This window comes from Tachypleus tridentatus, chromosome 6, assembly GCF_004210375.1.
Source record: "Tachypleus tridentatus isolate NWPU-2018 chromosome 6, ASM421037v1, whole genome shotgun sequence".
Taxonomy (NCBI): domain Eukaryota; kingdom Metazoa; phylum Arthropoda; class Merostomata; order Xiphosura; family Limulidae; genus Tachypleus; species Tachypleus tridentatus.
In genome coordinates, this window is record NC_134830.1 from 120,716,388 (window position 1) to 120,788,476 (window position 72,089).

General features: G+C 33.8%; 3 protein-coding genes across 20 annotated transcripts in view; all 3 read right to left on the reverse strand.

The window, feature by feature from the left end:
* The window catches only part of LOC143253459 (plasma membrane calcium-transporting ATPase 2-like), a 278,542-nt gene extending 274,409 nt beyond the window's left edge, over positions 1–4,133 (reverse strand). For 10 of the 17 annotated variants that reach the window (XM_076507414.1, XM_076507408.1, XM_076507409.1 and 7 more), the window contains exons 1-2: positions 3,968–4,130; positions 3,122–3,163 (exon numbers count right to left, since the gene is read on the reverse strand). The gene's annotated coding sequence lies outside the window, so the exon portion shown is untranslated. Of the gene's footprint in view, positions 1–3,121; positions 3,164–3,967 lie in introns of all 17 variants that reach the window. The other 7 variants (XR_013029643.1, XM_076507422.1, XM_076507425.1 and 4 more) reach the window with 4 other exon arrangements.
* A 3,771-nt stretch (positions 4,134–7,904) lies between these two features.
* LOC143253461 (tetratricopeptide repeat protein 27) lies at positions 7,905–12,484 on the reverse strand. Its single transcript, XM_076507428.1, has one exon. The coding sequence runs from the start codon at positions 12,383–12,385 to the stop codon at positions 9,698–9,700; it is 2,688 nt and encodes an 895-aa protein (XP_076363543.1). The 5' UTR covers positions 12,386–12,484; the 3' UTR covers positions 7,905–9,697.
* Positions 12,485–17,316: 4,832 nt separating this feature from the next.
* On the reverse strand, positions 17,317–52,450 carry LOC143253462 (sodium- and chloride-dependent GABA transporter 1-like). Of its 2 annotated transcripts, XM_076507429.1 has the most exons (12): positions 51,769–52,449; positions 36,695–36,826; positions 35,151–35,385; positions 33,372–33,504; positions 32,619–32,753; positions 31,079–31,182; positions 25,534–25,771; positions 25,166–25,297; positions 24,146–24,248; positions 22,073–22,173; positions 21,436–21,606; positions 17,317–20,726 (listed from the first exon to the last, which is right to left on the reverse strand). In XM_076507429.1, exons 1-12 carry the CDS (start codon positions 52,094–52,096, stop codon positions 20,586–20,588), a joined length of 1,953 nt encoding a protein of 650 aa, XP_076363544.1. In that variant the 5' UTR covers positions 52,097–52,449; the 3' UTR covers positions 17,317–20,585. The 2 variants fall into 2 exon arrangements, 1 of the variants encoding a protein (XP_076363544.1); XR_013029644.1 differs by lacking the exon at positions 22,073–22,173 and having other exon boundaries at positions 51,769–52,450.
* Positions 52,451–72,089: the final 19,639 nt, after the last annotated feature.

A 72,089-nucleotide genomic window follows, 5' to 3' on the forward strand; every position in this document is an offset into this window, starting at 1 on the left:
ATTTCTACGCAACTGTTTTAGTCACAATATTGATGTAAAATTATGGTGATATTTTAAAGAAAATTCTAATGCTTCTTACTTCATTAACATTTTATTACATCAATATATTACTTTGTGTTTAAATGCTAGTAATAGGAGGTTAAACTGTATTTCAGTTTTGTGCTATCCTCCAGCATACATTTCCAGTTTAAATAAATTGTTTGAAACTTACCTAACCTCAATTATATCTCATAATTTCCCATAGGTTACTATAAAGTATACCACGGCATAAAAAATCTACACTACATGCATTAGTCAGTGAAGTTATCAAAAACAGGAGCCAACACCCAAAAGAACTAAAAGATGTCGTACTAAGTTAAATACTAAATAACCTAGAAACACACAAAGAGAAATAACACACTGACACAAATTTTGTTTTGTATGCCTTACATATGAAAAGGTAATTAAAAAAATAAAGTACAATGGATAACTTAAGTAATGAATTATACCATGACATAAAATTATACCTACAGCAAAATACTACAAATAAGATCCAAAATAGTAGCAATATTGACAAATTTACACTCATACTATCATAAATAGTGTTTATTATTTTATAGCATTTATTGTAGGTTTTTATTTTTAACTTCATCATTATATTTAGGAAATTCACCCAAATCCATAACAATTTTAAACATCTTAAACCAAGCAATTTCTAGTTCTTGTATATTTCAGTAAAAACAAGAATAAATCTTCAAAAATCGATATCAGTGCTATCTGCACTTGCTGTTTCTAATTTCGAAGTGACAGACAAGGTAAATGGCAGTTAGTCAAGATCACTCACTGTTGAGTGAACAGTGGAATTTGGTTGTCACTTCTATGGTGCACCAAAGGCCCCAAAATGTAGAAAGTGATTTTTTTTTTCTGTAATTGAATGCACGTCACAGAGCCCAAGATCCACAACCTAACATAACTATTAAACCACATCCTGTTCCTCATGGTATAAGCATTGTCAACAAATTAAACAAACTGCCCAAACCAGTAATATTTGTAAATCACTGATATTATATAAAAAAGGCACATAAAATGTTTCAAAACATTAATGTAGCATTAACCCTTTCACTACAGGTTTAATATAATACACATAGGTTCATTTACACACTTACAACATTTACACACTAAGTATTTGCACTATAACTCTTGATACATCATGTTTATCTTAACAAAATTTTGTAAAATTTTAATAAAGATCACGTTTTTTGTATATTGAAAAAATAAGATTTTTTAATAAAATATTTTTACTAAAGATTTGTTTGTGAAAATACACTTTCATTATTAATCTGAGTGCAAAGTGATTTCATGTTATGATTAAAAAAACTATTCTTCATCCCAAAAATCTCAAAATATTTGTGTAATCTCTAAAACCTCCAAAAACATTTCAAACATCTGTTTTCAGTAAGACTTCACACTTTATGCTATTTTCTATACTCTAAGTTTGTGGCATCTGGCACTTGATCAACCTGGTAACTATCATACAAAAATACTGGAATAAATATAAATTATGCTTTTTCATGCTAGAATGACTACATATTATAACATGAAAATAAAAAATGTTTAGTCTAAGTCTCATAACACTATACATATATTATTATTATTATATTGACCTTCCAGTCATGCCTAGCTAACATTACCTAACTTGCATTAATGTGGTACACATACACTGATGTTGCATATCCAGTAATATAAAATTGACCTTTAGTCTTTTCTATCTTGGCTGTGTTTTAGTAGACTAGTGTTTTGTAATATACAGTCACATATCAATTATTATACATTGTATGTGTGTGTGTGCGTGCATGCAGATTATTACTATTTAGAAATAAATTAAACTTTTTCTTAAGCCTGCCTCCTTGAAATATCTTGAATCAAAAGAATGTGATAGCCTTTTCAGTTTAAAATGGCTGAAAAAACCAATATAGGGACATTATAAGCTGTTGATTAGTTAGTCACTTCATATATTGAAGTAACTGTATATAAGACCACTTTCAAAAATGGGAAAGTGAATAGAGTCACTGTTTTATTCACTGCATAAGCCAAATACCAGGTTCTTATTTTCTAATCTAGCTTGGTAATCAGTAATTTAAGTTCATAATTTGTGCAAAACTATAGAGTTAGTACTTAGACATCACAAACATCTAATTTTAAACAGTGCTACAACATACCACGAGTCACTAAAATATATATTTAGATGTGTTCTTTTAATATTTACTTTTAAGTTAAGAAATTAATTCATACATGATAAAGTTTCAATTATAATATACAATTTGATTCCAAACTCAGACAACTTTATAAAACAGTAGTTCAATACAATTTTGAATGCAAGCTAACAAATGCTATGACAGATTTGACCCACAACCCATTACAAAAAGGTTAAAGGACTTCACTAGCAATTTTTTTCTCACCCATTCTTCACAACAAACATTCTACATACTATTTGCACAATGTTTTATCAAGTATTTAATATTTTGTCAAAAACAAAATACCAATTAGGTAATACAATAAGGTAAAAGCTTTTTTAAAATTTAGGCAATTAAAACTTAAAAACCATGCTGAAAATAATTTACCAGCTTTGAAAATATTCAACCAAATCATAGATATATTCCAGTAAGTTACCTGTAATATAATTAAAAATAAAGTGACCCAAGTTGAAACCAATGTCTAACAAATTTTATACTTCTGGTTGATACTGAAAGAAAAGTGAGATGGTTTGGAACCAATATAATTTTTTAAGCCTAGTTAAATGAGTTCTCCTTGGAGAGTAGAACCTCTGTCTCTAATTCCTGGCTTTGTCCTGAAAGTTTTTAGCTTTGACTTAATGTTCATGTTTGAAAATCTAATCTCTTATTTTTAATGTCTAAAAAAATAATTATGAATATATGTGTAACCTGGACTCTTACATTGTTCAAAAGCATTCACAAAAAACAACAGACAATTAGTGTTAATATATTAACAATAAACAATATAAACTTAGTAAACTTAAAGCAATGCCCAACACCTACTTACTTACCATTTCAGTAAAATAACTTTAAAAGTTACTTATTACAAACTAAATAGAGAAAAATGTAGAACAAATTATTTTACTTACATGAGCTTTGCCCACCTTTCTTTGGACACTGTTCAACTGCCACTGAAAAAACATTTTCTTGAGCATATCAGAAATGATTAATCCTATTTCTATTTACCAAAAAGGTATATATATATACATATTTCTTAAACGTTGAAAAAAATAAAAACATGAAATTATTTTTTAAATAACCAACATCATACTAGTGTTATTAGGATAAATAATTCAAATAATTGTGCATTTTGAAAAACGGAAAGAAAAAACTTTAAACAGCTTACACTGTTACAGATACAATCAAATCAACTTGTTTGCTAATCCCGAATTTAAGAAAACTTTATGACTCACGGTGTAGTCACACTCACATAGGCTAACAGTTATAATAATAATAGGTTAAACTAATAGTTACAGTAAATAAATTGGCTGATTTCGAAATCATGGTAAACAATACAACTTAGTCAATTTCATATTTTTGATACTCAATAATTAAATTTATAAATAATTTAAAATTACATTTACGGGTATTGATGTATAGGTATCACTATATAGTACAAATATAACCAACTTTCCACTGTATCGCTATCAGTTTATGCGAATGACTTCTTTTCATTTGAAGATACTAATAACAATAATTACGGTTCAGAATGAATACATGTACCTTACGAAAGGTTATGGTCCTATATCGATAGTAATGTTAGTTTATATATGATTAATTTAGAATGATCAAGCAACATAAGCCTAACTTATAATTTTTATGTTTTAGATATTAATATTACAAAACTAATTTTTATAGAAGCAATTTTTGACAAAAAAAAAGTAATATATAGTAAAATTGTACAATAATTCCATGGTTTGCATCTTATTCCTTACCGTATTTTGTTGACGCAAGTTTTCCAGACTTACGTACGTACACACGTTACTGACTCAACAACTTGCAGTGTAACATAAACGAAATAGATAATCAGACTACCAAACCTAACACCACGTAGAAAGGAACTACTAGGAGGCGTTCCATTCAATGACGTCTTTGATATGTGACCTCAGCTTGAAAATAACGCGCTCAACCAATTTACTATTCTGTTCTCGTGAAATTTTGAAATTCTGAGTTTAATTAATTATCTGTTTAACGAAACTATCTATCATTGCATAAGTAAGCTAATTATATAAAACAGTGTAGGTTTAGTTACTAATAATTAATGGTTTAAATATAATTGGCTTTCTGTATCAATCTTATCATGTCGAGGTGATTAGAGCGCTCAATTTGTGAGTCACAGGTTCAGATCCCCCTCTCTCAAAACAAGTTCGCCCTTTCAGCCGTGGAGGCGTTATGGGAGTTAATCCCATTCTTCAAGGGTAAAAAAGCAGCCAAAATCTGGCAGTGGGTGGCGATGAATAGCTGCCTTCCCTTCAGTTTTCACCGCTAAATTAGGTCAGATCTTCGCGTAGTTTTGCGCAAACTTCAAAACAAAACAAACTTTACAATCCTGACTACATATAAAAACTATGGCTTTCTCAAGATACAATAAAATGTTTCTCATCAGAGCTCTTTTTACAACTTATTACGCCCCCCACTAGTACAGCTGTATGTCTCCGGATTTACAACGCTAAAATCAGTGGTTCGATTGCCCTCGGTAGGCTGAGCAGATAGCCCTCTGTGTCTTTGCTATAAGAAACACGCACATACAACTTATTTTATGTAGTATTTTGAAACTTTGTGCACTTGAAAATGATAACACCAATGATTCAAAAGTCGTACCTGTTTTTTCAAAAAATATTATTCCTAACTATAAAACTGTAATTTATAATATAGAAAATCATTATAGTCAGAAAACAAACTGAAACGAAACTATTTAAAACTAAAATGTTCATTTGATCTTTTAAGTTTTGAATTTAAGGTTATTGTATCAAACTATTGGTGGATGAACAACTTGGATGAATAATGAATTTGTTTCAATGAAGCGTTGTTAATATTATTTTATTTTATAAGTTACTGTCATTATTATTTTATTTTGAAGTACCTATGTGATACATTTATTATTATAAATACTTGTGTTATTATATGTCAGTATTTTTCATATCATATCCGTTTGCCCATATATATAAGCAATATGGGTCATGATTTTTCATTTGTTTATTTTCAAAGGGTGTGTGACAATTTCTTACCGTGTCACTAGTACGTTGGGTCAACCCACGAGCATAAAGTAAAATCAAGACAAAGCCCGAACTTAACCATAATTAGGCCCGGCATGGCCAGATGGGTTAAAGCGTTCGACTCGTAATATGAAAGTCGCGAGTTCGGATCCCCGTCGCACCAAACATGCTCGCCCTTTCAGCCGTGGGGGCATGTAATGACACGGTCAATCCAACTATTCGTTGGTAAAAGAGTAGCCCCATAGTTGGCGGTGGGTGGTGATGACTAGCTTCCTTCTCTCTAGTCTTACACTGCTAAATTAGGTACGGCTAGCGCAGATAGCCCTCGAGTAGCTTTGCTCGAAATTCAAAAACAAGCAATCTTTCTGGCTTATTATTTTTAAATTAGAAACAGCTAGTGCAGATAGTTCTTCACTACCTTTGCGATTCAACGAATAAAACAAACTGTTTAATTACTTTGTTTTGTTAATTAAGTTGCTTCACCCGTTTCGTCCTGCCGCTGGTACAGCGGTAACTCTATGGATTTATAACGTTAATATCAGGGGTTCAATTCCATTCGGTGAACCCAGCAGCTGGCTCGATGTGGCTTTGCCATAAGAAAACACACATACTCATTTAAAATCCATACTGGTCGCTTTAATTAAGTGAAAAACATTAATTGATAAATTTACATACATATCTTTCTAAACTACGATATTTTTAATTTTATGACATTTCAGAAAAGTTAATACGCCTAACCCTAAACTAGACAGAAGTAAGGGTATTTTTAATAATTTAGGTATTCACTAGTGAACATAATATTATAAGAAATAGAAAAGTTAATGTATTTTTAAACTACACCCTAGTTTTTAAGTATGCGTTCTTTATTAACTTTTTTTTATTGGATTGATTTTTTCAATGACACCTATACTGATTTAAGATAAAAAATGTTAATAACATTAAAGATGAACATTCATTCCCTGTATAGCCAGCTGGCTAGTGCTTTCAACTTATTATTTGAGGGTCGCAGGTTCGAATCCCCTTCGCACTAAACATGCTCGTCCTTTCAGCCCTGGGGGCATTAGATTGTTCGGCCAATCCCACTGTCCGTTGGTAAAAGAGCAGCCCATGAGCTAGCGGTGGGTGATTATGACTAGCTGCTTTCCCTCTAGTCTTAAACTGCTAAATTAGGAATGGCTAGCACTGATAGTCCTTGTGTAGGTTTGCGCGAAATTCAAAACAGATAAACAAAACTTTTAAAACAATAAAACGAGTATGAATGTTTATGTTTTTGTTAAAAATGTAAACTAGTGAATTGAAACAAACATTTATACATCGTTATAGAATTTTAACAAATTGATGACTACTGGTAACTTATTGATTTGAAATTCCATGAAAAACGAGTATTAGCATCAAATCCTAGCCCATAAATTACAGGAATCACTAAGTGCTTAAAACGATGCGGGAAACGCGCCTCATGAGCCAGTTCCACCTTGTTTTTGGATTGTGGTGGTATAATAAAAGTAAATACAATTCCTTTTACGCAGCATTTTGGTCGCTTTTTATTATTATATAAATTCTATGATACGGATAGGCTTAAGACTGTATATTTTTTTTTTCCTTTGCTAATATAAGACTGTAATTGTATACACTTAATATATGGGGCAGAATATGTACATGCCCCTCCCCCTCCTCCAATTAGATTGTTTACACTATTATAAACAACTGTTATATTGGTTTACCCACTCTTTTCAAGAAAGTGAGGCAGTCGTGAATTTAATAATACTTTGTATGAATAATTATGGAATGTTATGTATGTGACGTACAGTGTAGAACAAGCTGGACCCATTTATGAGGTGATAACAACCAGGAGCATCCTAAGCGTTAGCCACAAAGAAGTATCCTGCATTTAAAAAACAAACAAACATGCTTCTGTGTTTTTAATGCTATAACGATTTCTATGACAAAAGAGAGCGCATCTTTTTAGACTTAAAGTCTCTACAGTTTGAAAGTTCATCTACCGTCATACACTGAGCATTTTAACACTTGTAAAAGGAAAGGGAGTCGCAGATAGCTAGATCGAAATGATGGGCAATAACTTACTCCTTGCAGGTTTCTTTGTAGAATTTCGCACAAACCTACAGGAAGGCTATCTTCGCTGGCTATCCCTAATTTAGCAGTGAAAGACTAAAGAGAAAGCGGCTAGTCATCATCACCTACCTCTAACTCTTGAGCTACTCTTTTACCCGCAAATAGTGAGATTGACTGTCCCATTATAATGCCCCTTTGTTGAAAGGGCAAGCAAACATTGTAGTACGTGGATCCTTGCAAAGGAGCAACTCTTTATACCTTTTGTTTTTGAATTTCGCACATAGCTACTCGAGGGCTATCTGTGCAGACTCTTTATACAACGCGTAAAATTCTCAATAAGATGTTAGCAGATTTTAAAGCCAACAATTAGCATATTGGTAGATTTTGTAATTTAGAGTGCAAATCAAATCCATAACTTCGTTTTAAAATATTTTGTCCCACCTACAGAGGAACTCCATTAAATTTATATTCAGTAGGAACTTCTTAACAGTGTGGCATTAAGTTTAACTTTTTTAACATGCCAAATGTTGTTGTGAATATGATTAAATAATTTTAAAAAGTGTAGGAACAATAACAGTATCAGAAGTTTATCCCTTTTATAGCATTTTATTTTCTAAACCGTAAATAGAACTTACAACCAATCACTAATACTAAATCTATAGTCGATAAAACGTTGATAATCTTAGTTATAATTTAGATTTAAAAAGTAGATAATTGAATATGAAAATCTTGGTTATTGTACTGAAATAAGTATGGTTAAAAATATAAATGAATTAACTAGGCAAAACAAAGAATTAAATGCTAGGAAAATTATATTAGTTTAACATCAGCACAAGTTCCTCATTACAACACTAGGTGTCAGGACAGAGATGCTAAAGAATTCAGAAACTTTCGTTTCGTAATTAAAGCTGTTAATATCATTTTCTGCATCTATATTAAATTCAAAAGTATTATAAGCCAAATTTAATCATATACAATTTTAAAATTTCTAAACTATTAAACACTTCCAAGTGCAAGGCGAAGGAAAATCGTCTGCATCAGTCACACATAGGGGTGATTTAATAATCACACTACCACTGAAAACCAGAACCATATAATACTAAAATTCTTGCGCGTATTTTATAAATTGTTTCAAGAACTCGCATTTCATGATTTATTTTTTTTCCAGGAATATTCACTATTATAATTCTTCTATAAAAATGTGTAGCTTGTAACAACATACATACTTTTTCCTGACTCGAAAGGCTTTTTCTAATTATTACATTACCTTACACTCACCTCTTGATCAAGATATCGACTAAAATTACGTAGTAATCTTTGTCATAAAATTTAACGGTTATCAATTTTTGCTTGTATGTTAATACAACAACGCTTTGGTAAGTCTGTAATGTGTTTTGGTTTTTCATCTATTGTGAGAATTTCATAACATTCAATATTTACTTAGTCACACTACTGGAATTATTGACCATAGTGCTGTCGTAATAACTACATATTACCACTACTTTCTTGTGTTGCATGTCATGGGATTTATTTTATACCAACTCTAGTGGTTCTGCCTGGACATTTATTATGTGTTACCTTTTCATCGTTATATTTATACAATTATCATTAATGTACAAAGTGAAAGGTCGATTGTTTACATAATTTTATAGAACATTGGGCAATACATATAAGAAAACATACAGAAATTATGTAACATTTTAAAGCATACTATCTATTGGTTAACAATTTTTAACATTATTGTGAAATATTTTTAAAACATTAGATTTGCCTTTACAAATAACTAACTTTCTATGTTTATGCTAGTATTTAGAATTATTTCTGGTTTACTTGAAAATAGTTAATCAACAGATTGGCTTTTTACCTGTTATTTCATTTAATGTTTTTTTTTAATATCACTACGTTTGTAAACTGAATGGCTAAGCAAACTTATAACTAATAATTAGAACAATAATGCAATTTATCCCTAAATCTGAGAAGTAATGAAAAATTACATTCCTTCCCCTATATTCCCGAATTTATTTTTAAATCTTAAATAAATTTTTTATATCTTTACAGACATTAATTATTTTCTGTGAAGTGCATCTACTTGTAACATTTTACTACTTTTAATTACAACCATATATTCAATAGCCTTTAATAGTTTTAAGTTTGGCTGTGCTGATGTTTGATTTTTAAATAACAATAGCAGGGGTATATGTCTCTTTGTATTAGAGAATACAAAACCATACAGAAATACAAGCTACATGCATGAAGCACACCAACTTGGTTATTTTAATTAGGTCATTTTGAAAATAAAAATAAATCTGGAACATTATAGTAACACATACACTGTCCACCTATATACACTCATTTTTTTCTGGTGTTCTTTACAAATTATTATATCGTTATTTTAGCAGTAACATAATTTAGTTTCAATATCAAAATATCATTCAGTGCTTGAAGTTGCTCCACCTGCTCTGGGGTATAGTTGACTAAGTTCTGCTTTACTCTTGTTATAACATTATTTAACATTAATTTGGCTGAAGAAAGGAATTGTTTGGTTTGCTTTTCATCGGAAACATAATTTAAACACATGAGGTAAGTATCTGCTAACTGTGCAGCTTCTCCCAGGACTTCTTTGCTTTGATTAAAGTCCTTGGCCCAGTTCACCATTTGTGTCACATTACGATGTGCCTTTTGCAAATATTGAACTGCACGCTCTAAGTTTTCCCTAGTCTGGGTCTCTTGTGGTAAAGATGTAAGGAGTTTTGCATATAGCCTCCAGCCTTTAGCACTCATAGCTGAGGTGGCTGTAATTCGACCCATTAGCTTCAACAGATTTTCCCGAAGCCCCGATGATGGACATCCATTAACATCTGAAATATTATCAACCACAGCATCAACAAGAATTGCCAGAATTTCATCATCTGTGTGCTTTTCTTTGATGTCTATGAGTCGATGCCATGCACTTATGGCATCTTCAAAGGCACCAATATCAACTGAAACTGCTAAAAGATTTTCCCATATTTTCCAGTTTTCAAAACTGTGTTTCAAAGCTTCGTGTAAAGTCTTCCAGGCACGGAATTTCTGTTTTGTCTTGATGTAAGCAATTGACAAATTGTTCCATGCTTCAAAATTATCACTGTCAATATTAAGCATGCGACGATACGCATGAGCAGCTACTTCAAAATCTTCACTTTGATTAGCTGCAAATCCCAAAGAAAACCAAACATCTAATTGTAAGCTATTTATTTCTAGTGCTTTCTGAAAATATGCAATGCAATCTTTGTATTCTTTTTTTCGAAAATAGAAGTAACCTAATGACTTTTGTGCTCTGGCACTTCTGTGTTTTGACAATTCCCAAGCAGTGTGGTAATGATCTGGATTGTTAGTCACATCTCCAAGAAAACACCACATCAGTGGAGTTTCTTTGAGCTGTAGCTGATTCCGAATTACGGCTTCAGCTTTGTCATTTCTCTGCAAAACATGATAGCATGATATGACATCTTCCCACAGCTCAAGCCGTAGTGAAACTTCCAGAGCACTCTTCACAGCTCCAAGAGAAAGAAACAGTTTTGACAAGTTTTTCTCCATTATCCACAGAGGAGAAATTTGTGTGCAATAAAACATTCCTAAACGGTCTTTTGCTGAAGGATTAATAGCCTTTACAGCATCAACACAGCTTTGCATTTGCATCATGGCTCGTTCCATTCGACGAGAATTTTTCTGTTCAATTCTTGTCCTCAGTAGCAAAGCTTGCATCTGAATGCACCAGATTTGTGGTTGAGATAATACACATTCCACAAATGCCATTACTTCCTCTTCAGTTAATGGATGAACAGCATTACTTTTCTGAACTTGAGCACATAATGCAAGGATAATCATCTGTTGTTCAGGGCATAAACTTTGAACTACAGTATTTCTTTCATCTTCATATTTCACCTTATTCAGAAGTGTGTCATCATCCAGTTTTCGGTCCTTGGGAAGCCATGTTTCTTCTAATGTAGCAAAATCAGAAGACTGAGATTTAAAGTCATGTTTTATATTTAGCAGTAACTGGGCTACTGGTTTCTGCTGAAAATGTGTTCTCCTTCCAAGAGCTCCAGTCAACTGAACATCCAACCCTGTTATTTTCTGTGCTTTTTCAATAAAGTTCATGGCTTTCACACACTCATAATAATACATGTGTACATGAGCTACTTCACAAAGAAAATGGGATTGTAGCTTCCAGTTCAGGTCATCATACAGGTACTTAAGACTGGAGGTTTCATTCAGAGCTAACATTATTTCTGTGTACAGTGATGAGCATCTTGATGAAAGTGTCAGCTGATGAATAAATAAAACTCTCATCTTCCACCAACTATGGGAGTAGCAGCTCTGTGAAGGAAAAGATACATCACAAAATAACACTTTTGCTAACAACAACATTTCAGGATAATGCAAGAGATGATAAACAGTCTCCCCATCAATGGTTAAAGCATCCAAAGTCCATTTCTTCAAGTCTTTTACTGTAATAGTAGAGCAAGGATGAGATGGGATTAATTCTGTTACACATGTATTACATATTGGCCCTGTAAAGTTATTTTGCACAAAATATTGCAAAGAGGCAATACCAATAAAAAGCACTTCTCTCTGCCTAACCTCCCCACCTTCTGCTAAATACTCCTCAACACTTTTTTTAACTGCATCTGACCATGACACTAAAACTTGATCCATGTTTGACAAACTTCTGAAAGTTAAAATTCTACCAACTTCTGGATCTTTCAATATACCTTCAAAATCCCCATATATTAATTTGTTTATTAAAACTGTTATCAGTTCACATGGTTCAGAGGTATTCATGCACAGTGTTACTTGTGCATTCTCAAGCACATCATTATTGATAATATTAGTATCGCTATTAGTAATAGTATTACATCCACAATTACTTCTCTCTTCATTCGCGGAGATATGTTCCATGCTGACATCCGGTAGTACGTCTTTAGCCATTTTCGTTTCATTTTCACTGGAAGAAAATCTAGGAATCACACACAGTTTTTGAAATATAACCGACAATTCACTCTTAATTGTTGTATTATATTCCATATTTAATTAAAAATAAGAGCAAAATCTGACACTGTTCTATCACAAACTTTTAAGCCTAACACGCGTGTAAATTGACGAGCTCACAGTTAGTGACTAACGTGCCCTCTAGTGTAATTATAACTATATAAGGTAAACTAATTCTAAAATTAAATAAATAAATATATTAATATGAAGGTATAATTATGAGAATGGTAAGGGTTTTTGAGAATAATATGTTTCATAAATTTAGAAATTACAGATTTATTTTTATTCATATTCACATTATTTTTACTAAGCAGTTAAAAATACTGCAGAAATTTGCTGAAGTTGGAATGCATTATGTTCCGAAATTTTTCTTAAATATGTTATTATTCGTCACTTGTTCATCATAGAAAGAGAGTAAGGTTAATAAAAATAAATCCACAGTGCGTTGTGGTTTCTAAGAGCCTTCAATAAAAACGTCATACAGCTTTATATTACACTTTTCGTAGCTTAATGATAAATGTGGCAGAGTGTGAATTTCGAGGTTCATGGTTCGCGTACTTGTGCAACCTTGGTAGGTTCCGATGGTCAATTCTGCTATTTTAGTTGACTGTTTAAGGCGTCGACTCGCAATCTACGAGTCGCTGATTCGACTCCTCGTTACACTGAACGTGCTCGCTCTTTCATCCGTGTGAGGAGGTTATAATATTACGGCCAATCCCACTTTGTTAATAAAGAGTAGCAGTATGTAATGTTGGCTGATTGCCTTATCTCTAGTGTTACACTGGTAAGTTAGGGACGGCTAGTTCAGATAGCTTTCGTGTAGCTTTGTGCGAAATTCAAAACAAACTAACAAATAAACTTTTGTTTTCAACGATTTAGACATTTTCTTTGTGTTTTTAGATGTTATCATGCAACGGCTATAATCTATTATATTAAAATAAGCTCTGTTTCTCTTTGCAAATCTGTAACATGCCCCAGCCATTTCCATTGATTTCTTTTAATTTGATTCAATGCTTTTAAACATGGTTTAATAATCACTTTAGATAAATATAATGTTATTTTATTTACTTCATTATAATAACTAAAACATAAATAATATTCAACTTTGTTTCATTTGTTGTTATCTAATGAATATAACATATTTTAACTATCAAACATTGTTGCATTTATTGCATTTTAATAATTAAAACATATAAATGTTTAAATGTTTCTAGTTAAACTCAAAGCTACACCACGGGCCATACGTGCTGTTTCCACTGCGAGTATCGAAATTTTGTTTTTAGGGTTGTAAGTCTCATCAAAATGTCATATTTACCACTTTCTAATTATTGGAACAGAGGTATTTAAGCTATTTAAGATATTCTAATAACTAAAACAGAATAACGCCATTGAACGTAATTTCATTAACTAGATTCTAGTTTAAGCAAATGAACTACTTTTAAATGTTATTTAATATACATTCTACATTATTTTATTTTAATTATTCTAATAATTAAATCAACTGAATTATGTTCAACGTTATTTCATTTTACTACATTATGAAAATTAAAGCATATGAAACATTAATCAACGTTATTTTAATTACTGTATTCGAACTGAATTATAATGAACACTGTTTTTAAATACTATATTCTGATTGTTATGCTTTCAATATTCTAATTTTCATGTTGCCTCCCAGTGGCTCAGCGGTATGTCTGCGGACTTACGATGCTAAAATCCGGGTTTCGATATCCGTGGTGGGCAGAGCACAGATAGCCAATTGTGTAGCTTTGTGCTTAATTAAAACAAGTTTGATATTGTACAGTATTTGTTAGAGAGAGTTTTAGCCTAGTTAATGGTGACATATACCCTTACAAATATCCGAGTGTCTATTTTACGAGTTTCAAATTTTCGTGTGATATGAGGAAAACAGATATTGTATAAAAACACGAGTGAGTGAGCCAGCTATTGAGAAATTTAGTTGGTCAAATAACATCTGAGTTAATAAGATAGACAGTGGGTCAAATTAGTTAGTGTATTGATTTTCTTAACACGCATCGTCAGCAATGCATGAATTGCTGTTATTATATACTCTTCTAATTATTGAAAATCTCTTAATATAAAGTCTCATAACAAGTATAGTTAATCACAATCATGCTTTATCAATTTGTAAATAGTGTTTTGTAACTGCTGGGTTAATTGTATCTTCACTAGCCTAGACAGATCTGGATCGTCGACAATGGACGTGACCAATATAGTGTGATTGAATTATTATCATTATAACATCTTCTCCTAATTCTTGAAAATCCTCAAGGGGCTACATTAAGAACGTAGGGTTGAAAAGAATAGGCCTAACATAGTGTTTTACGACAAATGTAACTAATTATAATCATGTTTCTCCAGCTTACAAAAGGCGTTTACATCATAACAACTAACGTTATAACAAATGATCTACATAAATAGTTTCCGCCTATATTACATGCAAGCTGGCCTGATGAGTTCTGGATTGAGTAAAATGCTTCGTTGGCAACAGATATAATGAGTATAATATTCTTGAAAATTCCTGGAGCCTAGTTTAAGTATGCAATACTCCACCAAAAACAACATCATGCACTATAACAAATATAATTCATCCCATTCCCAAAAAATATTTAGTAAATAAATAATTTAGAGACAGTAAATAAGAATAATTTTTATTGTTAATCAGAAATGTTTGTTTCTTTCGAATTTCGCGCAAAGCTACACGAGAGCTGTTTGCGCTAGCCGTCCCTAACTTAGCAGTGTAAGACCAGGTGGAAGGCAGCTAGTCATCAACACCCACCGCCAACTCTTTTACCAATGGATAGTGAGAATGACCGTCACATTGTAACGCCCCCACGGCTGAAAGAACTAGCATGTTTGGTGTAACGGGAATTCGAACCCGCAACCCTCAGATTACGAGTCGAGTGCCTTAACCACCTGGCCATGCCGGGCCTTAATTAGAAATGTGACTGTAATTAGTTTTTAAATATATTTGACTAATGATGCATTGATTGTAATATCTCTTCATGAATAGTATTTTTTATTGCAAATTGTGACTTGTTTAATAATTATACAGATTTAAATTTGATATATTTTTGTTTGCTTTGTGTACTAGAATTGTTCATTTGGCTTCACAATCCACGGAGGGGACAGTGCTGTTGGCTGTGCTTTGGTGTATTAATTTAGATGTATTGTGTTGTTTACATATAAGAGGTTTGTGTGTGTGTGTCCAAATGAATGAATATTGAAAAGTTCGAGAGAAGGCTTGTCTCTTTTCAGACACTAAATATTTTTGAAATATCTCTAAGTTCAATTCTTGATACAAATTAACAGTAAGGAATCAGGTGACAATGTTTCCTGTTACCATAGGAAAAATATCTTCCATTTTAGTTACGGAACTTTGTTAGAGTTAGAAGATTAGCCTCACCCACGGGATCATATTGAATCAAAAGCTATTGGATTTTAAGTTAGAAAGAAATAAAAATTGCTCCTTCAGAGACCTAGTTTTTGGTTTTTTGAATTTCGCGCAAAGCTACACGAGGGCTGTCTGCGCTAGTCGTCCCCAATTTAGCAGTGTAAGACTAGAGGGAAGGCAGCTAGTTATCACCACCCACCGCCAATTATTGTGCTGCTCTTTTACCAACGGACAGTGGGATTGACCGTCACATTCTAACGCCCCCAAGGTTTGAAAGCGCGAGCATGTTTGGTGTGATGGGGATTTAAATCCGAGACCATCGGATTACGAGTCAACCGAGACCTGTAGTGAATTTTAAATCGACTATAATATTTTGGAAGAAGGAATATTTCATAGCTATCTTCAAAATTTTACACGTTATAGAAGATCCAGACCACCTTTCCATACAGCAACACGAGCGCAACTGATCCCAGAAAACAAATAAGTAACATATGTCTACCTCTCACATCTCTACGTTTCTCTTTATTTTTATTTAATATATTACAGTTTCCTTTAATTATTATTTGGGGGGGAGGTTGGAAAGAGCTCGTAAGTGGAATTTAGGTTTCACATAACTAAAATGTTGGTGAGATTTAGGGACAAACATCAGTGTGAGTGGGTTATTCGGAAAATTAATAAGACGATCAGTTAAGGTGCGAGTCAACCAGTTAAAAACGAGTTTGTAAGCCAGACTAGCGCTGATCATTTTGAGTTTTGTATTTCAACAAAATACCAATAGAAACTATTACAACAATATCATTTACTATATTTTATTACAAGTTATAGCTCTTACACCGTTAATATATTTACTACAATCTAACAGTTAAAGTAAGTTAAAACTGTTTTATTTCATTCTAATAATTAACAAAAACGAATATTATTCAAAGCAATTTGATTTACTGCATTTTAATTAAAATCAGATGAATATTGTTAACTGTTATTTACTTCAGCCTAAAAATTATAAAAAAAAAAGGAATATTGTCAAACAATATCTTATTTACTATGTTCAAATAATTAAATCAAAGGAGAATTGTTCAAGGTTATTTTACTCACGGCAGTTGTAGTAAAGGGATATTATTCAACTTTTATTTACTACATTTTAAATTAGAGCAAGAGAAATACAGTTAAGTGTTATTTTATTAAATAAGGCAAATAAATACCATTAAATGTTATTTTGCTTACTGCATTATAATATTCAAAATTAAGTTCGACCCACTATTCTAATTGGTTATATTTCATGTAAATAAAACTCACGAATTTCATAATTTTTCCTACGATTCTGGTAAAAACAAACCGTAAACACGAATAGTTGTTGAAATTTTTTTATATCAAAACTATAATTATTTTAAAAACATGATTGATAAAAACTTCTAATTTTTATACTAAATGAAATTAAAATATTAATAGGAAAAATATATGAAATCACAAATCAATAAATATACTTTTTCATTTCTGCAAAAAAAAACATCAACAAACAAAACACCAAATAAAAAACTGACACCAGAGTCCCAAGTTTAATAAATTTTAATATTTATTTCTTGCCCTGTTATATACACACTGCAAGCACAATTACATACAAATATACATTTAATCCATTTAATATATTTTCTTTAAATTTCTCAGTTTATATACATTTAAGCTGCCATCAATGGCTTATCAAAGATTGACGTCATCGTTAGCACCATCTATACCGCATTCGCTAATAAAATTGCAAAGTGCTAATGCAACGTATAAGCTTACAATAATAAACAGAATAAAAACATAAACACCTATTAAGTCATAGGCCAAATTTAAAAAGTTCATGTGAGAAAAAGGTTGAAATATAAGAAAAAGGCACTAGTCTAAATACCGCTTCCACACTCATTCGTATCACAACTTTATCTGATTTAGATTATCATAAGCAGAATCAGAAATGAAAATTTTGTGTTTGTAACATATGCTGTTGTTTTATACAGTCCGAGTTTATCCATGTATGGTCATAGAAGTCAGTGACTACAAAAACAAATAATTGTCAAGCCCAACATTTCTATATTGCGTTAATGCAACACCTTTTCATGGAGTTGTTACCCACTTTTGTTGATATAAAACCGACTACATAGGATAATGTAGAATTAACGTAACAGTTATATCGGCTAGGTTAATTTGTTAAGTTTCGTTTGTTGCGATGAAGTCATATGTCGTCTGTTGACAAACGTTACGAAAATTTTCAAAATGAAACAATAAAAGTTTCTGTGACGATTTGAAATAAGACGGAAATCTTTTGTATTACCGAGAAAGTGCCATTTTCTTGTATTCGACTGTAGACCCACCTGACGAGAACTCTGGAAATATTTAATCATCTGAGAAACACTTGTTTACCAGCTTGGTAAAACTGGTACAAAAATAAACATTGTTTGTTTATTTTTATATACAAAGTTGCACAAAGGGCTATGTGTCTTCTGCCCACAGCGAGTATCGGAGCCCAATTTTTAACGTTATAAAATTAAGCAAAGTGTTTCTACTTCGCCAATGTTTTACTGTATTTCAAATAGTTTCAAACATGATATTAATTTACAATCAATTTAACACACACATTCGCAGTTAGGGATTAATCGTATTTTAATTAATACAGGATTAAGTTCAAAAATAGAGAGCTTTCGATTAAAGCGGAACTGAGTGTATAAAAAACAAGCGCCGAATACCGAAAATTCTTATCACTGGTGAAACTTTATATGGTTCGTTTGTTTGTAGCTAAGTACAAAGCTACACAATGAGCTATCTGTGCTCTGCTCACCACGGGTATCGAAACCCGGTTTTTAGCGTTGAAAGTCTGTAAACACATCGCTGTTTCACCGAATGACATATTAACATGAAGCTCGCTAGGGATTTCTTAGTTATTCAAATGACGGTGTCTAATAGAATGTGAACAATTTCTATTCACTCATACTGGGATTCTCTATGTAATTTAAGTTTAGTTAAAATCGGTTCAACATACTGTATAACAATTAGTAGCAAACCACAATAAAATTTCTTAGAATCATCAACGACCATGTTTAATATTATCTGCATAAAAATATGAATTATGGTTACACAAGAAGACAGATACGCGTTGATTACAATTGAAGTAGTTTTATCTTACGGACATTTCACACTCCTAACAAGTACGTCGATTTCTGCAAACAAACAAGATATTTACAAAACAGCAAACCAACCATGGCTAAATCGTACCCAGTTTTACCTATTAGAGTTTTTGCAGAGAAATTCTCTATCAAAGTCTCGAAATCCTTCCTGAAAATAACACCCAAAAAGAAAACAGAAGAAATAAGCCCACTCACGTGCGTTTACGTATTCGAAACATCTTTGTTTGGGCTTTAAGACAACTGTTCGGGATATCTCGTGCTTTACAAAATTTTGTTTTTGGTGGTTTGAATTTGGTTATCGTTTAGTGCAAAGCTACACAGTGGATTATATGTGCTCTGCCCCCCGTGTTTATCGAAACTAAAATTTTATTGTTTTTACGCAGTGCAACGTACAGTTTGGTAAAATAATCACTACAGTGGTTAATGTACATTAAATGTTTTTGTTCCGTCAATGTGAACAGTTGTTTTCGATCCTCTAGAAAGTTTGTTTGTTTGTTTGTTTTTTGAATTTCGCACAAAGCTACTCGAGGGCTATCTGTGCTAGTCATCCCTAATTTAGCAGTGTAAGACTAGAGGGAAGGCAGCTAGTCATCACCACCCACCGCCAACTCTTGGGCCACTCTTTTACCAACGAATAGTGGGATTGATCGTCACATTATAACGCCCCCACGGCTGAAAGGGCGAGCATGTTTGGCGCGACAGGGATGCGAACCCGCGACCCTCAGATTACGAGTCGCACGCCTTAACACGCTTGGCCATGCCGGGCCGCCTCTAGAAAGTGGTTCAAGAGAATCTCCCCCCCCCCCATCACGGTATGTCTGCGGACTTACAACGCGAGAAACCGAGTTTCGATACCCGTGATTGGCAGAGCACACGTAACCCATTGTGTGGCTTTGTGCTTAATTACAAAACAAACAATCCAAGATAAATTTTTTGTTTGTTTGTTTCGAGAAAGAAACGAAAAGCCTTTGTCATTTTAATTTTGTCTCTAATTATTATTATTACTATTATTATTTTGGATTATCTTCCTTGAAAAAGAAATAATTTAAACCGTATTTCAAAAATTAGAATAAATCACACTAGAAATATAGCAAGGGGCTTGGGAGCACATTACACACAAAAACCACGTGAGTTTCTTTATTTGTCCAGAATTTGCCAGTGCGTTTGGGTTACCCCTTCTGAGAGTTTAAGAAATAACAAACAAAAGATAGATTGAAATTACTTATTAAAGTTCTTTCTTGAAGACACGAAGTTTAATTTTTCCTTTCTGCTTTCTCTATGAGCCTTGGATAAACAACGACATTAATTTATAATATGTACATTATGTCTGCTGGGAAACTAATTAAAATTTTAGTTGAAATAAACCATCTTGTTGCAACTTCATTAATATCGAAAAGTACAGAAATAAACCTTTAATAAGCTTCCAAATATAATAAATTAAAAACTGTATATTTCTAGTTAATAGTGTTTTACATTTCTATGAAATAATAACGATAAAAAATAAAACTGAGGATGAATAAAACTCGCCAAATTTACTAATGAATACAAATAGACCGAATGTTAGTTTATCAATCTTTAGGGAATGATCATTTGTAAAATTTGGCCTTCAAGAACAGACATAAGTGACTTGAAAGAAAGTTTCGTGCTATGGCGGCACATAGCTTTAGTTGAGATTCAGTGGCTTTTCTTCTTCCGCCTTATAAACAACAGCAACTTGGACTTCGGCATTTTCGTCAGTTCCAACAGAGATCAGTTCTTTTACAGGGGATGGTACCATAACTGGGCTTAAGCCTTTTTTCAGTCGCTGGAAATACACATAACATAATTATTTATAGTTTAAGCTGTGCTCACTCTCTGCTGATAATTGAAAGCTAAGTTGGTACTTAGCTATTTGTAGTGCTTTATATACAGAATTTATTATGCTAATTGATAGCATGATGAATAAGAAATGCAGAAAACGATCAATAGCTAGTTGCTGGAATCACTCTAATATACAACTGACAGAATAGAAACAATATTATTAACTCCCTTATGACGAAAATCATGAGTTTAACACACTGTTTCAAATCTTTGAGTTACAATTGAACAATATCTTGACAATACATTGGAATTCCTTTATTCACATTTGAAATTTTCAAAACAAACATTACAATGACAAGAGCTATACATCAGCTGCGTTACCTGGGAAGACAAGAGGGGGAACGTGTCCCCCTGAAAACTTAAATCTAAAAACGTTTCTGTTTAGTGAAGCTTATAACTAAATTCACTTAAATAAACACGTAAATTCCTATATAATATTACCAATGAAGTTTTTTCACTTGAATTCATAACACATCAATCTCGCTTACTGACAGAAACGAAAAGATTTATGAATCAAATTTAACCAGATTGATAAACGTCTACACATTTGCCACAAATTTTATAACAAAATGATTAAAACAATAAACTGATCAGAAAGAGTATATATATATATATTGTAGTAATTTTTGTTTTACTTAAATTTTCAAACTTACTTCTTTTAATGTCCCTGAAGTCGTCAAGAGATAATAGATGGCGTAACAAGGAATCCATACAATTGAGGCCACAGACATTCCCCAGCCAATCATCTCTCCCCACCAGGGGTACTTGTATATGTTAGCATAGGTGACGCCATCATATTTCAGTACAGAAAACAAAAATATTCCCTGAAAGCACAAGAACACACATAACAGGTAAACTCATAGGCAAAATTAAATTGACACTATTATTAACAACACAGGAACACCGGCGACTGATTGGACCATACAGTTTCGCTCTTGTTACGTCACAGCTTACCACACTAAATTAAATGGTGTGTATGTAAGACTGCGCAATGTTCCTCGCAGGAAACGAACGTCATATTACATGGCTGTAACGGTTATGTTGGAGAAAATACACAGAACGTAAATATGTTACTACTTGGTCAAAAGTTTCCATGAATTATTATAACAATCATTGACAAATAACGCTACTAAATATTTAAAACAACATTAATAACAAGCAAACAAAAAACTCCCCTTACGTGAAAAGAAATATTTCCCTTTGCTCGGGAAACAGAAAACAAACATTTTCTTCCATGTTTATGATAAATTATATTATGATATTCAAAGTACTATAAATCTTTTAACCCACCATAATGACAACAGGTGCCGCCACTATCCAACAGAAAACAAAATAATAGTTTGGCTGGAATCCAATCATATCTTGAATGTTGCGACAAATTTGTTTGGCACCTATATAGTGATACATATAAAACAAAAAAGAAGAGCTTATGATAGATTATTTATATCGTTTGAAGACGAAATGACTTAATCTACAAAATATCTGAAATATGAATCTTATTAAAATGTTTATACGGAGTACAACCTCTTACCGTTCGGCAGGGAAAAAAGAAAGAAAGAAAAAAAAAGCCTACATTTCTTGAAGCTCTTGACAGCCTACTTCCTTTAACTTCTAAAACTAACTAACTAAAATAAAAATTATCTAATGGTCACTGATGGACTTATATGTATATATGACCTTCAGTTCTCTGAAGGAAACCTTTTTCTACTTAATATTTGTGAAGTATCCTTGCTTGTCATATTTTACTGTATCATAATTCACACATTAACTGTTTATTTGATGTCTATTTTAGAAAGAAACCCAGCGCTACTATCGTTTAACTAGTCGAACGGTTAACTATTCAGCCTCAGGTTTTACTGTTTCCTTCCCTGGAATATATCGCCACAAAACATTGTTTTTTTGTTATTTTAGAGTTCACAAGAAGTGGCATGAAACATCGGCTGAATGATGGACATTATCAGGTTAACATGTGTGGAATATTGGCTGAATGATGGACGTGAAACATTATTAGATTGACAGGTGTGGTATACAGACTGAATGATGAACATTATGAGATTAACAGCTGTGGTACATTGAATGATACACATGAGATATTGATTAATTGGTAGGTGTGAGAATATCATCTAATTAGCAGTCTATCCTTTAGTATTAATTGAGTACACCATGCTATCACATTCTGTTTTACACTTTTAGCGTGTGTTTTCATAAATAATAAGGAACATTTAGTAATATATCTTGATCTTGCAAACATAAAGTTTTAATATTTTATACTGATGATAAATTACAGTTATTACGCAAAAACTATTGGCATTTTACTGTACAACTGAGGTAAAGGTACAACATATCATAGAATCAAGTATGAAACTGAGTGAAGCAAAGTTTGACATACCATAGATCTAAGAATTAAACTCAATGAAGCAATGGTTGATATATCATAGATTCAAGTGTTAAAGTGACTGAAGAAAAGGTTGACACATCATAGATTCAAGTATTAAAGTGACTGAAGAAAAGGTTGATATATCATAGATTCAAGTATTAAAGTGACTGAAGAAAAGGTTGATATATCATAGATTCAAGTATTAAAGTGACTGAAGAAAAGGTTGATATATCATAGATTCAACTATTAGAGTGGCTGAAGTAGAGGTTGGCATACCATAGATCCAAGTATTAAACAGATTGAAGTAAAGGTTTACATACCCATGGATCCAAGTATTAAACACAGTGAAGTAAAGGTTTACATACCCATAGATCCAAGTATTAAACACAGTGAAGTAAAGGTTTACATACCCATAGATCCAAGTATTAAACACAGTGAAGTAAAGGTTTACATACCCATAGATCCAAGTATTAAACCAAATGAAGTAAAGGTTTACATACCCATAGATCCAAGTATTAAACCAAATGAAGTAAAGGTTTATGTACCATAGATCCAAGTATTAAACACAGTGAAGTAAAGGTTTACATACCCATAGATCCAAGTATTAAACCACATGAAGTAAAGGTTTATGTACCATAGATCCAAGTATTAAACTGAGTGGAGTAAAGGTTTATGTACCATAGATCCAAGTATTAAACTGAGTGGAGTAAAGGTTTATGTACCATAGATCCAAGTATTAAACCAAATGAAGTAAAGGTTTATGTACCATAGATCCAAGTATTAAACCAAATGAAGTAAAGGTTTATGTACCATAGATCCAAGTATTAAACCAAATGAAGTAAAGGTTTACATACCATAGATCCAAGTATTAAACCAAATGAAGTAAAGGTTTACATACCATAGATCCAAGTATTAAACTGAGTGAAGTAAAGGTTTACGTACCATAGATCCAAGTATTAAACCAAATGAAGTAAAGGTTTACATACCATAGATCCAAGCGAACCCAACAATTTCGAAGAACACCACCGTCAATAGAGTAACACCGCTTGCTGAAAAATCATCCATGAGCTGAAACAGGTACTGTCCTCCCTGCAACAATACAATATTTCCTATTAATTTTATACCATACATTTACTACGTATTTAGAATGTAAACAAATACAGTACTTCCTACAAACTTTAGACCATACATTTACTACGTATTTAGAATGTAAACAAATACAATACTTCCTATCAATTTAACAGGTGTTTGTAATAGTGCGACTATTTCCACGAAACAATTTGAAATTAAAAAAGAATACTAAAGCAATTTACTTAATATACTAGAAGAGCGAGTTTATAGCCGCAGCACAGCGACTCGTAGAATGACTCTGAATGTCTTTGTTATTGTTTTTTTTTTTTCAAGCACAAACTTTAAACTCATAGATCCGTCATCTCTTGAATGCTTTGAAGTCTAATTACTGTTTTGAACTCAGGATATCAAACCATTACGATTTATGTATTTTACCATATCCAAGGCCTTAAAGTCTGATTTACTCTAATTCTTTCTGAAACAATTTCAATTTGAGGTAGGCTGGTAGACTCCTTAATGAGTAATAAAACTGAATCGGTAACGCGCGTGCTCCAGGCTTCATATTGCTGGCGTATAAAAATATAGCTAATAAAAGGTGAAGGGAAAGAGTCTCATAGGTTATTTACTTTAATCCTGCCTTTAAAAAATCAAGTGTCGCGGATATTGAGGATTTCCTCGTGTTTGGAACGTAAAGTGTTGATCATGAAGAGTGACATGCAATCAACTCTGCACGTGTAGGATTACGATTGTTTTCTTTTTCTTCAGAAATAAGCACAAAACTACACAATGGGCTATCTGTGCTCTGCCCACCACCGATTATGAGCTTCAGTTATAGATTCTGATTTACTTAGTATGTTTTAAAGTTATTTTGATCTCTTATTATAAATTTTAAGATTTTATTATAAGACAAATGCTGACAATAGTTCTATACTCACTTGAGTAACAAGAGGAATTCCCAAAATAAATTGGAAAACAACAACCAAAAAGGTAAAAAGTTTGCGACGAGGTCGAAGTACGTTTGGAAATTCATCCACAACCCCTGTGACGAAGGCCTCCACTGTACAAAACTGAAAAATGACATGTTGTTAGTGTTTTATCGGTAAACAAAACACTTCAAATACAACTGAGTCGTAGTAACAGAAGACTGGATAACTACAGCATTTTTATTTAGGTATTCTAGAGATAATTTATGTGACACTTTTTTTCACTGAAGGAATTAGAACTTTTCTCTTGTTGTAGAATTACAAAACTGATTTCTCACTTGCAGGAGATAACAGATATCTTTCTAGTATTCAAAACTTACCTGGCTATCAGTGCCCAGTACTATTAACATCAGGAAGAAAAGAACTGCCCATAAAGGGGCCAGTGGAAGTTGGACAACGACTTCCGGGTAAGCGAGAAAAGCCAAACCAGGGCCAGATCGGGCCACTTCTGAAACGTCCTTATTTTGGACGTGCGCCATGTGGCCAAGGACGGAGAATATCACGAGTCCGGAAAACAGACTGGTCCCGCTGCTAATACAGCAAACTATGAGCGAATCTCTGGAGAAAAATCAAAATACATCTCTGTCAGTTTTATAGATAAAACATGAACCAAATTAACCTTTAAAATAAGTCAATGGTTAGAATTCTACCTGAAAACAAAACGACCGTTTACGAAAGTTGATAGATGAGTAACAATAGAATCAATGTTATAAACATTAATTAAATAAGTAGTTTTATACCTTAGTTTAGAAAGAACTATATTACTTTCAACCTCTGAGTTTCATCATAATTCCAATAAAAACAGAGTAAAAATGCCTCTACAGAAAAAAAAATCAAAGAAAATAAAGGAGTACAGTTTAAAAATACCACTCTTTAAAACAGTAATTGTTTGTTTGTTATTAAGCCTAAATGTACAAATGGGGCTATCTGTGGAGTGCAAATCACGAGATAAAACAAAGCAATAAGATCTCCCTTCAAATGAGTTAAAAATTATGTATTTCCAAGTGTAAGTTTAAAACATACATTTATTTTAACAGGAACAAGTGTTCAATATTTCTTTCAAGAATAATAACATTAAAACGTTTCATATTTTACACTGTTGGTTTGTAAACGAGGATTTCCTGTCTTTAGGATAGTGTTTTTATCTAACAATAAAACAGTGCATCACGTTTTCGTTTGCTTTATGGTTGATCATTGGTTTATAGGTTATCTTTGTTTTATGGTTAATATTTATTTTATAGTTCATCTTTATTTAACACCTTGTCCTTGTTTTATAATTAATATTTATTTTATAGTTCATCTTTACTTAACGCCTTATGGTTAATATTTATTTTATACTTCATCTTTATTTTATGAATTAGTTTCGTAAGTCTTATTAGATCGTCCACTATGGGCTGATACGATAAATGTTATAACAGGTGGGTATACAGAGGTGTCAGAAGTGTTAACAGGTTCTATGGAAGGATTATAACAAAACGTTCCCAGATCTCACAATTTACGTTTTATACCACGTTCTCCATGGCTCGTGGAAAATGTTTCGCTCTCCTCGCCCTCATGTTAGATTCAGATGTGTTTCAATTTATCCTTCCAACACGGTTGCATTGTATGATATATTTAACGAGTTTACAATATCTGAGTCAAGTTTACTTAGACGTGAGATTACATTAATTGAAACTGGTAACCATAAGAACTGTTCACTTGGAAGGTTAACGTACAGTTTTTATCCTTCTCACAAACAACGTCTCTTTAAGATATCTCACAATCTGATCACAAGCCAGTATAGTAAAGCTTTTATGATATGCTACCTAGTTCAGTCTCACTTGTATATCATTACTGTACTAGACGAGAGTCACATCCCTGAAGATGTATCATCTAGTTTAATCTCACATGTATTCTGTTACTGTTTTACATGAGAGTCACACTCTGATGATGTATCATCTAGTTTAATCTCACCTGTATATATTACTGTACTACACGAGAGTCACACCCTGATTATGTATCATCTAGTTTAATCTCACCTGTATATATTATTGTACTACACGAGAGGCACACCCTGATTATGTATCATCTAGTTTAATCTCACCTGTATATATTACTGTACTACACGAGAGGCACACCCTGATTATGTATTATCCATTTTAATCTCACCTGTATATCTATTTCTGTACTTTGACTTTCTCATAGTGTAAAATTACTAGTGCACTATAAGGTTTTGTACCCACGTCACACTATCGAAGGATTCTGGCATAAAACAACTGGGCATGCGTATGGGATCAGATCAAATATATTACTTTTTTGAGATACATTCCTCATGGTAATTATTTAAAGGGTATTAATGTAGTTTCGAGGTGTAGAGTCACAGTCAGATGGTTACGAGTTTGATGTTGGCCTTCGTCCTGCTGTTGTGTCCTTGATCGAGACACTTAACTTCGCTTGTTCCAGTATACCTAGCTGTTAGAGTCTAACAGTTAGACGGACCTAACACCGGGCTTACGTATCTTGGACATGAGAAGTGTATCGTTGTGGTTTATGCCAGTACAAAAGTGGAAGATCTCTTTCAAGAAATAATCAGAACGATACTGTGAATTCCAGAGTTTTCACAGGATGTGGAGACATCCATAGAATTTTCTGACTCAGTCTATTTACCTTCTTTCTTATTGGTCCAAAAACGCACTGTCGCTTATTGTTCGATTTATGTTATTTTGTTAATGAAGCGGTAGAAAACTACCTTAAAACGTTAAATCGTAATTTACTTTTTCCTTTCATAAACTGAAACAAACTTTATGCTCTTTTTAAATACACAATAAAATGTGAATAATCATGAACAACAGACAGAAATTTATATAATGGTTATCTTTGTAATAAAAGATACGTTGTCTATATGGCCTGTCTTCATATCACACAAATTAATAAAACAAAAAGAGACACGTTGACTATATGATCTGTCTTTATACCAAAGAAATTAATAAAACAGATACATTACTTATCTCAGGGTCCTTAGTCATTGAAACAAAAACAGACATTGCTTATCTCCGAGTGCTCAGTCATTGAAACAAAAACAGACACGATGCTTTTCTCCGAGTCCTCAGTCATTGAAACAAAAACAGACACGTTGCTTATCTCCGAGTCCTCAGTCATTGCCTTCACAAATTAACGAGGTCGCGTCGGACACATGAGAAAACTTTTCCCGCCCACATACACTAACGTGAAAGGATGTTAGTTTAGCCCAAAAAGGGTGGTGAACTTTACGTCCTTTTTGTTTTTAAAATAATTTAAAAAACAAAACAAGAGTGAGAACCAAATAATATTTTGACATCTGCTCAAACATGATTGGGTAAACAACAAACCTCTCTTTCCTCCTATATTGCTATCGTGTTGTGATTATGGTAATTTATAACTTTTAACGGTTTCGTTAAACATTTTTCTCCCCGTATTTCTCCTACTGAGTCAACCATAAGTCTATGGTTCTCGCATACAAAAATTCAAGGTTGGATACAATGCCGTGGGTAGAGTGTTGATAACGTATGTTTCTGCAATTCTTGTCAGAAAACTTGAAATCTGATACAAACTACTACGTAGGTGGCGTTATAATGAATATAATGACGCATGTGATGTAATGGTCACACTGCTGTACAACACTTGCCTATAAAAATATGCTTATTTAAATCACGACTTCTGTGTTCCAAAACTCGTACCAAATTACGCGAAGTTGGCGTGTTTTCTGTGAATTAATGTACACAGATAAGAAAACTAAGCTGTTATTGCTATCTTATAATCATGAACACCATATAAAACGGTTGTATTAAGTCTCTTATTACTTATATGCACATACCGGAAATTTACATAGAATTTACAAAAATTCTTTGTCATCGGGAGAGGAGGGTGGAGAGAAAATAAAACACCCTTTTAGACTACCAATCCGGACGGACTGAAAGATAATTTTATTATAGTCTAGATCCAATGCTACGGTTTAAAATACGTAGCCTAGTCCCCAACTTTAAAATTTAAAATACGTAGCCTAGTCCCCAACTTTAAAGTTTAAAATACGGAGCCTAGTCCCCAATTTTAAAATTTAAAATATGTAGACTAGTCCCTAACCTTAAAATTTAAAATACGTAGCTTAGTTCCCAACCTTAAAATTTAAAGTACGTAGCTTAATCCCCAACCTTAAAATTTAAAATACGTAATCCAGTCCCCACCTTAAAATTTAAAATGCATAGCCTAGTCCCCAATTTTAAAATTTAAAATATGTAGACTAGTCCCTAACCTTAAAATTTAAAATACGTAGACTAGTCCCTAACCTTAAAATTTAAAATATGTAGTCTAGTTCCCAACCTTAAAATTTAAAGTACGTAGCTTAATCCCCAACATTAAAATTTAAAATACGTAATTCAGTCCCCACCTTAAAATTTAAAATGCATAGCCCGGTCTCCAATTTTAGAATTTAATTAAAATACATAGCCTAGTCCCCAAACTTAAATTTTAAAATAAGTAGCCTGGTTCTCAACCTTGAAATTTAAAATACGTAACCTAGTCCCCAACCTTAAAATTTAACATACATAGTCTAGTCCCTAATTGTAGAATTTAAAATAAGTAGCCTAGTCCCCAAACTTAAAATCTAAAATAAGTAGCCTGGTTCCCAACTTTAAAATTTAAAATACGTAGCTTAGTCCCCAATTTTAAAATTTAAAATACGTAGCCTAGTCCCCAATTTTAAAATTTCAAATAAGTAGCCTAGTCCCCAACCTTAAAATTTAAAATACGTAACTTAGTCCCCAACCTTAAAATTTAAAATACGTAACCTAGTCCCCACCTTAAAATTTAAAATACATAACCTAGTTCCCACCTTAAAATTTAAAATAAGTAGTCTAGTCCCCAACCTTAATATTTAAAATACGTAGCCTAGTCCCCAATTTTAAAATTTAAAATACGTAGCCTAGTCCCCAATTTTAAAAATTCAAATACGTAACTTAGTCCCCAACCTTAAAATTTAAAATACGTAACCTAGTCCCCACCTTAAAATTTAAAATAAGTAGGCTAGTCCCCAACCTTAAAATTAAAAATACGTAGCCTAGTCCCCAATTTTAAAATTTAAAATACATAGTTTAATCCCTAACCTTAAAATTAAAATACGTTGCCTAGTCCCTTGCGTTACAATTTAAAATACGTAGCATAGTCCCCCACCTTAAAATTTAAAATAAGTAGCCTAGTCCCTTGCGTTACAATTTAAAATATATAGCCTCGTCCTCAAAGTTACAATTTAAAATACGTAGCCTAGTACCCAACCTTAAAAGTTAAAATACATAGTTTAATCCCTAACCTTAAAATTTAAAATGAGTATTCTAGTCCCCAACCTTAAAATTTAAAATACGTCAAATAGGTCAAAATAGCATAGAACTACACAGTGGGCTATACGTACAATACCCATCACAGGAATCGAATCCTGACATTTAGCTTACCCAATTTTGTAGTGGTTAAGTCTGGATATGTGTTTAACACCCCACCCTAAAGGTTTAGTAGAATATTTCGAAGATTAAAATAAACACATTTCTTTGTTGAATGAAAGGAAATTAATTCAATGTTTTCTTTCAACGAAATTACTTTCAGTAATTAGGCTTAACAACTTAAATATGAAAATTATGACAATACTTGTTATAACTTCTTTCAGTAATTAAGCTTAACAACTTACTATAAAAATTATGATACTTGTTATAACATCTTTCAGTAATTTTGCTTAACAGCTTACCTATAAAAATTATGACGACACTTATAATTTCTTTCAATAATTAGGCTTAATAGCTTACCTATGAAAATTATAATGATACTTGTTATAATTTATTTCGGTAATTAGACTTAACAGCTTACCTATGAAAATTATGATGATACTTGTTATAGCTTCCAAGTGCCACATTAGCTCCAATACCTATTCCATACGAGAACAGTACTTGAGTCCCTGCTTTCACCCACACCTTTAGCCAAGAAAGAAAAATATTAAACGTTTCTTTTTCGTTTTTATAAAACACGCTGAACAAAATACATTAGAGTACATAAGAGTTAAAGCAACCACCTGACAACTCTTGGTAGGCCTTCCTTCATTGAATTTGAAATGGTTAATACGTTCATAGATTGCACTAGTTATGTTACGAAACCGAGAACGTTTAGTAATATACATGTTGAAATATCATTAAGTTAGGAGTACTCAATTTAGTAGCTACGTTTCTTATATAACAATTTATTTTACAGAAATTTTAGGATAACAGATCAATGTCAAAATATGGTACCTGCTGGTAAGTTATTAATAAAACTAGGGTAGTAGTTTTTGTTTTACTGAAGTTGATTGTAGGAGTTATAAAACTATTTGATATATTTGGGTCTTTTTATCTCTTTAAAACAATTTAGTACCATGTTTCTTTCAGTAAGTGGCATCATATTTACTTGAACCAACAAAAATTTATTATCACTTCTCGTTGAATGTCTAAATGCTTAATTTAATTATTTTATATATTCGATTAGTGACGCTCTTTATTGATTTAGTGGTTATTGTATTTGTATTTGAATTTCACGCAAAGCCACACAAGGGCTATCTGCACTAGCCGTCCCTAATTTAGCAGTGTATGACTTGAGGGAAGGCAGCTAGTCTTCACCGACAACTCTTGGGCTACTCTTTTACCAACGAATAGTGGGATTGACCGTCACATTATAACGCCCCCACGGCCTGGAGGACGAGCATGTTTGGTGCCACCGGGATTGGAAGCCGCGACCCTCGGATTACGAATCGAACGCCTTAACACGCTAGGCCTTGCCGAGCCTTATTTAGTGGTCCTACATATAAATATCTATTTACTAAAAACGTAATTTCAAACTTTTATAGGCTTGTAAAAACGTGTTTTTGTTCTGAAATAAAAAGAAACACTTTTTTAAATTTATTTTACATGGTAATCGCTATGAATAACTAGAATCTTATGAAAATAAATTATTTCTAATAATATTTTTAATTCTATGAATCCCTGTACCCTATGTATTTGTATGTTTTTCATATAACAAAGCCACATCAGGCCATCTGTTAAGCCCACCGAGGGGAATCGAACCTTTGATTTTAGCGTAGTAAATCCGTAGACTTACAGCTGTACTAGTAGGAGATCCCCATACCCTATATGTTAAGGGATCGATAGAGACAATCAGTGTTCTGTACATCTAATCTTGTGAGTTAGGCCTTGCAATTTCTCCATGTACTTTAGAGACAAAAGACCTTGTTTGTCATGTGTTTCGTTTGTGCGAAAGAAATGCCTAGAAAAAAGGACACTAATTTTACAACGTACTTAATCTAACTTGCTGTTAGAAATTAATAGCAAACATAATCAACAGACGAGTAAAGCTTATTTGGTAAACACTACTTGTACTTCACCTGTGGGTCCGTAAGTTTATCAAACTCAGGTTTGACATAATATATTAGTCCTGTTGAAGCGCCCTCTAGAGTTATTCCACGACCAAATAACACCAACAGAAGGACGTAGGGGAAAATGGCGGTAAACCAAATAATCTAGCGAGAAAAATCAACAAAAGAAAACAAACGAAATAAGAATGAAAAGGTGCAATGTAAGAAATCCAGAACAAATTTTTCTTAGATTACTGAAATAATGAAAAAAACACAACATAAAATACAATATATAAAAAAACATGAAAATATCATCTTAATTTCCTTGATATGTTTGCATGCAGACATTTACCTGGTTTGAGAGTGAAATTATATGTTACTAACCGGTAGGTTATCAGATTGTAATTAAATACTGTTATTCGTTGCATAATAATAAAGTCCATGCAACAATCGCAACGTTTTTTCTAATTTGATATCAGTGTATACATGTCTTGAAGAGAGTAGCTATAAATAGATTAACTTTAATCTTTTCCAAGCAGCAACATTAAAATTCATTAAATGAACGCGTGGTATCTGAGATAATGAAAAAGTGGAAGTGTTGAGAGTGGAAACCATCCCAAAATAGTACAAGAATTCTTTACGAGATGTCGCAGCTCTTTTACTACCTACTTCAGTTAATATTTTTAGAAGCGAGACACATGTAATCCTAGTGTTGTGGTGTTTTGTGTATATGTGTGTATGTATGTGTTTTAGCTTCGAGAAAAAGTACTAAGCCTGACTAACCTTTCCACTTTGGTGCAGCCCTCTCCAGATCACCATGTAGACCAAAACCCAAGCAAACAGGAGCAACAGAACCAGTTCCATTCTTACCTCGCCTATATCGTGAAGTCCTGCAGTTAGCCCTAACACGTGGTTACTGAAAAGAAGAGTAACATTCGGTTATTAACATATTACGTAAAGCACAGAAGTAAAAAGACGTAGAATAAATGACTATACAACGATGTTTCAACATAAAACTTTGTGCTACTTTAAAACTGGAAGTTAATCCAACTTATTTTAGATGGGAAAGAAGATCCAGTACATACCAGACTGGATTTTATTGGTTTGAAATACCATAAACGAATCTAATTTAATTGAAATTCATTAAATTAATGTTTAAAAAACAAAGAAATGCAAATACAAACATTAACTGAAAATTTAAGAAAATGTCTTAATGTGGGAAGGGTGGAAATAAAATAGCATGCTCTCTGATAATAAAAGTAACATATGTAATACTTTACTTGCCAAAGTGTTAACGAAACGTTTAACTACGTACATCAAAAACGCAGTTTGGAAATATTAAAGTTTCCGATACTTGTCAAGGAATTCAACAAATCACAATGAAGCCAAGATACGGAAAACACATTTGGGGAAGGGGAGATGGTTGTTGTTGCCAAAGGCATATTTTGTATTAGTTTCCTTTGCATCCTGGTGAGACTGGTGAATAATTTAGAAAACTAATGGTGGATTCAGGGTTCAATTCCCGCAACAGGTATTACAGAAATGTATCATCATTGTATCACTTTGTGCTGAAACAAAATCATAATTTTTTAAAGAAGTTGAAATATAAATGTCCCACATTAGATGTATATAAATCAAAAAGAGTAATAAGTTGATCAGAAGGGAAATGAGACAGCAGAACAAAAAAGAAAAAAACGAATGAGTAACCAAAAACATAGAAAACAAAGCCAGCGTCAGAAAAAGGAGCAAAATAGAACAATTAAATGAAAAATGGCAGCTGTCAAAAATAGTTCCGTGGCATAATGGTGGTCGAAAACACGAAGTAATGAAAGCACTAGATGTTGGAACACATTAATGACCGAGTTTGCTGATCAGGTGAGGAATAAGTTGGGTGTGTATATGAAGTAATAATTTGTTGTGGAGTACGACAAAAGAGATAACTGAATCAAAATATCGAAGAGGATATATAGTTCATTAAATGATAGGACAAATGGTTGGATGAAAGAAAGAACCACTTGATAGAATGAGGAATAAAAATTGGAAAATGAATCAAATAACAACTCTGAAGAAAAGTAAAAGATAGTTAGTCACATGAAACTTAGGGGAAACAATAGATGGCTGAATGGATGTATAAAGATATTAATAGAAGAAACATGTCAGGAAAGATGTAGGAAGTATGGCTTTTGTTAAAGAAATGAATGAAAGAAACAGATGACAAAAGCTGTTGAAGGGACGGTTTAGTTAAAGTGGTAAGTATAAGAAATGCATGGGAAGAGGGCATGATATAGAAAGCACACAAGGGATTGGATCGAGAAGATGGTGTTTTAGAAAAAAGACATGAACCTGAAAAACATGTAGAATGATAGAGAACACATAACTTTACTTTCTATTTATTTTTCACAAAATAGTGTTTCTGTAAACATATTTTTTATCATTATTAAACAAATTTTTTTCAGACATAAAGACAGGGAAGAAAGCAGGACTCCAGATGAAACCAAAACCAAAACAAAATTGCTCGGTTGGGGAGATTAGCGTTTTAGATTTTATAAGATTATTACTCACTCCCAGTACTCTTTGACGGGAGAGATGGTTTCGTTGAGTGTCAGGTTTCTGGCGGTTAGTGTGGTTATATTATCTCCAGGAGAGAAGCAGTTCTCTGTATTCCAGGATTGTCCACATTTCTCCCAAGGTAAGTAACGTCTAAAAGAATTGATTACGTAGAATAGGGTATAAGCGATAAGAACAATATAATAGATGTTACAGAGTCCAATCATGGTCATGGAAGCAAAACCAATCCCTGTAAAAAGAAAAAGAAACGCACCAATAAAATTAAACGTTTCTAACCAAACTGAAAATAAAACTTGAAATATATTAATAAGTAAGACACCAATTTAAGAAATTAGGCAAATCTGATATTTAAATGTGTGCCACAAGTGTAGTGGAGCCAAAATATCTAAATAGATGGAATTCTTCTTATGCTTATCTGGACTTAACACTGGTCCTTTTTGGAGCTCCAGGTGGAGTGTTGCTCCTTTTCTCAGAGCCTCCCCTCCAAATAGTTAAAGTTAAGTCTGAATGGTTATATCGCTAAAAACTGAGTTTGAATACCCGTGATGGGCACAGTACAGATAGCCTACTGTGTTGTTTTACTTCTAACAACAAACTAATTAACATTCTTAGAAGCTGGTATCAAATTCCGTTTTTTTTCTCGTATTTCTCGACAATTCAGTTTCAATGATGCATGAAAAGGTAGCATCAACTTGCAGAAGACTTGTCATTGCGAGGCCAAGTTCTAGCAGAAGTGTTTCTTTGAGGATAGTTTTACCATTTCATATAAGGCTTCAGAGCCAAGTTCTCAAGTACCTTGAGGTCTAAACAGGTAGTTAATTGAAACCATTACTTATAGTCGACTTTCAAAACAAAATGTCAACATGTTTCTTCAAATCTTCGTTAACCCATAGCAACAAGACTTCTTTGACGTGCTATATAAATTATAACTGGGCATATACTAAAAATGTTAGAATGTCGTAGCGATTATGTATTTCACTTTCAATTTTTTCTTCGTGTTACCTTGGGTCTTTGTATCGTTTATGATTAAGTTAATACAATACATTGATAACAATACAATAACAAAGCAATAAGGTAATTGTACAGCAGTACAAGTTTTAATAGTTGACATTGATATACATATATTAAGTTAGATCTATCATAAATATGTCAAGTTCAACCTTTCTACTGTCTTCTTGTTTAGGTTCTTTCCTGTCTTACCTTTAAAACAACAACAAAAGTCTATAAAAGTTTAGACAAAATGAATGTTTTGTAATCTAAGCTATCGTCACTAAATATCCTGGTCTAATACCGTCTATATTAGCCAATTACAGCCTCTTGTTATGCTAAAAGGTAACATATAATAGTTTATATAGTGGGTAATTAAGGTATAAAACAATGAGATAATGTTGGTCCTTATAGAACAGGTACTGAGTTCCATGATGACTTTATGTAATAAGTACCATATCTTTTTAATTCCTAAAAAAAATATTATATTTCCTATGTTTCTCATTTTTAGATTAGGGAATTAAGGGATATAACAGTTACCAGTTTCTCACCTTTTAGTACCGGTACTAAGTTCCATATTGCAATCCCTCCAGTGCTCATGTACTGGCCTATTGACACTTCCATTAAAAATAGTGGTATTCCACAAAAGATAATGCTCAGAAAGTAAGGCAGGAGAAAGGCACCTGAACAAAATAACAATGAAATATTAAACGTTATTAAAACGTTGTTGTAAACAACTGTTAACAATTGATTAGCACCTGAATAAAATAATAATTAAATATTAAACGTTGTTGTAAACAGTTGTTAACCATCAACCAACTTCTCTAGAGTAAGAATCGGGGATGAAAATAGTAAATGTACCATTAGATAAAACAAGGTTATACATTTCACGAAATACATTCTAAAGCTAGGAATGTTAAGTTCAAACATACTACAGGTTATAATAGTTCGGAAAGGATCGATCACAGAACCTACAGAACATATGAATGAGGGTTAACTGCACGTTTATGTTATCATTTATAATTATATAATAAATGCATACAGACTTAACACCATAATACATTGTGGGTAAATTCTAGTTTAGCGGACGAAACTTTCTGTAATACAAATCTACTATTTATTTCATCTCAGTGCAACCAACAATGCCCCTGAACACTAACTTTTAACAAAACCAACAATGTCCCTGAACACTAACTTTTAACAAAACCGATAATGATCCTGAACTTTGATCTGTAATTGAAGCTTCATTATTAAAAATCAAGTAACTGAAACAAAAGTCATGACAATATATCCGCTTATTAACTTATCGTAGAACTTATAATAAAAATTATGTATACTTATGTGAAGAAGATATATACCGACACAAGATAACATGTTTCACTCTTTAATAGTCAGTTATTAGGAAAACATCTTTTTATTCTAAAATCAAACGAATAAATATCTGACTCTTTTTACCAGTTCGATAGCGGACAACGATATGAACTGTGTTACATTACTGAAGTGACAATAACTTGGTCTTAGACGAAAGGACATATGTAAAAAAATCGGAGACGTGTAAGTTTTATTCTGTTGCAGTGTTTTGAGGAGAAACGTGGTATCAAAACAAAATATTTGAAAATAAACTTTTTTTATATAGGTGGAGCTGCAACATTCGTCACAGAAAAAATCAGAAACAATGAATATTTAAAAGTCATTTTGCTGATTTGGAGCTTACTGTCATAACAATAACTGTGATTTTGTTTAATGCATGTCTCACTTGCCAGGAGGTGTGATTACCGGTCAAACATTAAGAATTGCAAGTTTAATACCTTACACATATAAATATTTATAGCTCTCATGTTCCGGAATAATAAGAGCAAGTTTATGTCGTATTAAAAGAAAAGGATAACATAAAAATTATTAATTCACTCGAATCAATTTAATGTTGAATGTCTGTTCTGATGGGCAACTTCTTGTCAAGTATAATTACATACCATTCTCTATTTAATTCATGAACAAAATTTCAGCTGTGGGGCGTTATAATGTTACGATCAATCTCATTATTCGTTGGTAAACATTAGTCCAAGATTTGGTGGCGGGCGGTGTTGACTGGCTATCTTCTCTCTAGTCTATTACTGTAGGTTGGGCTTATAATGTTTATACGCTAGGTCCATTAGGTTTATATGTTAGATCTACATGCATTTAGGTTAGATGGATTATGCTTATACGTTAGGCCTACTATTTTTTAACAGTTTAATCATATTCAAAATTCTTAACGTGGCCATTTTTATACATGAAACATAAAATTGTTTTAATTTTCAACACTGTAATTAATCTACATAACATAAACTCATTAAAGCTACGAACGTAAACTGCAATGATCCTTTTGTATCCTAACCAGTTCCAGCAGCACAATAATCGATGGGGGGGGAAGAGTAATTGCTTCCCCTAGATTTGTTCAATGAGAAACGATCGGGAGCAGTTCCCTGATGGAACAGCGGTAAGTCTACGAACTTACAATGCAAAAAATTCGTGGTTCATCTCCTCGCGGTAGAAGAAGTAAATAGCCACATTGGGCTATTACAATAAAGTACAGGAATTCACATAGAGGTCGAAAAACATTAATATTTCCATTTGGATACTCTAAATTTTCATTGGTCAAAATTTAAAAAGAAATTATAAATAATATAGTGCAACTCAGTAAGAAAACCGTTCCTCTGTAAGTGATATTTGACAATTTCAGGTTTGGTGATAGTAGTCTCTGCCTTTGTCAAAAAAAGTAACAAAAATAAGTCCTAATGTCACTGCTACGCTTTTAATAACGAAGATATTTTTATATATTAATGGTGTGTTTTCTAACACCTACTGCTACACTTTTAACAATTAAGAAAGATATTTTTATACGTTAAAGTGTATTTTTTGTAACACCAAGTACGTAACATGAATGTCTCAAGCAACCAAAACATTGAGAAGTTTTTAAAATACATACTGACACGTGAGTGCTACGTGCGCTCGCGCTCATCGTTACTTTACTATGCTATTCTGGCGTTCTTCCAAAGATTCCAGTCTCGTTGCACTACCTCGTCTAATACCCAAATTAGTTCACTCACGAGGATCGACCAAGTCGTGAAACCTAACCTTTTAGGTTCTGCCTGCCAGATTCGTATTTGGAGGCAGTAAAAATATTCGATTTATTCTTATAACATCACCTTCAGAGAGACACAAAATATATAAAATCGACCGTCAACATTCTTCCAAGATGCTCATCAGCTATTGTGATGACAATAAACGTTTTGATGACGTTTGTCAATATTCAAACTAGGGTCAAAGGAATTTTTAGCCTAAGAAGGACTGCCGACAGCAAATTCTACTAGAGCGACTACCAACAATAATTACTTAAATATGTGCTATTTGATTATTTTAGTTTCTTTACTGCTGTCACTTTTGAGACTCGATTGACATCGATGGTCAGAGAGCAGATAGCCAATTGTTTAGCTTAGCACTCATTAACCAATAACTGATACTTCCGGAATGTGGTTCCTTGCAAACTACATTCTTAAACTTCAGAAAGTTTTTTGTTTCGAAATCATTATGATATAATTGGTTGAAGAGGTTCGCCTTGCTAAATAAGTATAAAAAACGAACCTAAAAATGAATTCTTCAAGATATGAGGGTGATTTATTTAACTTTACTTTTATACGTCATACAGTTTGTTTTTTTCTCTAATTGTTTAATCATCTTATTTCTTTGCCCATGAATATTTCTAGTTATCGACGATTTCTTTAAAAACCTTATTTAGTAGTAAAAGTTAATGTAAAAATTCTACTGTTCGTCATTAAACCTAATATTTTTATTTACACAAAAGTAAATATTCAAGGTAGGAACTTGTTACTGGCGTATCTTGTTGTTAGTTTTGGATTGACAGAAAGCACGTGCTACTGTTAAATTGGTTCTTTCAATCAATGCGAATACGCTGCTAAACGTTGACGTTTCTTTAGGAAAAAAATCTGTAAGACACCACGATCAGTAACACACATTCTTACCCCACAATCAGTAATATACACCTTACACTACGATAAGTAATACACACCTTTACACCACGACCAGTAATATACACCATTACACCACGATTACACCACCCTTACAGCATAAAACACATATTTTATCTTGTTGGAAGATACACTTACATTTGCTAGATAGGAGGAACACTGTACCTCACGTGGGAAACAAATGATCTTTAAATCATTCAGTCCATCCCTCCCACTGGCTGGTCGAACGTTGTGCCGCACGTGAGAAATAAATAATATTTAAACCATTCAATATTCTCTCCCCATATTTCTTCTTCTACCTCCATTAGTTGGACACAGACCAGTTCAGATGTAATTACTTGCTTTTTCGAAACCAAATCAATTAATTTAAAACAAGTGGATTGATAATTAGCCCGTGATTAAATCTCCAACAGGTAGTCACTAGTTGAAACGTAACAGTCGTGGCCGAAAAGACAACAACAACAACTTGTCATCCATTTACTTGTAACGAGAAAAAACTTTAACTGTCAAACATAGAAACTTACGATTACTGAATTTCTACCTGTTTATTTTAAAGTGCAAAGCTACATAATGGAATATCTGTACTCTTTTCGCTGTGGGTGTCAAGACCCAATTTAATGGTGCAATCAAATTGTGTATATGTTACAGACGGTAATAGCGTAGTCAAAATATATACAAGTAATAGATGGTAATGATGTTGTTAAAATATATACAAGTTATAGATGGTAATGATGTTGTTAAAATATATACAAGTTATAGATGGTAGTTGTGTCGTCAAAATATATACAGGTGGTAGATAGTAATAATGCAGTTAAAATATATACAAGTAATGGTAGTGATGCAGTTAAAATATATACAGGTGATAGATGTTAGTTGTGAAGTTAAAATATATACACGAAATAGTCCTTCCTTAGAGTGTAGTACTTACAGCTAGATAAAACCGTCAGTTTAGAGAAAAACTACTTTATGTACTTGAGTTATACAACTAGGCTGTTTGCGATATTCCATCTCTGAAATCAGACTACAGATTTTAGCGTTATAAACCTTCATTCTCACCGCTGAGACACCGAAAGATAGCAATAAATAGATAGCGAGCTAGGTATACGTAAACAACAATGAAAGAATTGAATGTGAAAGATATTCAAAAATCAGAAAGTTAAATAATAACAGATCGAAATATACAATAGAAGTGTAAACGTTATATTAGTAAGGTACCACAGTTTTTTAACACTACATGTGTACACATGCAGTCCAATAACGTAAATGTACTATTGAATTTATTTACGTCACTCTAAAGTTTCATATAAATGTTTTTTGCTCATTTAATATTATAAGATAAGCAGTTGATATATGTGCTATAAACAATTGAAGGTTTGTAAGGCACCACTTCATACACTTGTTTCTGTACAAACATTCCATATAGTGTGAAACTGCTGATGTTTAAATAAAATCAATTTAAAAATATTTTTCAACTGCAACATTTGTACACAGTTGTTTAGAAGGTTATATAACATACTTTATGAAACTGTAAACATGATGTACGTTCGAACATGTGTCGAAACACAAACCTGTATTCTAAGACTAACTCTATTTACTAACGGGTGAATTCAGGAACCTCTCAAAGTATCTTTGCCATCAGTTGCTGGTGCCTTCATCAAACCATCTTTATTTTTATTTGTTGTAAGATTGACAAGTTTCTAGAATATTTGTCTTCCAAAGTCTCCACTCAACATTACCTGTACAGTGTATTCTTTTTTCGTATGCCATTTTGACCTGTCATGAATCCTCGAGGTCTGTGATCTGGCGAATCTCCAACGTCATACCTACATATCACACACACGTGCAGAACTACCAGAAAGTATCATGAGAGCTTTTATGACATGTAAAATTGATGTTTCATCTTAGGCATATAAAAACACTGCTCATGTGTCACGAAATAAAATTAACAGAAACAGTTTTCTATATACAACTATGAACTATCGAACAGTAGGGTTTTTATTACAACTGCAAAATAAAAAGAGTTCCAAGTAGTTCTAGCTTAATCTATACTCAAAAGGTATTTCAAGGGGAATGAATACGATGTGATGACATTCAGGTTTATGTAATTACTGCACATATTTGATTGCAGCCAGAAACTCAATACTCTCTGGTGACTGAAAAAAAAAAAATTGTTTTACTAGAAAAGGTTTCAAAAATGACTCATTGGATTCTTGTAATTTTTAGTTATTGTGTTTTTGGAATTGAGCATATTAAAGAGTCCATTAAATGTTCTTATATAGTTAACTGTAGGTCCACTTCCCCTAAACTCAGGTAATTTCAAATTTGTATCACACAGTCCCCTGGCACGTGCCACAACACTTGAATGTAATGCTGTAAAGTTATATTTTATTCACTGCTTTAACCATTGAACTAAACACTGATCTCGTTCCCTTCAGTTCATGCACAGATCAGTAATTAACTGCCATTTGTTATATTTACCATCTACATATTGAAAAAGTGTTTCGAATGAGCCTTTGTTTGTGGCATATATCACGTACGAAGCATGTTTTGTATTTTTCGTTGCTAGGCTGAAAAAACCATGGCTGTAAGTTTTCTGTCGACATATTGGTATCCAGTTCTTTTCAACCCATAAAAGTGGCAACTTGGACCATGCCAAACAAGTGCCACGATTATAAACCATCTGTACACTCTTACCAAGTTTGCTAGTTCTTGTATATTCTGGCCTTAATAAAGAAATAGCCAACAGGTAACTTTCAGTTGCTGTTTAGAGAAAGAACCATAAACACCAATTCATCACTGTACTTATATTATCTTGTGTATCTGTAAAAAACATCAAAAGTAAAGAACCTTAACTCCACATGTTTCTTTACGTTCAATTCATCTACCACAAATAACTTCACTGGTTCCATCTACTAAAGAAAAAGCAGCTAGTCATCACCACCCACCGCCAACGTTTATCTACTACAAATAACTTCGCTGGTTCCATCTTTTCCCTTTTCATCACTTGTAATGCATCAAATGTCTTTTGTGTAAAGCCTGATGCCCCATTAAATTTGATAACGCTTTCGAAGAATAGATGAATGAGGCAGAAAAAGATTGAGAGTCTCACACAATTGTGGAGTAGTGCTGAGGATGGAAGATATGTTTTACAAATAAGTTTCTTTTTCTTGTTAATGACAATAAGAAAAAATGCTGTTTAGCGTGTAAAAATCATTAATGGATAATACATTGTCTTGTTTTCCAGAGTTTGCACAATCACCTTTGATGTAAGAAAAACAATTGGTTTCAAACTCCTGTTGTTTTGCTGTGAAAACTGTAATTTTTTCAAAGTTGTGTTCAAACGATCAACTGTTTTATGTATTTTTTCTTTCTGTGGTTACAGGACTATCACTGTGACCTTGAAGTACTTGATTTTCGGTGTTGCCCTGCACTGATGTTGTACTTGAGGCGATTGGATCTATAACAACATTGTCACGTGTGCTTGAACCAATATACTTTTGGAAAGATGTCATAACATATAATTCAGAAAATAATCTGCTCAAGCCATCAATTTCTTTAAAAGCACTTTATTACATGAACAAAATGTTTATTTGATTGAATACTGTAACTAGTACCATGCTTGTTATTAACAAATGATTTCTAATTAAATTCTATAGTACCACCGAAGAAGAAAATTAGCGTCTGTACATATACAAAAAGACATAACAGCGAGTATCGTTGTTTTGGCTTAGATTAGAAACGAATGTTTTAAAAAATAACAATCGCATCGTAAATTCTCAGTAAACTTCTAATATATTATTAATGATTTCACAGAGACGCTGTATTCTTAACTAGGACCAATATGGTTACCGTGAGTATTAAGTCTGAAACAAAATTTTCTGTAGATCAGTTTCTACCCATTACTACAGGCTTATTAGTGAACTTAGTTTATTTCATTTACTTAGTTTTCTTATAACTTTATTTAGTAAGAAATTTTGACAATCAAAAACAACAACTTTATTTAATAATGAATTAAAAAAGACTGCTGAAAATCAAAAGAAGTCTTCTCAGAATAAATAATTAACCGAATTTTCAATAGTCTAAAGGAACGCTTGAATAATTAGAATAACATAAGCCTAACCTATATATATATATATATATCTTTTGTAGGTGTACAGGAAATGAAAGTACAGTGGACAAAGTCGAATCTCTCAGAAGAACATTATGAACTATTTTATTCGTCTTCAAAATGTTAACAGCTCAACCTGGAGGATTTAGTTGGATACCAATTGTCCTCTTCGAATATTTGCAACTCTTTTCTTTTTTCAACAGTTCTGGTTGTCCGTATAGAAAGCTGTATGAAATTTGAAAATGTAGGAAATCCTTGCAGTTGAGGATTACAAGCTCAGCCTGGCCTGGCCAGGTGGTTAAGGCACTCGACTCATAATCCGAGGGTCGCAGGATGGAATCCCCGTCGCACCAAACATGCCCTTTCAGCTATGGGAGCGATATAATGTGTCGATCAATCCCACTATTCGTTGGTAAAAGAGTAGCTTAAGAGTTGGCGGTGGGTGGTGATGGCTAGCTGCTTTCTCTCTAGTTTTACATTGCTAAATTAGGGACGACTAGCGCAGATAGCTCTCGTGTAGCTTTGCGCTAAATTCAAACAAAGCTAATTAAAATCCAGAGCTTATGAAGGAAAGTTACGTATGTTTAAAAATCAAAGTTAGTTTCATTTAAGCAACATTAGCGCTGTTAGGCTTAAGTTACTACACCTAACAATATAATATGTTGGAAGTGGTAGCAAAGGTTACATTAATTTTATTTAAGAGGGGAAACACTTACCAGTTAAATGGCACACGATCAGTTGTTGATCTGCTGTTACAACACCGTGCAACGCACATGTTTATAGTAGACAAAGACTACTAATTAAAAACTATATATATATATATATCGTCTTAGTAACTGAAAGAATGGAAAAATAAAAACGTAACAAGATGGCTACTTTAACACTTCCGGTGCCTCTGCGTGAAAGGGTCAGCACAGTGCCCAAGTCATCATCTGATATAAACGAAAAGAGAACATATTTAGTTATCTATATGGTACATACTTCATTTCACGTAGGCAAATTTTTACCGTTTAGAACACGAGGCAAGGTTTTCCTCAATGTAAGACGATACCTTGAAAAAGCTAAACACGCCAAAAAGTCTGGAATTCTTTGCCTTTTTTTAATCATTTCCAAGATGGAATATGGCCAACATTAACACATTTATCGACCATTGTCACCTTCATTTCCTACACGTGCTCTCTGTGATCCTAAGGTGAAAAGAAGCCAAACTCTAGTGCATTATGGGTTTATTATGTTGCTGATTAAACAAAGAACTATGAAGTGTGGCTTTCTCAGAATTTTTGACAGGTCATTGAAACCTGAAAGAATTATTTGTGTGAAGAATTAAAACAATTATCGTTTTAGTTATAATGCAGAATTTCTTTAAGACTAAAACATTATACAACTTTGTACATGGAAGGTAAAAGTCATATAACTTTGAAGCCCAATAGGTTTGTCTTTATTTTTTTTAGTAAAGAATAAACAAATGGTTTCGTTATTCTCTCGAAGAGTTTTATTGTATTTATATTTACGGTAAAACCATATATTTATAAAACAATTCAACAGTAATTGTTTGAATTTCATGTGCAATGAAACTACAGTCCTCAGTTTCTTAATATTGGAAACAGTTTTCTTTCAATGGCAACTGATGTATGAAAGTTTGCTAATATTTTTTTACAGGTATCTGATTGTGTTGACTGTTACGATGTTTACGCAGTAGCGACACAGTAACTGATCTAGCATTTTTAAGTCATCTTTCCTTTGGATCCAAGCCGTGGGGAATAAGTATGTTGTGAAATTGGATTTCTTCTTTAAGTATTTGGGTAGTGTGAGAGTATACGTCTTCTCGGCAGGTAAATCCAGGAAAGAATGAGGAAAGGCATCACGTTGAATGACGTAAATATTTTCTGACATAATAGAGTTTTTGTGACACTGATAGAGTAGTGGTGCGAATGTGATAAAATATATTTACTGTTGATTATTAGGTGTGGTTTGCGTTTTTATTACAGCAAAGGCACATCGGGCTATCTGCTGATTCCACCGAGGGGAGTCGAACCCCTGATTTTAAGGTTGAAATTCTGTAGATTTACTGCTGTACCAGCAGCGGACTATTAGGTGTGGAGAGCGTTAGTAGGGCCCCTAAAATGTCGTTGATCCCTCCCCCACACACACATTAAGAAAAGCTTAAACTAGGACGGAGTGGGTATAAACACTCCCCCTGGTTAATGTTTTTCAGGGGACAAGTACTCCCTCTGGCTAACGTTTTTCACTCGTAAAGTATCAGAAATTGCAAGTTGACCTTCAGAAGCACACATATGCTGAATACAAAGCTAACTGATCAAGTGTTGATAGTAAAAACAAAGAAACTGGTTGACATTGGTAGAACTTCTAGTTTTGTTTTACCTAACCATGTGAGAATGTCTGATCGTCCACTTCTTTAGGGTCAAGGACAGGCTCTACTTCAATCCGATTAAGTTTCTCAAAACGCAAAAAAACAAAAAAACCAGCAAAAACATCTGAAGCGTTAATAATTTTAAATTTAATTAGGTCACGAATTAGAAGTAGATCAAAAGTGTAGATTTAGTAGAGTGAGACATGCAGAGAAAATGTCGCTAATAAGTTCCCCGGTTCGCTGAAAAAAAAAAGAAGACCAATCAGTTTTGAAACTAGTTTGGAAATATTGAAGAATTTGAACTGTATTACGGGAGAGAGAGAAAGAGGTAATTAAGAGATGTAATACATCACTTGAGGTCATTTATTTCGAAACATACTTTCTCGTGTAAGTAATACTATAAGTGTTTTTTTTTGGTAGCGTGTAATTTTTGTATTTATGTTTTAAAATAAATGTATACGTTTTCTGTTTTGTGGAACAACGTGTTATCTTCTTTGATAGATTGTTTAGGCCGAGTAATCATGATGAAACTTTGTAGGACAGACGGCAACTGCCTGTTGTGGAGACACAAGTGTAGATGACTACGTTTCGAAAGGCTTCAGAAGACGAAGTAAGTGTAAATTAAAATACGACAGAGTATTAGCTGTACCTCTCACTAATACTTCACAGGAGCTAACCAAGTTTTACTTTGTAAAATTCCACGGTTCGGACGAAAAATATAAGGAAAGGAGCGACTTGGTCCTGTTTCAAAAGATCAAATATTACAAATTTCATCATTGAACTATTTATCTTAAGTCCATGTCTTAAATCTAACTTACAATATTAGTAGACATATTCTCGATAGGCATAGTACACTGAAGATGTCAGGATTATGGGACGTTGTGAAAGGAAAATACGTGTGATAACGCTGCGATCGAATGTATGTCGTTGTTATGGTACGTGAACCTGTACATTTGCCTAAGTGTTATTATTTATTTGTTGTATTTGGATAAATATAACTAGATGTTAATTACTAATTATTTCTCTGTTGGAAATGCTCAGGTTCAATCTGTTTGTCCTTTGTAGAAAATGTATCCACTTGGGTGAGGTCTCCACCAATTTGAAGTTCAATCAACTAACTATCAACAGTGGAATAGGTCTTCTGATATGATTTCGTCTTTAGGAATCTCCTGAGAAGGTCTATTTTATTTTGGTAGTAACCAAGATTCGATTTTGGGTCTTCTTCACGGAAATCTGTAGAGTTGTGTACACAAGTGTCTAGTTGCACCAGATACAATGATACGGTTCTCAAGAGGCAATTATGATCCTCTTATTGTGGCTTGTCAGACAGTGATATATTATTATTATGATAACGCTGAAAAGCTTAAAAAAGTAGCACTGCACTGATTCTATCACTTATAACACCGTAAAACATTGTTAGTTACAAACTTTTAGGCCTTCAGGTACGATTAACAGCAAGTATCATAAAATATGGTACTTAGTGGATATACATATGTAGCTCATAGAAAAATACATTTTTCTACCACGTTCAACACCCGATTTTGGTTTATTTGTAAATATATATTTAAACACTTTTAACAGGTAATTCTCGAAGTTACTGACGCATGTCAATAGTTTAGACGAATCAGCGCTTAAAGAATATGTGATAGGTAGATTTTAATAATGCTTTATAGGTGACTCGGCTGTAAGCTTGAGGGATAATAACAAGAAAATTCGGTGTTCGATCCTCATAGGACGTAACGCAGATAACCAACTGTATAATATTTGTGCTCATCAGTAGAACAAGTTATCAGTGGTTCACTTGTAAGTTTGGGGATTTTATATCGATAAAATTCAGGGTGCGATCCTTGTGATGGATACAGACGGATTGCCTTCTATGTAGTCTTGTGTTTAACAACAAAAGAATACAAATTAGGAAACTACAGCTTAGAACTAAAGTAAAACTAGAACTGCTTTTTCGTCGGGGATGGGATGACACGAACTCAAGGGGCGTACAATAAAGAAAGCAATGCGTTTCTGAGTGCGCCATCCAGTCAAGTCGTTTCTGTCGTCTGTACCAAAACAATGGTCAGATTCGAATCCACCCAGATTGACTACGTTACGTAGCAGGAAATAACTACATTTCGGTTACAATTTAATCGAAACCTAAACAAACTCTCTTCACGTCTCTTTCTTTTAATTTTTGTCATACAAGCAAGTGGAAATCTAAGACCCTCGACTGGATACGTTCTCAGAATGATTGCTCAATAAGCAAAGAAATTTGTGACACTAGCAGCAAGAATCTAGTTACTGAAACTTTCGCAACCATACTTGATGTTAAACAAACCTTCTATTGGAAAGAAAAGAAAAACAAAGTGAATCTAAGTATTTTCTCTGTGGCGTAATTAATTGCTTTTACGACCATTTCCGTGTTAGCAGGAAGAACCAGAAAACATTGACACACATGATTTTACTGAACTAGAAAATTAGTGTTAAAATTACTGCACCTCATAGAGTTACACAATTCTTAATTAATTCAAGCCATTTATAAACTGATCTATACTGACAATCAGACGTTATCTCTTCGTGTAAAGACAACCTTTTTTATCAAATTGTCAGTAAAGATAAGAACTGTAACACAGACTAGTTTCCATAAAGGGGATATTATGGCTAATAATTTGTTAATAAATTAGTCCAGTAATTCCCCACCAAGGGGATACTAAGATTAATAGATTGCTGCTAAATTCGCCCGCATTAATATATATGGTTAACAGTAAGTCAGGATAAAACTTACAAAATATAAAAAACATAACAATACCGTATCTATTTACCACTTAACACAGTACTGCCGTGAATTCATAGACATGAAAAAAATAGCGTATATTAGAGCATCATACGCTCAGAACAAGAGAGAACAGTAATTCGTAAGATGTACGTTAGATCAGACATCTATTTAAAGAGTAACTTGTTAAATGTGCGTTGGGTTAGACATCTAGTTAAACAGTAACGGGTAAACTGTACGTTAGGTTAAAAACCTAGTTAAACAGTAACGCGTAAACTGTACGTTAGGTTAAAAACCTAGTTAAACAGTAACGCGTAAACTGTACGTTAGGTTAAAAACCTAGTTAAAGAGTAACGTGTTAAATGTGCGTTAGGTTGCATCGGAAATAACTAACGTTGATCATGTGCATTTTGTCAGTAACTTTCAGAGCTTTTGCCCTATTAGTTGTTTTCATTGCCTACACCTTTCTATAACGTTAAAGCGTAGACCTCCTTTGGAATCTCGTAACAGGCCTACACTGTAATTAATAGTTTACTGTAGTAACGGTTCTCTGGAAAGGTGTTGTAATTATAGTAATTAATAGTTTACTGTAGTAACGGTCTTGTGGAAAGATGTTGTAATTATAGTAATTAATAGTTTACTGTAGTAATGGTCTTGTGGAAAGATGTAATTATAGTAATTAATAGTTTACTGTAGTAACGGTCTTGTGGAAAGATGTTGTAATTATAGTAATTAATAGTTTACTGTAGTAACGGTCTTGTGGAAAGATGTTGTAATTATAGTAATTAATAGTTTACTGTAGTAACTGGAAAGATGTTGTAATTATAGTAATTAATAGTTCACTGTAGCAAAGTTCCTTTAGAAGGGTGCTGTAATTATAGTAATTAATAGTTCACTGTAGCAAAGTTCCTTTAGAAATGTGCTGTAATTATAGTAATTAATAGTTCACTGTAGCAAAGTTCCTTTAGAAGGGTGCTGTAATTATAGTAATTAATAGTTCACTGTAGCAAAGTTCCTTTAGAAGGGTGCTGTAATTATAGTAATTAATAGTTTACTGTTCTAACGGTCCTTGGGAAGATGTTATAATTATAGCAATTAATAGTTTACTGTGCTAACGGTCCTTGGGAAGATGTTATGATTATATCAATTAATAGTTTGCTGTAGTTACCCCTGGGAAGATGTTATAATTATAGTAATAAATAGCTTACTGTAATAATGGTCTTCTGGGAAGATGCTGTAATTATAGTAATTAATAGTGTACTGTAGTAACGGTCTTCAGGGTAGATGTAGAAATTATACTCTGGGAAGAAATTCGTCGAATACTAAAATGTATTCATACATAAATATTCATATCTAGCAGAGTGATATGGTTGATTAGAGCTTATCTGGTTGAATAAACATCTGTAGATTACATCTGTGCACATTTATATTTCATACAAAAGCTTTTTAGAAAAGAGAAAGGGACCCATGACGATGTGTTACAATTTTTTATAAATGTGTATCCAATGGCGGGTTTAAGGTTGTGTGAACAATTTTTGTGGGCTCTACACGCCATGTAATTTTAAATAGAATAAAATTATCAATGAACACTCATTAAGACCATGGGCCCTGGGGTTAAGCCCCTCTAGCCCCCACCTAAATATGCCACCGTGTATCCTTTTACTTGTTGTCACATTAAACACTTTTAAGTAAATAAACGTAGTAGAAATTACAAATTTTGGTGGTATCATAAATAATAATTTATGAGTGAAAATAAAGAATAAGGTATAACAACATTCCAAATACGCTATATCTGCAACATATATATTTATTTATATATATACATAGTGCTGACGAGGCCTTTCGTACAATACCAGAACTAATCCGACTACGACCAATACAGTGGTGGTTCAAACGTTCTTTATATTATCCAGTTGCGCAAACAGCAGCTTGTTAGAATGTGAACTAGATTATGTTATTGATATGTAACTTTTACCAACTGTAAATGCATTATTTATAAATCAGAATTAGGACAAGAATTAATAACAAAATAACATATATTTATTTTATATTCATCAATCAGGTCAACAAGTAAGCTAATTGTCGTGTGTCCTGATGAGGGGCTAGTTATCACTGCACCAACGGAATCACAATATGTTATGGTTAACGTGTGACATACCAAAATTACAATGTTTATGAGAAACGTGTATATCCCACTCGTAAACATACACACACACACTATATCACGCAAACGGAGATACATTTCTGGACTTATTTAGGTTATTAAATTAATAAAAATACATTAATAACCTGTAGAATTTAACTGTAGACATCATTTTAAAAATATACTTTTAAAGTTTCAACAAAAAGTGACATACCTCCACCATTTTCGTAACACAAATACGGGAACCGCCAGACGTTTCCTAGCCCGACAGCATAGTTAAGACAACCAAAGATAAAGCCAAGTTTTCCTGTGCTCCAAGTTCCTCGCTCCGGAAGATTCCCTCCTTGTGGTGGTGCTAACATCTCTCCGCCATCATAATCAATAACTTTTCCATCGTCCGTGGTCGGATTAATCTTACCATCTATCAGGTTAAGAGGCAAGATATGTCCGTTTTCCGCACTTTCCTTGGCCGAATCATTTTTGTCCTTTGGTCGACCAAATACATTCTTCAAATTTTGCCAAAAGGAATTAGCCCTACTCATAGTAATTTAACAAGGCAACGACTTGAGAGTGGCGTATGTGTGAGAGAGAAAGACTAGAAGGGAACAGTATATAGCCCCAAATGGCTGATACGGCACTGATGCAACCAAAATCAGCACCGGGTTAGTGAGTACGCACAGCACGCGCAAGTGAGGTAAAAGGGAACACGAACTTAGTGTGTGTTACACGGCCTCCTCAACTAATTGAATGGACTAACCCGCGCTTACCTCGTAATGGTGAAACCCCTGCACACTGTTGTAACTTATCGCGAACGCGCTCCAGCCCTGCAGCGTAAAAATATACACTTTTGTGTGTAGAAACCGCCTGACCTTCTTCGAGAAGCTGATGACGTAGTCACATAGTAAATATAGGCCCAGGCACTGTACGAATAGATGTGCATTCTCTGGTGCAACCATAATTAGAAGAAATCCACACAATTTTCTTATGTTAAACAACTATAAAAAACAACAAGTCGGGTCTTTGTTGTCGAGCTGGCTTCGACATTAAGTTGATTTTTATACTAATAAGCACGTATATTTAAGTAAATAAACAGCGGCGTAGGAAGCACGTTTATGTGTATGGTGTGTATGGGGGGTAGGGGGGGCTCGTTCCTCACTTTTCAAATGTTCCAGTAATAATACATCCTAGTTAGGAATCTCACTCTCAGGAAAAGGAGAATCCATCAGATTTAATCCAGAATCCAACAGCTTCCAGGGCGTCCCCGTGAAAGGTGTACATACCTTCATTTTGCTCGGTAAAATAAACCTTGCCCCTCCCCCAACTTCTAATTTGCTTCCTACATCTCTGGTGAAAACATACGATTAGCAGTGAGGCTGGAAATATATATGTGTAAACACCTTCAACGTTTTCATTTTCTGGTATTCAAATAGGAAAACATCTAATAAAGAAAATGCCGAAGAAACGAAAGTTGTGCTCGGAAAATAATCCAGAGAGCAAGTGAACTGTTTGTAGAACAGATATTTAGAGTGTGTGTATGACTTGGCTTTTGGAGTTAAGTACAAATGTACACGATGAGCTATCTCAGTTGTAGCTACTAGGAGTATCGAAACCCGGTTTTTAGTGTTATAAACCTTCGTAATTACTCCTGCTTCACTGAGGAGCCGAGTGTATTACCCAACCGATTATAACATAGATCGTATGCAGGTGAATTGTAGAGCATCAAATTTAGCTAAAGATCTAATAAAGTCAAGCCTAACTCTATCTGGTTCTTAGTGATGTATTCGTTTACAAACTTAAATTATACTTAAACAAAATTTGTTCGAAGTGTCCTACAAAAAAGAGCACACACTTAATCTGCTAATGTAGGAAAGAATAAGGCTAATAACGGTGTCTGAATGTTTTAAAGAGGAATTTTTGTCAGAAGAACGCCAAGAAGCAGAAAAGTGACTGGGTAGATATATGTACATACAATATTATTCAACACTGTTCACATATACCTAAGTGACATAAAATGTCACTGTTGCTTGGATCTTACATCATGGAGAAGGAACAACACCCTTGTTAATAGTAAGTAACTAAACTCATCCCCCAGGAACCAGTAATAATTCTCCGTTTTCTCAGTAACTAGCTAACAAACCCAACTGTACACGTGGAAGACATAGGGACCTCCGGAGGCCAGATTCGGACGCTGACCCCTTTATGTCACTTTCCTGGGGGCTCTGAAAGTACGCTACGAGTTAGTGATGGTTGGGCCAGCGATTCGTCAGTTAGAGGCAGACAGACACGTGTCTATTTTTGTCCAATAAAAGTTTAGAAAAGCAAGAAGGAGAAGCCGCATCGTTTCTACGTTCGAAAGTCTTCGAACTGCACGAAATCTGCTTATTCCACAGCTAATAATTAGAAAATTCTACTATAATTCTAACAAGAACAAGACTATAGAATAATTAGTGAGCCATTAGTTCTTCGTCTTGAATTGATAATACTTCATAAAATGTTGTGCAGATTCGATTGGATCGTAGAATAGCGGAGGGTTGTTGACCAAAGTAGATGAACACTTTAAGTTTTTCATATTTCAAAACTATGCATACATTAGAAACATGTACAATCTTCCCAACCGATGTGCTCAGTCTTTGTGCTTCTGGGTTTGGTGACTAAACGAGCATTGCAAAAACAAAGAGAACAACAAGTTATAATCCACTATTTAAAACCTATTAACTAACCTGTGATACAAATCACGAAGTCTTACAGTTCATTTACTTTAACGTTTCCGACATGTTCTCCTTAAATCTTACACCAGATTCAGAACTAGAAATCACTTTTTGTAAAAGTTGTCTCGTACCTGGCCACCACTTTTTTAAAACTGTTAAATCTAGCAACATCTTGTTTTTTCTACCAATAGCACTTCCCCATTCACCCCAAGGTTCAACTACCAGTAGGTATATCGATTTTTAAGGGAATGTGATATGAAAGAAATGGGAAAATTTCTGTGAGTTTAACAATTTGACAACTTTGTGAGGCACGTGTGTGTTGTTTATAGCAAAGACACAAAGGGCTATTTCGTGTGTCTATAGAGGGGAATACATCCCTTCTTCTTAGCGTTTTAAATCCGAAGACTAACCGCTGTCCTCTCGTGGTGTAGGGGACACGACGGATAGAAAAGTTAATCATTCGTCTTCCCAGACGTAAACCAACTGGCAGACGTCCCTTATTTCTCTATAAAAGACCTAGCCTCGCTACGTATATTTGGTCTAGTAGTAAAACGTTGTGTTTCGACGAAAATAAATTCTACTGCATAAGGAAAACCAAACCAAACAATAAACTGGGAACCCAATCCAATTGCGGATTATTTCTTCTTTTCACAGAGACTGTATATTTTAGTGCGGAAAAGAAAAACTTACAAGTAAACCTGCCAATCATAGTCATCTCCCCAGATGTCTAAGATAGGTAAACCTGCCAATCACAGTTATATCCCCAAATGTCTAAAATAGGTGAACCTGCCAATCACAGTCATCTCCCCAGATGTCTAAAATAGGTGAACCTGCCAATCACAGTCATCTCCCCAGATGTCTAAAATAGGTAAACGACGAATCACATCATCACCACAGGTACTCATAACAGCGAGGGTTTATGTTTCTTGTTAAGGATAAATCTGTACGATGAGATATCTGAATTATGCTTATCCCAGGGATTGAATCCAGAATTTTAAACGCACTACTACTGATGCGCTGGAAGAGAGGATGGATAAAGTCACTAGCGAAGTTTACACCATATGATACAACGTATTCCAGTCTTTATAGTTCTTATTTCACCTGGAAATTTGGTGTATTTATTTTATTGGATAATCGGTTTATGAAACTAAAATTTTGGTTTCGATAGTCGCGAAAGACACAGAACGGTTAGCCCATTCTGTAGCCTTGCGTTTAAGAAATAAGCGAATCTAAATGTTGTTTTTCAAATACTTTTGTTTTGAACTATATTTAGCTCACTGATTCCCCTGTTATGCGATACTATTCTTAGTTATTTTCAGTTGATGTGTTTTAACTGATTCGAGTGTCTGCCTACAGTTAAAATTAGTTGGTAACACGCTTTAGTCGAGACCGTTTTATTTATGTAGTTATAATTCATAAACATCAGACATAAAACGTAAGTATATGCGTCTGTCTATATACTATTATATACAACGTTGTGTTTTGCGAGTCGTTTCCTAGTTGTAACATCCATAATTTGTTTTAGAAAGTCGTTTATTTCTGTAGTGGGTTTTATGTACAAATTTTCTGTCGACGTTTAGTTCATTGGTCCAAATATTAAATTGATGGTTTAGGAGGGCAGGTGTGGGGTCAATATTTGTTGTTACTGTTTCACTGACGTTTCGACCCTCTGTACTTTATATTAATTGAACTTTTAATACCCATACCAACCGTCTTGAGAATACATTTTTACTTCAAGTGGGTTTCTCGTCATCACAAGATATCAATCAGTCAAGTTTGAAGTAATCACAATAAGATATGCTGTTTTATGGCTACATTAATAAACAAACGTTTACGAATAGCATGTTTGTTATGCATGCTGGTGTGGTGTGGCCACGACCGGGATTGGGTTATAAGCTCCCATGATTATTTCTGATAAAGCCATGTGGAAACAGATGAGACAGTGGAAGTAATAGACTCATAGATTTGTGCAAATATATGTGTGTGTTTTTTTTTATAACAAAGCCACGTCGGGCTATCTGCTGAGCCCACCGAGGGGAATCGAACCTCTGATTTTAGCGTGATAAATCCGTAGACTTACCGCTGTACTAGCGGGGGGCTTGTGCAAATATCATGGAATGGAACGGCTTTCGCTGATTCAGTATTTATTGTCTTTCTGTACATTTGGACACAACAACTCTAAAACAAAGCACAACTAATTGTTTTGTTCAATATTATTCACATTCCACAGGTGTTTCGTTATTTTTTTTTCTTTTTAGAAAATGGAAATTAAACACATCTGTAAAATAAGCTGTTTTTTGTTGTTGTTTTTTTTGTACTGAACAAAGCCTCAGATGGATTCCCTGCTGTGATCGTGACCAACGGAGTTTAGAGTTACAAGTTCGTGTATTTATCGCTAGCACGACGAGGTGTAAAAAATAACTGAAAGACAGAACAAAATAAGCCTACGACATGTTGTGTGTATTATACGATTGTTAAGAAAAAATCGAGACATTTTAACACATTTTGAAGGAACTTCGAAGGAAAATAAATAAATAAACATTACACAATTTACATCTCTTCTGATCACAGTCAAGTTCTGCCTTCATCGTTCCTCTCATAATAAACTTTGTTGGTGTTTCCTTCAAAGGTTGACGGTGACTGAAGGCTAAAAAAGTGGGAAGATATTTTATATTTCCACATGCATGCTGACGTTAATAAATAACTGTAATTGGTTATTACATCCGTATTCCTGGCACAAGTACTAAAACTTGCCTCCGAGAAACAATGATAGCTATCTTAGGTGTGTCACACGTTGTGGCCCAGGGGCATATTTGATAGTGTCTGTTTCTCCCGCCATCAGATCAACGTGTATCGAATATAATGATCGAAGACTAAATAAAAGTCCTTGAAACATACGGATAACTGGAGTTAACAATCTGAATGGAGCACATGGTGTCTGCAGCCTCGAACCTACAACGATTGTAAAAACTGGCATGCTTTCTTAAGGTTGCTTATAAAACTACAAAACTATTCTTAACTCAGTGATTTGGTAATAGAAACATTTAATCACACGCATTACCAAATGTACTGTAACAAATTATATTACAGACTTTCTTTTTAACTATCCATCAATGGCTTTTTAGTTTGCTTAGATTATTCGTTGCATTGTTTAGGTAAATGTACCGTCACACATGTAACGAAAAACAGCGTATCTTTCATGAAACTGAGTTGGAGTAATTTAATTATTTATTAAAGTTATAAAGAGAATGAGACTCGGTCCCTGTAACAATCAGAATCTTGTATTTCCAATTAGTTTATCTTAACTCAAAGAAGGACAACTTTGACCTCGCGGTTCCTTTGCCCGAACTATGAATCCAGAAATTCATGATTCGCGACTCGTTACTGAAAAAAAAAAAATTTACTGGGGGAGTCTAGAGTCGTTGGTGCGATATATATATACATGGCATTTAAATCCCACTATTTGGTCATATAACAAAGCTTATAACATTCTATGTTGTGAAATAAATTTCAATGTAACATGCAGTACCTTGTTACGTCTTGTTAGGATGAAAATCCATTGTAGGAAGACAGTTTTATCAAAATCTATTGCACTACATGTAATCTCCATATTCTTACGTCACGAGCTAAAGTTATGGATATAAAATAAAATGACTTGTCAGTAGCACAAAAAAATAGTTCTTGAGTTGGGGCGAAATAGTATTGTCAGCTAGTTTCTTCTTGTTATTCCAAATTTAGGAAAGGCTGCATGGGGTTAGCCCTTGTATAGTATGGGGCAATTAATTCTACAAATAAATAAATTCAGATATTATCAAACTTTATCTCTTTCATCGCACAAGAGTGCGGAGGCTTTTGCTACTATATAAGTGTCTAAACATGTTTATCCAACACTTAAAGTGCTTCTTGCAGCCAAACACGCGCTAATGAAAAACGCTGCGTATTTTGACACTTTTCGTTTTTCATAATTATCGTATTTAGTAGACTGAGGAAATTTTTTAGTAGCCTCATTGATCCTAATTACTTAGTCTCCGTCGAACCAGGAACAACTTCCGCAATAAGTATTAGACTGCGTAGTGTAACTTTAGGGTATCGTGCCCTTTACTCGAAATTACTTTTAGAACAAAAGGAAATAATTTTGCTGACGTAAACCAAACTTTGGCATTTTGCCAGTGCCAACTGCGTTGAAGGCTAGCAGAATTTCACACTAGAATAGATATTGTGTTTTAACGTCAATCTGCGTAATAAGACACTTAGAACAAAAGGAAAAAAAATAAAAACTGAAAAAAACAGCCATGAATCAGTGCACGACTATATATTGCTGGCCGAAATCTTAAGGCTAATGAACATGAAGAAAAAATATGCATTTTTCGTTCTTACACTCAACCACTTATGTGAGTAGAGCTTCGAAAGAAGACAATAAGAAAATTGAAAATAAAAAAAAACTTTTAAGCATTTAATAGGGAAAATGTGAACACTATGAAATTAGCCTAAATACTAGCTGGTCAAAAGTTTAAGACCATACTGAAACGAAACGTTAATCGGTAAACACGTAACGAAAGTTAGTCATTTGTGTTCAAGCATTAGCGTTGTCAACATCTCTCACTGAATCTCCTGTGTTACATTGGGTAAAAACATGACAAAGGCTAAAATGTTGACAGAGTCTCAACATGGCAGAATTGTCGAGCTGCAAAAGCAAGGTCTCTCTCAACGTGCCATCGCTGGTAAGATTGGGCGAAGTAAAACTGCTGTTGCAAATTTCCGAAAAGACCCTAAGGGATACGGAACGAGAATTTCAAGTAGTCGGCCCAAGAAAATTTCGCCGGCGTTGAGCAGGAGAATTCGACGAGATGTCCAGCAAGGCACCAGCCGATCGTCGAACCAGATTAAGAACCTTACGGACGCAGAATGCAGCTCAAGAACAATAATTCTCTCCACGAGAGAATGGTTTTAAAACCGTAAAAGTCTTCAAAGGTCACGCCTCCTTCCACACCACGAAACAGTTCGGTTAAACTTTGCTGAGAAGCACCAAACATGGGACCTAGAAAAGTGGAAGAAGATTTTGTTCTCTGATGAAAAAAAATTTAACCTGGATGGTCCAGATGACTTCCAACGTTACTGGCACGATAAGGATATCCCACCAGAGACATTTTCTACACGACACAATGGAGGAGGTTCCCTCATGATCTGAGGTGCTTTCTCCTTCCATGGAACGATGGAGCTTCAGGTTATATAGGGGCTTCAAACAGCAGCTGGCAACATTGGCATGTTGGAGAGAGCATCCTTGTTGACTGAATGCCCTCGCTTGTGTGGAAATGACTGGATCTTTCAGCAGGACAACGCTGCAATCCACAATGCCCGCAGGACAAATTATATTTTTCATGGCAAATAACGTGATTCTTTGGGACCATCCAGCGTGTTCGCCTGAACTGAACCCCATTGAAAATGTTTGGGGAAAGTCTATAAAATGGACGTCAATTCCAAACAGTGCATTATCTTTGTGAAGCCGTCTTCATCACTTGGAATAACATCCCAGCCAGCCTTCTGCAAATGCTTATATCGACCATGCCAAATCGAATGTTTACAGTTATTCGCAATGATGGCCGTGCAACTCACTACTGAGACCTTTTGTTGAGCATTTCCTACCCTGTTTAGGACTTATTTTTTGGTATAGTCTTAAACCTTTGACCACCTGGTATTTGGGCTAATTTTATAGTGCTCACATTTTTCCCTATAAAATGCTAAAACAGTTTTTTTTTGTTTTTTTTCCCTTTTCTTATTTTCATCTTTCGAAGCTCTACTCAAATAAGTGGTTGAATATAACAACACAAAATGCATATTTTCCTTTATGTTTATTGGCCTTAAGATTTTGGCCAGCACTGTATGTACTGAATAATTAACATGGACTCCAAACAGCTATATTGAAAAGTATGAACCTTGGTGTATACTGGTAGAGAAGTGTGTACCGATAGTGTGTTATCATAATGTACAGGAGTCTATACCGGTGGTGTGTTATTATGATGTAGAGAAACGTATACCGGTAGTGTGTTATTAAAATGTGGAGAATTATTTTTATAAATATAAATAATTACTTATCCAGCTAATAAATCTTTGATACCGAGTGGAAGTTTATCCAAAACCACAATCAATATTAGAATCATCCAATGTACACTTAACAATGTCTTTACCTTATAATTTTTGTGACGAAACAGTCAATTTTAATAATGATTTACCTTTACATTGTTGTGATGAGACCGTCAATTTCAATACTGTTTTATCTTTTGCACTGATGTGATGAAACATTCAATTTTTAATACTGTTTTACCTTGACAATGATGCGACGAAACAGTCGATTTTTAATAATGGCTTACCTTTACATTGTTGTGACGGGATAGTCAAGTTTTAAAAGTCTTTTTCTTTATATCGGGCCCAGCATGGCTAGATGGTTAGGGCGCTCGACTCGTAATTCGAGGAAAGTGGATTCGAATCACCGTCATACCAAACATGCTTGCTATTTCAGCCGTGAGACGTTATAATGTTACGATCAAAAGAGTAGCCCAAGAGTTAGCAGTGGGTGATGCTGTCTCTGCTAGCCATCCCAAATTTAGAAGTGATAAACTAGAGTGAAGACAGCAAGTTAATATCACCAGTTCTTGGGCTTCTCTTTACAAAAAGTGAGATTGACCATCAATATTGAAAGAACGACCATGTTCGGTGGCAAGATTCGAATCTATGAACTAAAGATTGCGAATCGAGCACCCTAATCACCAAGACATGCCAGGCTCTATTCAATCTCAGTTGGTGTAAGTTATAAGTTAGTTTTTCTTAAGTTAGTATCAACCTTAGTGGAAGCTAGTACCATACTTTTTTATTTTTGTTTATTTGTTGCTAAGCCCAAAGCTACACAATGGGCTTTTTATTCTCTGCCTCCTTCGGATAATGAAACTCATTTTTAGCGTCATAAGCCTGCAAACTTACATTAAGCTATTGAGAGCGTATTTAAATCCCGAACAATTTTTAATTACAAAAAAAACAAACTTTTCTAGCCCTAATCAACCTATGGCGTCTGTCTGTCCATTGATGGCAATTTCATTATACATTTTATCGTCTTTCAAAATATCTCGTGTGATTTATTTTTCTATAATTGTAATGAACCACAAACTGTGAAACCAGAAGTTCAACTTTTCAACCAAGGTTTCTTGTCTTGTATCAAACTGTGCGATTACAGTCTCAACTAGTCTTCTGGTATAAAAAGTAGTCCTTTTCAGTACTGATGTTGTGGCGCCCTCTGGTCAATAACTTGTATTGCAGGTTAAGTTTCTGCTAATTTCATTATGCTGTAAAATAATCATAAGACAGTGTAGTAGTTACTGAACAACCACACCAAACAGAAGAAATTGTCAGAAGTGATTATTGAAGAAACTAGTTTAGGCATGTTTTGGTGTCTTTAGTCTTAAGTAAGAAATAAAAGAAGACACAAGAACGTGTCCAGACTAGTTTATTCAATATCAAGACTTAGGACAGTTTATTCTATATACTGGAATTTTTTCTAACGAGCTTTGACGTAAAGATTTCTGTATGTAATTATAGCATGTAATTATCCAGAAACAGGGGCGTAGATTTTTTACACCCGATGTGGGGGATGATTTTTGCAACCACTTATGTGGACTGTTCAATTTGCAAATTGGTAATCTCTGATTACGTGAACCTGAAAGCTGAAAACATGCAGTCACAGAGAAATATTGTTGCCACGATACTTGCATGTATACTTAAGCCTACTGACTGACACTTACGAACTATCGCTTAGATCGAAAAGCTTAGAAGCACGCCTATATTAAAGATGTACATTTCGGCTACTGAAAAAGCCTACATCTAGGCCTAATTATGTAATTCGATTGGTAAGAACACGAGAATCACAAGAACAAACACACAATTTGTAGGCCTGTGATGCAATTAAACAATTCAACAGACCAAACTGTAGGGGGGGGATGATTGTATGTACCATACCTCCCACCTAAAATGAAAGGGGGGATGTATACCCTCCATCCCCCCAGACAACAAACACAGAGGTCAGTGACAAAAAGACGTCCACGAGGCTCAAGCAACAGTACGCAACATAATTACGAGAGTTATAAGTCGGGAAAAGCGATAAATTACGCATTCATAAGTTTTTTCTACGATATATCAGTTCAGTTGTCACATACCGAAAGAAGATTGGGGAATGAAACTAATACTAATGCTATTTCAGACAAAGACATACCTACCAAATCGTCTGAAGCTTTGTTTGTTGTTAAGTGCAAAGATACACAGTGAACTTTCTATATTATGCCCATCGTGGATGTCAAAACCTGTTTTTTACATTAGAATTGTAGATATTTACTGCTGAGCTACGGGGAGAAAGATTCGCCATTGGAATTCTGTGCGCTCATATTCTTGAAACAGACGCTAAAGAACAGAGGTATTCGTATACCAGATGACTTACAGAAAGCCACAAGAAGGTGTGCTGTGTATATTACAGCCTTACAACAGAACGTATGACAATAGAAACTACACTGCAGAACTATTGTTAAGATGCACAGTTGTTAGAAAAACCATGATCAACCGTCGTGACGTGAGCTATAATGACTTGATGAACTTGCAAAATTTTTTATTACAATGTAACCAATTTTCGTTGTTTTCAAAACTTGAAAACAATCTTTTTTTTCTAGTTCACGTTCATATTAAAAGCAGTATATTAAAAGGATTTAAATGTTATAAAGAGAATTTGGAAAGATATATAGGTAACCTAGCTAGCTGTGGTAATATAAAAAGTTCTAATTCTACAAAAAAGTGTTGAAACTAGAAAGTCAAAGCTAAAAAAAACTGAGTTACATGAAATTTTAAAAAAATTATCCCTACTTCGCAAATTATTGTAATTATGTAAGCCAAATTAATGATAAGTAACTCACTGTTTATAGTTTTATTTTTTTGTGTCAATACTTTTTATAACATAATATTTCTTTCTATTTCTAGGACTAGTTAGGTTATGTATATATCGATCTCTACTTTTCTTTACAATATTTATTTATTATAATTGTTTTCTTTTTATTAGCTATATTTTTGTGCGCGAGTATACACGAATCTATCTTATTACTCATTACGATCTCTACAAACCTATTCTTAAATCAGGTTATATGCCCAAAATAGCGCGTTGTTCATTATATATAGTATCCATTTTGGTACAAGAAAGGAATCATTAGGACCCCAGACCGAACAGTTGTATGAAAGACTTCGAACGATAAGGTTCACCATTTTTTCTGTATGCTTGTCTGGAAAAGTAACTTACATAATTAAGTGAAAATTCGTTGAAATAGTGAAACTTTTATTCACTCCATAAACACGTAGATAAAAATTTAGGTTGTTTTGTAACTACAATAAGTTTTAGTTATTTTAAACCAATACTGTGTTATAATCGTTGTTAATATATAGATATTTTAAAGACTGTTATTTTATTTCATCACGATCCCTATTATTAAGTACTATTGTATTTAATGACACTATAAAGTTCTTTAAATTCTAAAAGATGTTATAAAAAACATAAGAATTACTTGTATATACGTCTATTCTTACCTACTTCTAAGAAATGAAATTAAAAACCCATAACCCGAGCGCTTTCGAAAGGTGGACCTTTTCTTCTTCAGGAGCAGAGAAATGATGTTCTACGTGTATTTAAGTTTCATTTATATTAACAATTAGAAGATTATTTTAAAGCATGATTAGTTATTATTATCATACTGAAAACATGTTTTTAAAACCTAGATGTAACGCATAACACCCGTTAGTGACTGTGTCAAAAGAGTCGCAGTTAAAAAACAACAACAAAACATTCATTTCTGAATGTACACACAAAAGTATCCGACCTCAGTGACAGGAAGAGCTTACGTTAGTCTATCAATTTAAAATTATTTCATGGACTTTATAAAAGTTGCACCCTTGGTTTCACTCAAAACCAAAGCTGCCTGACATGGTCAGGTGGTTAGGGTGCTCGACTCGTAATCTGAGGGTTGCGGGTTTGAGTCCCCGTCACACCAAATATCCTCGTCCTTTCAGCCACGGGGGCTTTATAAAGCGACGGTCAATCGTTGGTAACATAATAGCCCAAGAGTTGACGGTGGGTGGTGATGACTAGCTGCCTTTCCTCTAGGCTTACACTGCTAAATTAGGGAAAGATAGCTCAATAGCCCTCGTGTAGCTTTTCGCGAAATTGGAAAATACAGAAACCAAAAATAAACAGAAACAAAGCGCTGAACCACTTACACCACCCACCAGGAAAAATTATTGTTGAATATATCAATGATGCTAAGGGTCACTTAGCACAAGGGTCACAATAACATACGGTAAACATACATTTTTATTATTCAAGTGACGTCACAATTTGAAATCTGAATGATAGTGTGATTAATTCCTGACATTTTAGTGTAGAATATCCTGCTTGAAAATTAAAATTTGGTATCAACATTAATCATGCCTATTATCCTGTATTTTCAAACGGTAGATAGACAAACGTTCACAGAGACTCCATGGTTCGCGATATATTTATATGTAAAATACCTTCAGATTCAGTGTGTGAGAAAGTCCAGTAAACTCTACAAGAAAAAATGTGAAATTCAAGACAAAGCTTCTCCTTTAAAAAACTCCCCAGTGGCAGAGCGGTATGTCTGCAGATTTACAGTGCTACAAACCGCAGTTCGATACCCGTAGTGGGCAGAGCTCGCATAGCCCATTGTGTTTAATTAAGAAACAATTACTTTAATACATTTTTGCTTGCTTGTTTATTTTGCAGTTACAATGGAATTTCTTCGACCAGCAGTAAGAACTAGGTCAATAAGTTATGAAATTTCCAAACAATTTAACTTTGTGTAAAGAAGGCTATCCACAGGTCAATCGTAACATTATTTTCAAACCGTCCTTTATGTTAAAACACCTCTAAAATAATAAAAGAAAAGATCGCTCTCTTAACTCACTTCGCTCTTTTATTGTCTATAAACACACGTGTAGTGACCTTAGGGCCACCTACAGAGGAAAAACGAAACGACGCTTTTTTGTCAGCATCTATAAACACGTCGAAATATTGTTACAGCCTACCAGTTTTGGGGATCTAAGTCAAAGACACGAAACTAGACATCTGATAGTTCACTCGCGTTTCACCGTTCTTCGTGATGGTAATTCTCACCTTGTACTGTTAACGAATAAAGTATGTCTTTTGGTTTAAATATAACACAGTCAGTCTTCCTACATATTTAATTTGGTTTAAAGTAAGTAACTTTTTAAATTTTCGTCAGCTTGTAAAAGGCGTTTACGCTAGAAAAAAAATGATTTTAATGTAAAATACTGACTGTCTAATAGTCTCCCGCCATTGTTACTGTCTAATAGTCTCCCGCCATTGTTACTGTCTAATAGTCTCCCGCCATTGTTACTGTCTAATAGTCTCCCGCCATTGTTACTGTCTAATAGTCTCCCGCCATTGTTACTGTCTAATAGTCTCCCGCCATTGTTACTGTCTAATAGTCTCCCGCCATTGTTACTGTCTAATAGTCTCCCGCCATTGTTGCTGTCTAATAGTCTCCCGCCATTGTTACTGTCTAATAGTCTCCCGCCATTGTTACTGTCTAATAGTCTCCCGCCATTGTTACTGTCTAATAGTCTCCCGCCATTGTTACTGTCTAATAGTCTCCCGCCATTGTTACTGTCTAATAGTCTCCCGCCATTGTTACTGTCTAATAGTCTCCCGCCATTGTTACTGTCTAATAGTCTCCCGCCATTGTTACTGTCTAATAGTCTCCCGCCATTGTTACTGTCTAATAGTCTCCCGCCATTGTTGCTGTCTAATAGTCTCCCGCCATTGTTACTGTCTAATAGTCTCCCGCCATTGTTACTGTCTAATAGTCTCCCGCCATTGTTACTGTCTAATAGTCTCCCGCCATTGTTACTGTCTAATAGTCTCCCGCCATTGTTACTGTCTAATAGTCTCCCGCCATTGTTACTGTCTAATAGTCTCCCGCCATTGTTACTGTCTAATAGTCTCCCGCCATTGTTACTGTCTAATAGTCTCCCGCCATTGTTACTGTCAATTTTTGGCCAATGATTGTTGTGGCTTGAACTCCTTTTTCAAACTAGTAAAGCGTAGTTATAGTTAATCATATCTGTTATAAAATATTAGTATTAGCCAATTGTTGAATATCACCAAAGAAGTCGAGAAAGACTGTAGTGTAGAAATACAATTAGCTAAAGCAAAAACAACATTAAAATCAACCACAACAACAAAAAAACATACTTAATTAAACTTGTTTTTGCTTCAGGCAATTAGATCATTCTTTTATGTGTGTAATTTGAATTTCCTTATGTCCTGAGCCGGCATAATAATGGAGTCGAAACGTGACGTGGTTATATCTATATATTTCCTTGTATTATACGTAATAAGCATCTGACAAGTTGTAAATAGTGAGTTATTAGGCTTTTTGTAATTATAATAGGACTATAGTTAATACCTGTCAGTGAATAATGTCTCCCAAAACCTTTCATCAGGACTGTTGTTTACTAATGTGCGGACTATTTGTATTTTTAATATTTAGGAAAGAGAAATAATAACAAACATTTTCGTAGAAAATGTTTACTCCATGCAAGGCCAAACTTAGCACAAGGGTTTTATTTTAGGGGTCCTTTAGGTACTTTCATAATTTTCATATGGTATGCCACTATCCGTACGATCTATTTCGTCCATAATTCATATAATTTTTTGTAAGTAAAATAAAAGGTAAAACTAAGAACCAATATGTGATATTATTAAAAATAAATTCTCAAAAACAATGGTTTCATATTTTTACTAATAAACAGAGAACAACAAGTCGATCTTCCTTGGTCATCTTCAGGGTAACATTACGCCATTGTTAATCGTACACACTCATGTGATCCTAACAAATCTAAGAAACTTAAACCAAAAAATCATCATTAGAAGAAATGACATTTATTTTATTCAACAGCCTAGAAAGGAAAAACTAATCCCGAATTTTGTGGAGATTAAACTATGCAAGAATTTTAACCAGTGTACAAACTTTATCCATTATTTACAGAAAAAACTACTAAATGCCATGTTAAACTCGAAATATAAAGAAGTAAATGACTTGCAAAAACAAAAAAATGAATCTTGACTGTCAACCTTTCTTTGTTGACCTGAAAATTACCTAGAAGGGTCGAAACGTTGTTCTCTGCTTTATTAGTAAGTGTTAATACCCATACCAGTCATCCTGAGATACATATTTACTTCAAGTGGGTTTCTCGTCATCAAGAATGTCATTCATAGACTTGAAAAGTTTTAAACTACTTATGTTTAAATATATATGTTTTTAGTTTTTATTTTGTCTACCCTGTTTGCTCTATCTTTAATTCGGCCCTCACTCCACGTTATTGATTTATCATTTACGTGGAGGTTAGGATGATATTGGTATGCTAACTACCCGCTAGATGGCTGGAAGTTCGTAACCAGTTGGGGTCAAAGAAAGTCAAGTTTTCAGGTAGCTACTTGTCTTCTGTCCACCAGGGTCATAGAAAACCGAATTTAAAAGTCGTGACCCAGAAGACTTATTATCGAGCCTATGGGTGTTAAGGTATTAATTTATTCTTAATGTGTCGTATTTACTCGTCCAGTAAAAATAAAAAGTTTAGTTGGTGCCGGAATTTATGTAAGGGAATCCGGAGTACCATTGAAGGAAGACCACAACTTAAATAAGCAGGTGTAGCAATGAACCACATTGTTTCTGTGATATATCAAATTCATAAAGTTAAAATGAATTCACCAAAGATGTTCAGTTCCTTCCACAGACCTCAATGTGTCAGGAGTAGGTGTGATGGCTTATAACGATAAAATTAAGGGTTATATTAACGCGGTGGACCCAGCACAAATAATTTGTATACTATTGCACTAAAACAAAGAATTTTAGCCCCTGGTGACAAAACAAGGAAATCATGGTGCAGCTGTGCGGATATTAAACATTTGCCCGGGCACAGCTAACAGTTCTCGCAATGTGAACCGGAGGGTTCAAGATTCGTGTGTCGTTGCTCCAAGAAACGCACTTCAAACTTTGGGACCGATGATAGTCTAAAACAGTAATGGAAAAAATGTATTAATAACTCGTTGAGACAAAAGTAGCCAAAAAATTAGCGATGAGGGCAGTTCAATAGCAACTGTTTGTCTTTTTAGTCTATCACCTTAAAATAAAATAGATGTTTCCTCCAAAAATTCTAAACAAACGAACTTTACACACATCACGGAAAGTTCTTGTGTCTATATATTACAATGTAAAAGAAAGCCACTATAAAGAAAAGACGAAACACAACAATGAACTACTTTTTGTAATTTACATTCATCAAACTGTCTTTCAATTTGCCATTTTATTTAAGTATTTAAGTAAAATAAAAAGTAGATGAAAGTTATCTTAGCTTCTAACTTGTATTGTTAAATTGATCTGGTTACTGGTTCGTGATGTTACATTGTCTTAGCTTATAGTTTGTATTGTTAAGTTGATCTAGTTATTGGTTCGTGTTGTTACATTGTCTAAGTTTCTAGTTCGTACTGTAAAGTTTATACAGTTGCTGCTTCGTGTTGTTACATTATCTTAGCTTCTAGTTTATATTGTTGAGTTGATCTAGCTACTACTAGTTCGTATTGTTACATTATTGTAGCTACTGGTTTGTGTTGTAACATTATCTTAGCTTCTAGTTTGTATTGTGTAAGTTAATATAACTACTGGTTGGTATTGTAACATCATCTTAGCTTCTAGTTTGTATTGTTAAGTTGATGTAGCTACTGTTTGTTGGTATTGTTACATTATCTTAGTTTCTAGCTTGTATTATTAACTTGGTCTAACCACTGACAAATTTCTGTATCTTTTAATGTTACTGTCTCTTGTTATATTCGTATGATCATGAACAGTGCTTGTTCAAATATACAGCGTGAAAAAAAAATTACAATATATTTCTTTTATTTGGAACATAGTTTGATTTGCAACGTCTTCCTCTGAAACAAACAATAATTACATTAGGAGGTTTGTCGTAAAATCCTTCAGTAAAGAGAAGAAAATTCATTATTAATGATTAACATTATTTCAACTTGCTTCGTAATATTTTCCTTTTGCTACCAATCCTAACCATAATAACTGTATACTAAGCTTCGCCCTTCCTTGTACAAACGCTTGATTTATAGCAGCTGTACTTGTTTTTCCAACTGTATTACAGCCCATAAATTATTCATGATTAATTCATACAAAAATGACAAGTAAAAGAAATTCATTCAGAATTCAATATTTAAATAGTTAATTAGTTGTTTGTTTCTACCGGATACTGAACAATAACAGGGTGTTTTGATCACCTAACACATATAGATAGATACTCAATGCATATAAATTCATGCAATCAGGTCGAAAAATTAAAATTACATCTTAAAACAATAGCCGATGACGTTGGATTATTATTATGGTGAAAATATTTTTTTCCAAACTGACAAAGCATGACTAGAATTAATTATACTTGTCGTAAGATATTAGTATTGAAGTTATTATGTTTTTAACACTACCTCCAAAGCCAATTAGACTTTTCATGCCGTAACTTTAGCGAGCTTGGAAAAGGTGTACACACAATAACAAGTGTTGTTGTAATAAGAAACATATAAATAGTGCTTCAACCACAACAGTGTTTGTTGTGTACCATCTAGCGTGATGAGCTCTGGATTAAGCGAAACGCGTCGTCAGCAATGCATATGACAAACGTAGACGTGATTAGAATACCATTGTTATAGACTCCTCTAATTTTAAAATCGCCAAGGGTTTAGATAGAGAATGCTATATTAAAAAGTGTAATAGGCCTAATATGCATAATTAGTCAAAATGAACAAATTTTTTAAACCCTGAATTTTGGGGAGTGTAACTCTTATGTTAATTTTATGTTGCTTCTAAAAAGTTCAGTTTCTTGTTGGTTTTGTTTCTTAGAGCATAGAAACACATATAATGAACCACCTGCACTCTGTTTGCTGCAAGGAAGTGAACCCTAAAAACTTACTGTCAGTCCACTGGAGATAAGTAGTTCAAAAAGAAATAAAATGAAATAGAAGACGACAAATTTATTTGTACCTTACTTAAGAAAGGAAGAATGAGTACAAGCTACACATCTACTTTTAAATGTTATTGTTTGGAATAGTTTCAGTTCTCATTACGTCACACTCTTATAATTTTTCACATCAAACTTACGATTCTATGAGTGCATTTTTTCTTTTCTTCAAAATTTATATTTAGCATTTCTAGAAATCCATTTGGAGCGTTTATAAAGTGTTTTGAGACAGTAATATTTTCTTAGTGACCCTGTATTTTACGTTACGTCTGTATTCCCATAGACTTTTCAGGAAGTTGACCTTTAAGGGTTGTACGCCTGTTCTTTCCTTGGGCGGCATGGCATGGCCTGACGGTTAGATTACTCGACTTGCAACCCGCGGGTCTCGAGTATTTATCTGGCTTGTTCACAGCCAAAATAATTCCGTCTCAGTGGAGAGTTGCTGAATGTGGGGAGATCATAGGGTGTTGTCTGAGGGTTACAAAACTATTGAGTAATATATGTACACCTGAGGAGAGTTTTGTAGCTGTTAGGTAATATGTAGGTAGATGTTGTCTGTCGTCAGAGGTAACGTTGCTTGGCACACGAAGTGGCCCACAGAGGGCACGTTGGTAAGATAATCGTGTAGATTGATCAAAATAACATTAACTTTATAGTAGTAATTAATAATTTAATAAGATTTGCATAATGTTCTGTTTATAATTCCTCTTTATAAGTAAAACATTAAATATGCTAGTTTAATTTTGTCAGCTTTATAGTTTTCTTATATATTCACAAAGCTGGACAGAGTAGTGTTTATATAGTTGGATACTTTAATAGGATGTTGAGCTCATTGTAGGGTTTCAACATGTTATTACGTCATCAATGTGTAGATTTAATTACACGTACTAAAATATAAATCTATTATTTGATTTGTCATTGGCTTAGCATAGCAATAAATATGTTCTTGACATATTTCATTTTATTGTAGTATGTAATTATATGTTTATTTATATCACAAAGGCGGATAGTTAGAGGTATTAAACGGTGATACTTAGTTTCTATAGCCGGATAGTGTTTCCGTAGTCGGATAAAGTTATTATAGGTGATTAAGAATGATGTTAGCATGGTTTGTAGGATCATTGATTACACAATAGTGTTTTCCATTATTTATCTATCATACTTTTACAAGTCCTTAAAATGATGGATTTTTCTGTAAAACATCTCTAGATATCATGCAGTATCTTCTTGTTTCACTAGTCTAAAAGTATTCTACTTCTCTATCCGCCCTCCAGTAGCACAGCGCCATGTACAACGCTAAAAACCAGGTTTTAATACTCATTGTGTATCTTTGTGCTTTATTCAAAACAACAACAATTCCTCTATTTACATAACTGTACGTTTTATTGTGTACAACAGTTCTAGACATAATATTCTATTTTACGCATGTTTACACCAGATCAATGTTTTAATTTTCATGTGTTTTACAAAGGCTAACAGTGCTTCTATCGACGGATGGTGTTATTATTACAAGGTTTTACTAAGGATAGTGCTACTTTAAGTGGACAGCGTTTCTATAGTACTTGAACACAACTGCTGTCTCTCTTTTACAACTAAAGTCATTATTTCAACGAGGCAACCATTATAACACGATTACATATGTCAGTTTTTATCACGCGTATTATCTACTATTTGAGCAAGACAAATGTTGTAG

Excerpts from the sequence above, each read along its gene's own strand:
- LOC143253461 (XM_076507428.1), bottom strand. The coding sequence starts at position 12,385 with ATGGAATATAATACAACAATTAAGAGTGAATTGTCGGTTATATTTCAA.
- LOC143253462 (XM_076507429.1), bottom strand. The coding sequence starts at position 52,096 with ATGAGTAGGGCTAATTCCTTTTGGCAAAATTTGAAGAATGTATTTGGT. Across the intron at positions 36,827-51,768 it reads GTGTTACGAAAATGGTGGAG|GTGCCTTTCTCCTGCCTTAC; the intron begins GTATGTCACTTT and ends TATTTTGTTCAG. Across the intron at positions 22,174-24,145 it reads TGGGTTCGCTTGGATCTATG|GTGCCAAACAAATTTGTCGC; the intron begins GTATGTAAACCT and ends ATCACTATATAG.